General features: G+C 27.2%; 4 protein-coding genes across 10 annotated transcripts; 3 read left to right on the top strand and 1 right to left on the bottom strand.

The window, feature by feature from the left end:
- The first annotated feature begins 9,802 nt into the window (after positions 1-9,802).
- LOC113550340 (protein Fe65 homolog) lies at positions 9,803-19,754 on the top strand. 4 transcript variants are annotated; one of them, XM_026952089.1, is made up of 16 exons: positions 9,803-9,975; positions 13,018-13,161; positions 15,184-15,460; positions 15,557-15,721; positions 15,841-16,025; positions 16,085-16,197; positions 16,457-16,578; positions 16,659-16,851; positions 16,931-17,058; positions 17,161-17,166; positions 17,262-17,428; positions 17,489-17,593; positions 17,660-17,859; positions 17,924-18,103; positions 18,183-18,380; positions 18,446-19,754. In XM_026952089.1, the coding sequence occupies exons 2-15, from the start codon at positions 13,050-13,052 to the stop codon at positions 18,357-18,359; spliced, it is 2,130 nt and encodes a 709-aa protein (XP_026807890.1). In that variant the 5' UTR covers positions 9,803-9,975; positions 13,018-13,049; the 3' UTR covers positions 18,360-18,380; positions 18,446-19,754. The 4 variants fall into 4 exon arrangements, with proteins under 4 accessions (XP_026807890.1, XP_026807892.1, XP_026807893.1 ...); XM_026952091.1 differs by having other exon boundaries at positions 9,803-10,203; XM_026952090.1 differs by lacking the exon at positions 9,803-9,975 and adding an exon at positions 10,840-10,991.
- Positions 19,284-22,201, bottom strand: LOC113550343 (COP9 signalosome complex subunit 6). Its single transcript, XM_026952096.1, has 3 exons — positions 21,742-22,201; positions 21,226-21,665; positions 19,284-19,667 (listed from the first exon to the last, which is right to left on the bottom strand). The coding sequence occupies exons 1-3, from the start codon at positions 22,048-22,050 to the stop codon at positions 19,457-19,459; spliced, it is 960 nt and encodes a 319-aa protein (XP_026807897.1). The 5' UTR covers positions 22,051-22,201; the 3' UTR covers positions 19,284-19,456.
- Positions 22,202-23,749: 1,548 nt separating this feature from the next.
- On the top strand, positions 23,750-27,357 carry LOC113548405 (dynactin subunit 2). The gene is made up of 8 exons (XM_026949270.1): positions 23,750-23,969; positions 24,369-24,443; positions 24,863-24,999; positions 25,070-25,178; positions 25,291-25,439; positions 25,911-26,124; positions 26,535-26,820; positions 26,953-27,357. Exons 1-8 carry the CDS (start codon positions 23,931-23,933, stop codon positions 27,156-27,158), a joined length of 1,215 nt encoding a protein of 404 aa, XP_026805071.1. The 5' UTR covers positions 23,750-23,930; the 3' UTR covers positions 27,159-27,357.
- A 1,485-nt stretch (positions 27,358-28,842) lies between these two features.
- Positions 28,843-36,243, top strand: LOC113549452. 4 transcript variants are annotated; one of them, XM_026950761.1, is made up of 18 exons: positions 28,843-28,988; positions 30,439-30,538; positions 30,604-30,743; positions 30,942-31,002; positions 31,060-31,190; positions 31,262-31,659; positions 32,175-32,473; positions 32,566-32,750; positions 32,822-33,108; positions 33,182-33,284; positions 33,374-33,464; positions 34,132-34,230; positions 34,514-34,710; positions 34,770-34,969; positions 35,059-35,326; positions 35,418-35,603; positions 35,763-35,976; positions 36,045-36,243. In XM_026950761.1, the coding sequence occupies exons 2-18, from the start codon at positions 30,475-30,477 to the stop codon at positions 36,140-36,142; spliced, it is 3,021 nt and encodes a 1,006-aa protein (XP_026806562.1). In that variant the 5' UTR covers positions 28,843-28,988; positions 30,439-30,474; the 3' UTR covers positions 36,143-36,243. The 4 variants fall into 4 exon arrangements, with proteins under 4 accessions (XP_026806562.1, XP_026806561.1, XP_026806563.1 ...); XM_026950760.1 differs by lacking the exon at positions 28,843-28,988 and adding an exon at positions 29,043-29,665; XM_026950762.1 differs by lacking the exon at positions 28,843-28,988 and adding an exon at positions 29,044-29,665 and having other exon boundaries at positions 31,063-31,190.
- Positions 36,244-62,554: the final 26,311 nt, after the last annotated feature.

Genomic DNA, 62,554 nt, shown 5'->3' with positions numbered 1-62,554 from the left:
TCTAACGAAATTTAATATATAAATTTATAAATTTTACATAATAAATTTCCAATTAATGGGAATTTGTACAACGAGCGTTATAATGAGAGGTCATAGATATAATAGATAAAGTCACCAAGTAATTAAATTCAATTATTTCCAATTCAAGCATAGAATATAATACCCTTATATTAATAACGTTTAATAATTAGTAAAAGGATAATTATGCTACCATAATAGTACCATTGATACCATATTATATTTTTGAAACTTTCCAATATGAATATGAGAAAATGTAAAAGTTAGCTCTCTATAATATATTTTGCACACCAATTGCTACCGAAAAGATCAGTTACCCGTTTGATGAAAGTTTGTTCTATTTTTTTAGGAGAAAAATTGTTTGCAGAAGACTAAATATATCTGTGAAAGGTAAAACCAATAGGTAGGACCTAAACGTAACAAAAAAAAAAAAAATTCTAATTTGAAAAAGGAAAATAATATACAATTGTAGAAATATTCGCGATAGATTCCCTACAACAGTGGTGTATTTATGATTTGTCTGAGGGAGGAGATATGACCAAAATTGTCGATGCCAAACGTCTCAGCATTTTATTACCTATTGATAAACTGCAGATAAATGGAAAAAACACAACTATAACCGTATAAAAATATCTTAAAAGGGGGGGAGATATATCTCTCTAATCTTCCGCTGTAAATACGCCACTACCCGACTACCAATTTCTGTCTTAAGACTTAAGAATATTCATCAGATTAAGTCTACTATGTTATAGTTATGAGTATTCATTTCCTATGACATATAATATATAAGTATACCTTCAATATTTTTCATCACCCCGTGATGATATTTATTAAAATACAGAATAGTTATGTCGAAATGACACCAGATTACTAGGAACCCCTGCAAGGTTGCATTCAATTTAAATATCACATGAGTATAATATTGTATACCGCGCTGGGATAAATTATATTTATATTTATATACCAGTGAAATTGGAAGTTATTTAGTTATATATTATTATTAGATACCCGGCAAGGTGTACCTAGATAACCTTAGTACCAAGCCTGTAAGTAGGTATGACTAACTCTTGCATGACTATTTACCTAATACTTATAGGTGAATAATAATTAGACTTGAATCGGTCACAGTTTTCTTTTCAACATTTAGCTACTGTTTTTGACGCACAACAAGTATTACATACCTATTTTGCGATAAAACTTTGTAAATCTAAGGTATTTAGTATTTACCTTATATGTATATTTAAAATTGATTTTATATTTTCTAATGTCACAAATTGGGAGTTTAATCATTTTTGACAAATTTTTTGGTTATATTTGGATTTTGGACATTTTGGAATAACATAATAGATACTTAATAACTACTAAATAATAGATATTGTTAGATTTGTCATTTGTAATAAGCGTTAGACCTTAGTTCTTTAGACCTTAATTCTTAATAGGTGCCTTATTAAACAAAACAACCGATTTTACATTTTACTTAACCCAACTGCTTGACCTACTTTTTAAATTTCAAGAAAATAACTAATATCGAATTCGTTAAAAACTCCATTTAAAAAAAAATAACTTGATTACTTATGTATATTGTTCAACAATTTTTTTTCATAGAAAACTAATCAAAAATATTGTATTTAAAATACCAACCAGGTAAAATTTCTAATCGATTAATAAAGTTTCAAATAACTTTTAAAGCATTTCTTTCGTTCCTTTATATTAGAAAACAATACAGTAAACAGATCGAAATAACATTTATTTTAAACACGTTTGTTGTTTAACAATACACTCGTAGGTTTGCTTATATAGAATTTAATGTTATTATTTAACCCATCTTATTCTTCTTTCTAATTAATTAAATACAAACTAGTTTCAAAATAACTTAACCAGCCTTGAAAATCGAAATATATACACATTATACACGTTGGTGCGTAAGTACTCCAACTAGACACTAGTCCTACTACCTAATACGTATTAGCCACCATATAGGTGGGTGTACTATATATAGTAATCTAGACAATATATTAAATAGTATTACATATATATACCTATAATGTTTATAACCGAAACTTCCTATATAGTATATATAAAAGAACAATGAGTAACGTTCTACATACCAAACCTAAATAAAATATTTTTAGAAAACTATTATCACAAAATTATTAAATTTTCTTATTTCCTCTATTAATTTTGTTCTGTGACAGTTTTACTTCTACGAGTGTACAGAGTACCGTGAGCTGTTGAAATTTATGTTACACCCAATAAACCCTCTGTGTACATACTTGTTAATTTATAATGATTAATTACTCAAAAAAAAAAATAAAAATAATAACGAAAATAAACAATAGAAAATGTTTTCCAAAAAGTTAACAGTTTTATAGATAATAGCTGTTATTATTAAATTAATATATATACTAAAAAAAATGTTTAAAATTATAATTAAGGTGCCTAATATTTACTGATATTTATAACTGATAAATCAACTATCGTATGGGACGGTTTTTTCATTATGTTTATTATGTAAAACATTGTAATTTTATATATTTTTAATTAAAAGTCAAGAACTTTTTTGTTGTTATAATTATTTATGAATTGTATAATTAGGTAGCTATAAAAAATTAAAAAAATTTGTTTACACATAAGAATATTTTATAAATCTTTTGCGTGAAATAATAATAACAAATAATAATGATATTATCTTATATATGTATATATAATATTGATATACATTTATATAACTCATAACTTAATTATTCTATGGCATTATATTATATAATTAATATATTCAATATAAGTATACCTATATTATCAAATATTTATATAGTACAAACTAGTATCTATCTACCTATACAAAATAACAATTAATGTCTAATACTCTAATATAATACAGGTACTATACAAAATATTAAAAATATATAATTATGTCCCATGTTCCCATTATACCTATACATCTATGAATTTATAACTGCAGTTAAGTACCCAACACTCCAACTAACATAATCGCGTAGTATATTATCATTTATCGCTTCTATAAACTCGAAGGTATTTGAAAATTAGAAAAATTGTTGTAAAACTTAGATTAATAATTGTATTTAGCAATATGATATTTATTACTTGGTTATTGCTTTAACAACCTAACATTCGCATATTTATTTTATAGAATTATATAAGTGTTTATTAGCATATATAAATGAATAATAACTTATATTATTTAATTTTGTACTTTGGTAGATTAATACATGGTTAAGATTAATACTTACCTACTGTGATTGTTGAATACTGGGTGCCCGGGCCATTATTTAAATAGGTATATTTACAATGTACCTAGGTACAATTTATGTATGTTAAGTATACATACATTTTTAAAAATAATGGCGTCACTATAGTATAAAAATGTCAAATGATAACAACATTAACAACAAATATAGACAATTTACTCGGTTAGACTATTTAAAGTTTGTATTTTATTATTAGTCATTTACAAAAAAAGAATACTCATATAATTTATAAATTAAACATTAACACATTCGTTTAAAAATCGCATAATATTATAAATTACTATAGGAGGTACCTATCCAAGTATTTGACACGTTTATTGACTTTTTAGTTTTTATCTAACACACGCACGTTCTTTCATCGCTAGACAAAAATCTGGAGTGCTTATTATTAAATAATATGACCCGATTATCAGAAATTAAATCTATAGTAGCTACTCAGTTGGTACTTGGTTGGCCAAATTATTAGAGGAATACTGTTCCCCCAACTCTCGAGCCATCTATAATAACCACTCCTATTTGTGCCTATACTATGATGATGTATTCATATTTTATACTAACGTTGAATGTGACTGCAATGTGACATGCGTGAATAAAATATACTTATTACCTAGTACATACCTACCAAATAAATAAATACTTTATGGATTGTGTATAAAACATATATATAAATATTATTTATTATTGTAGCTGGTACTTTTATGTAAACACACTAACAATAAGTATGTTTAAAATACTTTGTCCGATGAACAAACGCACAACTGCACAAGGAAGTACATATAATATATAAGACATAACATTTCGTTTTTAAAATTTTTTAATTTATCGATGTTATTTAGAAGCAGCTATTTATGTATAGGTATTTTTGTTTTAATAAAGACCCTTGTGGTCTTTTGACAAACGAACAAAATATGGCTCTGTAGCTCTGTTTAAACTTTAAGTTCCGAAGCCTACTTTTTTTCCTTTACAAACAGTATCGAAAATGTTTATCTTTTCCAAATATCAATAGATATCTTTCAACAATAGAAAATCATTCTTGCTTCTGTTCTAACTCTCCAATAAAGTAATTAAAAAAACTTAATTCGATTTTCTACAGCGATAACACTAAATTAATTAATTAATTTGAATTAGATTAGTTAAATGAACAATACAGTGACTATAATAACGATAATAGTAGTTACTATTAAAGACGGAATTAATCTATTTAACAACTTATAGAACATAATATATATTCATACAGGCATAACCCCAACGGCTAAACGCTCTTTGATTATTCAGTCATGAACACGTTAATTTAATCGAAATTCTAAACATCAAACTATATATTTATTAACTATAATTTATAAAAATGTAGCGAAACAAATGATTTGCAAATATTAAAAATATATCTGCATATTTATAATTTTGTAGGTAAAAAAAATAAAATAATGAAATATTTATTTTAAAAATAGACTACCTATAATGAATTATAAAATATAGAATACATTTTTGTTTTGTCTTTTTGAAGCAACTATAACGTATAATACGCATAAGGATGAAACATCCTTATTAAAATAGAAACGTGATAATATATAATTTGTAGATAGCTAGGTAAACGTTCATATATTGAATTCTACTCATTATTAAAACCATAAATTACTTTTGAGTTTACCTAATTATTATATGTATATATTCGAGTATGTATAAATTTGTATGAATAAGTTATGTTATATATGTACCTATATACATATATGTGTATTTAAAACCAGCATAATACCGTATAATAAACGTCTAAAATTTACACTCTAGAAACGCAATGATTGTAAATGTCTGAAATATATATAAGAAAAATGTATAATTTAGGATCCTATTCCACCTAACCGATTTATGATGACTGGATATGAAGATTCTCTTTTTATATTTTTGTCGCAGTCGTTTTAAGTTTCTTTTCGATGTTCGTGAAATTGATTGCCTATGTTTATTTTTATATATTTATATTTATAAAAATATACTTATATATTATTTTATTCACATCTTACAGCAATAACTTGATAGATTGCAAATGGACTACGCAGACATCCTGTCTGGCGTGACTGCATGATTGCTCCTTTTATTGGCTAGATTAACATTAAGTTTCAGATCACTTATTGAATCATCTACACGTGTTTCCTAATCTTATTTTCTTCCTCTGATTTTAATAATGCAACTTTCCTGCATTTCAACACTCCCTATAAAATAAAATTTTTATTTCTACATAATTTTGTTATGATTCTTATTTATTTATTTTTTGTAATTCTTAAATACAAAATTAACTTTTATGAACATTTATAACAACTATATTTTAGATTCTCAGTGGAACGTAAAAAATGGTTTTAAAACTGTATGTATGTTTGTGTTATTAATCATAAATGTTGATAATTGAGTACAAGGTTTATTACAATTATATTGTTTTTATAAAATAATTTAAAAATATCAAAAATTAATTTTCATTACTTCATTATAAGCGTTTGTAGTTCAACTTTTTACAATAGGCTGATCTTACAAAACTAAACGATTTTCGTCAAACGTATTTAGTTATTTTGTGGTAATTTGAAAAATATCAATTCTATAGATACTTTAAACTCTTTACTATTGCTATAAATTATAATTATCCTTCAAAAAATATTTAAGTTAATTTTAAGTTATTTATATCACTAATCTATTCATATACATACCAGCCATTATTGTAACGGCGTGTTATTTCCATTACAAATAAATAACATATTACATATGCCATGTTTCTGTTAAAAATTAGTTCACTCTATCGAATTAAGAAGATACAATAATAATCAAATAAACTAAACTATATCCTTGGAAATAGATACTGATCCACTCATCTCCTTTGATCAATGATTGATCATTGAATTCAAATTTTACATATCCATTAAAATGACCTATAGAGCCTTTGATGACTTCAATAAAAAGATATAAATTAAACATACAAGTATACCACCTATGCAACAGAAACGATTTTCCCAGTTATTTTTGTTGTACATCGTTAATAATAATACAAATAAAATAGAAGCAGATACAAGAATATATGCTTTATATAGCAGTGTATTGTTTATTATTTTAAAATTTATATAATATGTAATACATATGTAATACATATTTACGCTCTTAAAATTTAATGTAAAAAAAAATATTTAATGATATGTTTTATGGCACTAATAATTACATTAAAATTCGATTATAGAAGTGAATTGCGTATTGTTTGAAATGTGATAAGTATTACATATATAATATAATATTATTATACTTAATGACATTAGTATACTTACAATTTATTATTAAATTATGTGTTAAAAATAACATTTTTAATATCGTTCTTTGATAAAAAAAAATAAAATAATCGTAGAGATAGTAATAAATTAGTACAAGTTGACGAAATAGATAGTATTGGAATAATGTGCTTTTGAGTGCGCAGACAGCATTTTCACATACTGATAATATTTACACTTTACAGCCTATATTCACCTATTTCAATACGCTTGGAAGACTATTAATTTAAATGAATACTTCATACTCGCATGCTCGCTAGTTGCTCATAATATAATCGCCTACATATTTGTACATTTTTTAATTATAACATACCTAAACACGCAATTATCCTTATCTGATTAAGTAATAAATAAATAAGTTTGTCAATTGTTGGTTATTATTAAAAAAATTTCATTTTCCTAAAGAATTACGCAAAAATCGTGTATACGTATTTCGCATTGTATGAGTACAAATAAATTACCCAATAAGAAGTAAAGTTTACTTCAATACCTATAAATTCTACGAAAATTCAATATCTAAAATATGTGTTATACGATATATAATATATACCTATCGTATCTACTTAATATAATCATACAATATTATGTAATAATGTATGTACTATATTGTACTATATTATATCTCTATGAAGTATAAATACCTAACAGTACAATCGTACAGAGTAATTTTAATAAATAATAATGGAGTATGAACTGTAAAATCTATTCATTCATGATTCATCGCTCCACTCAGAATCTAAAATTAATACATTTATTGAATTTATCTACAGATATATTTATGTAATATTGATGTAAAATTTACTATGAAAATATTCTGTTCACAGAAGTTGTCAGGGGAAAGGAGTATTGTTGTAGGTTATGTAAAGTTGATTTGAATTTGGTTTTGTGACTATAACGCCAACGCGTTTCTCCTAATTATGTATACTTCGATATTACGAATAAAAAACCATCATAAATACAATTTTTATTCAATACAATATTTATTGAATCATATGATTCATATAAATTTGTAATAAAAATAATTTTAAATATACCTAGTCCAAATTTCGAGTGGGGTCCCCCTTGCTCCCATAAAATTACGAAATTTCGTCATTTCGAGTCAATTATACCTATTAAAAACTAACACAACTACAAAGTATTTTCCATAACATTTTTACACGGATCTTACATTATAGATACACCTATCATTATATCAACAAACTACCTATACATGGATAAACATTATACAATCAACTATAACTTATAAGCGACGATAATAATTGATTAGTTTGTTTATAATACCATCCAAATGAATTACACGTTATATGTTATGCAATGCCAGTAACATATTTACTGGGCTTTATTAGTTAATTGATGCAATACTATCCAGTCTATTGTTATTCATAGATAGGTAGTAGACAGAAAAAAAACAATTCAAATTGTATTTAATATTTATTAATATAATTATTTTTAGAACTTAGTAAGTAACAATAATATTTTTATAGAAATATTTTAAATTGTTTTTTGGATACCATACTTTTGAAAAATCTTATGTATCCCACTATGCACTTCAATTTCTTTATTCTAGAATCTAGCTCTATCATAACAAGCCAGTTATATTTACATATAATTTGTATATATTTTTTAAAATTCTACCTCTGTATAATTCCTAAATATTTCCAGCCCTTATGAAAAAAAACCGAAAGTTACGCGTTATTTAACTATTATCGTTCGTAATTAATGCTATTAGAATAATTTAATGTTTATCTTTAAAATTAAAGAATCAACCTGTATTCTATGTATGTAGATTATATATTTAACTACACTTTATTAAAATTTTAAAATAAATAATAATATTGTAGTAATAAGTTGTGTCCTAGAGATCATTGCTGAACTTCGCCAATGAAAATGTTTGTATGTACTTTCAGAAAGTTTCCACTCAAAGCTATTTATATACAATCAATGAAACTTACCCTTACGAACACCTCGAAATAGCCAAAACCAGCAAATAGCTGACAACATTTTAACGACTGAGAGTATCTTATAGCTGCAGTATTTAGTGGTTTCACTGTATAATTATATTATTATGTATTTTAATAAAATGTATAATTGAATAGTATATATTGACTTTGTCATTTCACGTCCTGTAAATTGCTCTATACAGGGACAAAACTAACATAACTTCTGATCATATAATTAAAAATATAGGATTTCGCTTAAAAAAATCAATAATAATTGAGCCAATTGAGGTATTATCAGCATTCAGCACACATGCAAGGTGAAAAATATAAAGACAATATTATAAAATGTTAAAATTTCACGTTTTACATTTAAAAAAAGAAAATATCGAAAATAAAGAATAATTATTACAATGAAAATAATCTTCCGTTATAATACATGCAATATAATATGAGTATATTATAATATTATTATGTACCTATATCAAGGCTCGCCCAAGGGACGAGGACAGTGGCGCAAATATGCTAACATAATCAATGCTACAAATTATACTAAATAGTGCATACTAATTATTGTATTCGCTATTTATTAGTAATTAAATCCTAATGCTAAATGGGACACTGATTAATTAATTTAAATTAGTGTTTTCTTCCAGTAATGTGAATTCAATTTAAAAAGTTAAGGTATTTATTTACTAAATACGCCTATGTAAATAAACTTTTAATATTTTCAAATTAATTTATAAAATTATTTATAGAGACAAAAATATTGAATCTGTGTTTCATTGGAAATTATGAAAATATTTAATAGTTAGTTTAAAAAGAAAAATAAAAAAAAAATGTTTATTAAGAAGCATTTTTCAATTAATTTACTGTTTTAACTTCTTTTTCTTTTACATATATTATATATATTATATTTCTACATACAATATCATGACGTGGATATTTTTCAAACCGACAATGAAATGTTCAATGATATTTCATATGATATTGTACATTTAATACAAACAGATATAGTTTATCCTGTTCGCAAATCAATTGCAATCGGATTCACACTATTGTTTCTTACAAGTGATTTCGTTGTTTCAGATGAATAAAGGTGGTGTGGTCTACACTCCACCTACATAAACTGCAGTAGGCACATTATATTGTATATACACAATAAGTTGACAGACACACGAGGTCATCCAGGGTACCGTTATCATGTGCAGCGTCGCAGTGGCCGGGTCGTTATTTCCTTATCAGGAGACCGAGTGCGCGCGGTCTTTTATTCCAATGGTCTCGTCATTCGCCGATTCGATTCTGGATTAAATGTTGTGAGTTCCACGCGGTTAATTTTTCTGCTGTGCAACTTTTTTCTTTTCTCTTTTTTTTTATGTTTAGTGCGATACGAATACTGCCTTTAGCTCCAATGTGTCAAAAGTTATTTTCCCTTGAAAATTATTTTCCAAAGCCGTAAGTTCCATGCATATTATTATGTATACAGCATACATAGGTGTCTTGTACTTGGGTAATAACTATACTTTTGGATAATTCTCATTGGCTATTATAACAGTGAAGCGATATTTATTATATATATAACAAAGACAGTATTGCGTTGACGTTTTAGTAAATAAAAAATTAATGATAATTGCATCTAATAAATACTGCACGCGAAACGTAATAATTATAATATCATAATACGTAAGTAAATATTATACTAACCTACTGGCGTAAGTATGATTGTTTGTTTAATCGCTAAAAGCTTTTTTCGATTTTAACGCGCTTTTTGAAATACTCGACCTTTGGCAGCAGATAAAATAGTACGAAATGTTTATAAATCAGTTAAACTAGGTGTGGTTGTAGTTAAGTGTATATAATATATGCACGTCGTGAAAGTTATTCAAAATAATATATGATTATTAAAAAATGAATCAATACGGTGATCAGTACGTTTATAATACGCGTAGAGTGAAATAGTATTTTAGACATTTTGCAGACTACGCGCGTTATGAACGCGTACGTTTTTAGTTGAGAGGAACTGTAACGGGGTTAGACCCGTGCGCTAACATCGTTTTTCGTAATGCAAGTAGTGCTATTTTTTGCCCCAATTCTATACCCACAATATATAGTCTATGATATTATTCAAAGATGTTTCGAGTGTTTATCCAAATCTTTTTTTTTTCTAGACATTTAAATACATCGAAACCTAGTTCGATTCCGTTTTAAAATTAATTTCTCGTTGAGCGTCTATGTATGTGTGTGTGTGTGTGTGCAAGCGCAGGAAAAATAATCGATACCCTCTAGTGTCGGCCATGTTTGTATTGTTGCGTCCTGCGCCTGACTAACCTTTAATGACCAACAGCTGGGTTCTCGTTTCTTACTTTGTTTGTCATTTCGGCGCTGCAGTGACAGTCGAACGCTAGTTTTGTAACTTTTATTTCAAGGCTATAAATCATCCGAAATCCGAATCCTGTCGAAAGATATATTTTGTGAGTATATTATGTAAATAGTAACTTTCGTGGCCATGTAATACACGCATGAATATAATATTATACTTATATCCACTACTTTTATTGGTTTTAAGCTCTTCACCAAAGTGTTACATTTTATCATCGTAATTTATTATTGTCATTTTTATTTGTTTTAAATATACTAGTGCCGAGTTATATAACATAATTATTTATTTTATGGTTCACTAACATTCAATGGACCAATAAATCATATTTAAAGGACCATACATTAGTTGTTAGTGATTGTTTATGCAATTCGATGTAGTACCTAAAACTTAATATTTCAATAACCTTCAACCTTGTATATTTTGTACAAAATGTCAAAATCATATTCTAAATAATAATATAATTATCAATATTAAATCTATCATAATTATATATCTAATAATATCTATAATTGATGGGATAAACGATACTAAGGTATTATTAATATTAGAAAATCGATTTAATATATTAAAATCACATTAACTCGTAAAGTACTAAGTTGTCTATATGATTGTCTAACGTTATAATAATCTTGTTTTATAATAATTCGGTAATAAATATGTATGCCTATTAAACTAAATAGCATTGAACACACACACACACACATATATATAACAATATTTATAAATAATAAATTTTTAACAAATAATTAAAATAATAAAGATTTCTGTTACCGATAGACACGATAGGTTATTGCATAGTTTCATTTTTTAACACAAATTATAATGCAATAAAATTAAAAACAATGACAAAAGTTATCATTAATATTATCCTGAACGTAACTATGTATGAAATTATTGTTATTATGTACTTAATATATATTAAGTATATTCAAAGTACAAAATATGTACGTTTCGATGCCTTAGATGCGTATGTAGCTATAGCTCTATAATATTATCAAGTTGTCGATGCATAATAATGAACAAAAATTTCCACAATAATAATTGTTATCTATAATAATAGTATTGTTCATATTCGATGATTCCAGTGTTTCTACAAAATACAAATAACCTATTAATTTTAGTTTACTGATTTGAATAATGCACTTGGCTCCAACAAGTCTATATGTCTTTTTTAATTTCGGACCGCCACGCAATACTAGTGTAATAAAGTGCAGCCTTTGTGGCGCCAAAAATGGTCGCTCAGACCCAATCAATATTGCCGGTAGGATGGAGGAAAATGGAAATGAATACGTCCCGTCGGCCGTCTTAACATTTCACACATTTCACGCCCTCGTCCTGTAAACTCGTTTCTAGGCTGCAATCATCATTGTACTGGTGCATTGTGATTTCATGATTTTTTTTTTCATAATTAGATTTATAAAAGGTTTGTTTTTGAACTGTATGATTGTGTTAAACTGAATTGTATTTGTATAATACATAGGTACCAACAGTACGGTTTAAAATAAATTAGCGTTTCGAATAAAAAAAAAAAAATATAAAAATTATTTATGTTATAGTAGATATAGTTGAAACTTAAAGTTAATATAGTTATTTTACCCATCAAATATTCAATAAACGTTTATAACTTTTACAAAATTTGATTGAAATATAATGTGATATGAATTATTGTGAAAAGTTTATCGTATGTTATAATATATTCATCTAACGTTCAAATGTGTCCTGAAAAGGATGAAAAAAATCGTCATATTTATTATAGTATATATAATAGATACTGATTATCCCGTATAGTGGCTTAACAAAATATATTAAACATCAAATATTAAGTAAATCCGTTTTTATTTGAATAGGTACATTGTGAATTAGTTATAAATACAAACGAAAAAACATTACTTTAATTAATTATATTTATTAAAAACATGCTATATTGATCAAACACGAATTAAAATATCGTTTGCTAACTTATTTAAATAGAAAATTTGACATAATATGTAACAACTACCACTATATTTCCGCACGAAGTGTTTAAAATAAATTTGTTTTTGAATGCTATATAGTATTAGTTAATTTAATATTCATATATTATGTTAATTACATATTTACTAATTTGTGTTATCCAGGGTGCTTAATTTGAGGTCAGAACACGTATGGTATGTTGTGTGGTGAAATAATTAGATCCCCAAATCGAAGTCCATACGCTACGTTGTTGTCGTCTCTATATCCGATGATGACTGCTGCAGTTGTTGAAGACGACAATTTGCTTGGTAATTATTTTATAACTTATTATTTTATACTTTCAACGCATTATTTGGTGTTCATTTTCTCAATAAATTGGTAGTGGGATATGAAATGAATTTAAATTTAAAAGAGATCATTATTCATTTTTAATGATACATTTTATTAATTATTCAAAAAAAATAATTGTTGACATTTTCCTTTCTATTTAATTATTGTAATTTATATTATTACACTATACATAAGTGATAAGTAGTAGTAAATTACTGAATAAATACGACTATATTTTTGAGGATATAGGTTATTTTAATGAAATCTGAGAAATACCATAATTATGGTATAAACGTCATGTATATGATCAATTTTTTTTAGGAAAGGGTGCTAAAAAAACTTTTGGTTTAGCTATAGATGGAAACCATTCACCCCTTTTGGTCAGTTTTAAAAAAACTGACTGCGTAATGTACATCATTATATACCTATATTAAATTACCAAAATAGTAAAAAAATACATTATATAAAACATTTCTGCACATCGATCGAATTTCGAAATTTTTAAGTTACCTACTCCTTTTAAATACTGATGTTTTATACACGGTTATTTCTCCAATAGTACAACGCGCATGTTTCTCGAAATTAAAAATTAATCGTATTCATTTAAGCGCAGTTGGATACAAATAATAAATATTCGTTATATTCATTAAAAAAAAAAATGTTCAGTAAGAATTTTTTATCACAGTGTATAATAAATTTCGTACTCATATTTAATATCAGCACTTTTTTGAGAAACTGTATATTATTCATCCGGGAGTAGGTACCCCATATATATATCGATTTTTATATTCGAACGTTATGAGTCATCTCTACTATATAGCGGCGAGCCAGCTATAGTTTGCTATGCGCATGATTACTACAACACATGACTACAGTAGTTGTACTACACATAATATGTTTTCTTTATTTAGTTTACCATAACAAAGTAATTTATTATGTTTTTATTAATGGACAATGTTCAAGTAATTATGGGTGCGTATTTTTTTTTTTTTAAAATATTTAACAAATTTTATTTTATTTATAAAATCAATATAAACTCAAAAACTAATTATGGCTTGTTTTTATTTTAAAATAATCTTTTTATATTTTTAAAACTAATGTTTTATTTATTATTGATTCTTTAGTCTCGAATAATAGTTATTTTTTTATAAACATCACAATAAACCTAACGATTGAAAATAACTTCGAATAATAAAACTATAGGCTACAATAATTAATGCATTTTTGTTGTTTTTTTTTTAAGGAGACCAACTAATTAGCTAGTTGCTATTAAAAGGAATAATAAAATATTATTTTAAATATAGATAGTTGTTTTATTAATTAAACTTGTCAAATTATTCATAAGTAGGTGGGTAATTGTTGAATTATAAAATTCTCACAAATGTATTTATCTTTATAAACAATTGTTTACTTTTTAGTAATATTCAATATTTGGTATTTAGTATTTATTAATGAATATAATTTTATGTGTACCTATTTAGCATCTACACGTGTGTAATGTGTAAATATGTACTTATATTTGAATTATTAACAGTTAAGAGGACGCTACACCTGCGTGTCTTGTCTCTATTACAAACATAACAAGGCAAATCTATGTACAAGATTCTTACTATTGTTTATTTATAGTTAATATTAGAGAAAATTTACAGATTATCGAATTTATTTATAAGAACGAATTTAAACTTATAATTTTGTTCAAGCAAAGAATCGTTTAATTGAATTATATGCATTTGAAAAATTAATTCTAATGTAACACATTAAAAAAAAAAAAATTCAAAATAACATATTATATTATAATTTGTCAAAAAATAATAGTCTAGAGCTGTGCAAAGTGAATATTATGATAAATCTTAATTTATAATATTATACTATATTATACCTAATAAGTATTAAGCTAAAAATGTATTATAAAAATGAATATGTACCTATTGTGAATTATGACTATATGTTCCAAATTATAACTTAAAAATACCATCATTTTTACAAAATGTTTTTTTTAGAAAACGGTCGTTTGAGTTATGAGAATCCAAACTATCATCTTGCTGGCACAGGCCACTTAGCCCTGGATGATGCATTGAACTCAAACCTAACATCAGCTACTGACTCTCCAGCTGGATTCAATTTAAATGATGATTGTATATTATATTCAGAGCTTTTATGCCGTGAATTTGATACAGTATGTAATATTAACACAGACAACATTAATAGAAAACGGTACAAATCATTAGATTTGGGATCAATGGGTGTGGACGTGTTGGGACAGACGGGAAAAAATTGGTAATACATTTAATAGATTCGATATACTAAATTAATAAAATAATAACATTATAATTGAAGTTTAAACCTACAGAAAACCATATGATTATTTTATAGGAATACAAATTTAAATCGTAACGTAACAAGAGATATGAATATTACAAATCAACATGATTTAACAAATGTTAGCAACCAAAACCACCAAAGCAACCAAATGCAAGTGTCATACGTAAAACCAGATTTAATCGAAGAATCAGAGCAAACAAAATGTAAAAGCGGGAAGTAAGTTTATTTGATCAATTAATTATAGAAGTTTAATATATTATGATTATTATGTACAATGTACATGCTATATATTTGTTTATTAATGTTCAAATAAACCATGTATACCTATATTATAGTATAAACGAGAAACGTACGCCACCCAATACTCTATCTTTAAACAAACAAAAGGATACATCTAATATTAACTTGGATATACAACATATACAAGGTGATTTGAATAATGATTTGTATGCAGTACCGATGAAAAATAATTCACACGAATGCACCGATGAATTGCCAGCTGGATGGGAAAAACACGAAGGTACGTACAATTATAAAGTTCTTGTTTTAATAATCTATATTGAATTAATTTAATTTTAGATAACGATGGTCCTTATTATTGGCATATCAAAAGCGGGACAATTCAAAGGGAACCTCCTGAATACAGTGGTAAAAATGAACCAAAAACACCATTGGTCAAAGATGCAGAATCGGTAATGACAAAATAAATAAAAATATTAAATGTTTATTAATAGGTAAATTATAATATTATAATTTAATTAATTATGTCTATTAAATCGCAATGAATAAAATATAAATTAATTATTTTAATTATAACTTGTTAACATATTAACAATATAATCTTCGTATAAAAATTGTATTAAATCATTTTTTAAAAATAATACAATTTGAAAATATTTATTAGAACTATAGGTGTATATAATATAATGTAGGTATCAATATTTGTTTAAGGTATTGAATAGTTTTCAAAATAACACCGGAGGCTTAGTAAGTTCAGTGACTAGAAGTACGACGAGCTCAGCTCTTGAAAATCTTTGTTACCAAAAGAATAGAAAAGAAGAGATGGCTTATAAGTAAAATATTAAATAAAATAGTATAGCCTTTAAAATATACCTACCAACGTTGATCTCACCAAAATTATATTGTGCTTTAGACGAAGAAGTTATCCAGCTCGAATCGAAAACGAAAACAAAGGTATACGATTTGCTGTACGTTCTTTGGGATGGGTAGAAATTTGCGAAGATGATTTAACCCCAGAAAGAAGTAGCAAAGCTGTGAACAAGTGTATTGTTGATCTATCACTTGGGCGTAACGACTTTATTGATAATGTCGGACGATGGGGGGACGTAAGTACCTACATCAATGCTTATATATTCAACTAGTCAAATGTTATATAAATATAATTTTGTTTAAATGAATAATCAGGGAAAAGACCTCTTTATGGATTTGGATGAAGGAGCATTGAAATTAATAGATCCAGAGAATCTCACAATGTTGAATACGCAACCCATACACACAATACGAGTATGGGGAGTTGGACGAGACAATGGCAGGTTTGTTAGCCATTGGTATCATATATATATATTGTTTTCTATATTAATAATGTATTGTTTTTAAAATCCATTGTTGTTGTTTTTTCAATGCTTTACCTACAGGGAAAGGTAATATTAATGTATATTATTTATTAATAATAATAAAATATAAGTAATATTGTTAATGGTATTAGATAAATCGAACTGACAAAATTAATTTTCAGAGATTTTGCATACGTAGCTCGTGACAGGATAACCCGCCGACACATGTGCCATGTGTTCAGATGTGACATGCCTGCCCGTACAATTGCTAACACCCTTAGGGACATTTGTAAAAAAATCATGATCGAGCGCAGTCTTCAGCAAAACATTTCTCGATCCACAGACATAAGTACGTATTATATCATGTTAATTCATTTTTAAACTGTGACTAAATAATACCGTTACATAGATACTGCAACGAAAATGAATCAACCAGTTAGACCGACGAACCTTCCATTGGAATATCGCAAACGTAGAAGTTACCGAGGCAGTTACTCTGCAACCACTAACTTGAGTATATATTATCATATAGTCTTCTTAAATTATTAAATTATGTAATTGTGCAATATAATTTTTAAAGATCAATCATTCCCTACGCCGATGGAAGAACCACGAAAAGTCATTCGAGCTACTTACTTAGGTTCAATTGAAGTGAGCAAGGCATCCGGGATGGATGTACTAAATGACGCGATCGTCGCTTTGGAAAATTCTCCAACATCAGTACCCCAAACAGTTACAGTAGCTGTAGCACCTTCAATGATTACCATACAACAAGATACTGTAATGCGAAAAATGTTCAAAAATACGCGGAACACACCTATCCATAATATTTGTTGATTTTCAGGATGAAGGCGATCAAATGGTTGAATGTCGAGTGAGGTACTTATCATTTTTGGGAATAGGTCAAAATATAAAACAATGCGCTTTTATAATGCATACTACCCAAGATCTATTCATTGCACATGTGTTTGAGTGTGATCCATCCGCCGGAACACTTTGTAAGACTATTGAAGCTGCGTGTAAAGTATGTCAAATGGAAATCATACAAATGATGTGTTATGATTAATCGTTGGTAAAATTTTATTTTATTCTTACTTTTTCAGTTACGATACCAAAAATGTTTAGATGCACATCCTCAAGGTTTGAATCCAAACGCATCTTTAAGTCACAATATTAGTAGTCCAAATGTAAATGGCATATCAAGAAAAGGTATCAGTTCTACATTAAAATCATTGGTGGGCACCATCACGGGTCGTAAAATGAAATTAACTCAATCCTGAGAAGAAGTCTTCACGCTACAGGTACAAATGACGAAAATATCTATATTTTAAAAAACTTATTTAAACAACTTGTTTATAATTTTTAGGAAGAATTAATAAATCCTGGAGTGCGTGAAGTAATACCACATCGACATTTGCAGTCTCCACATACTATAAAATATTATGCTCTATCGACCAGTTTACAGTCGTTGTTGTCACCAACCATTGACAACCGTACCATAAATAACCCTTACTAATTATTTATTAAGCCACTAAATCGTGATTAATTATCACTTAGGGAAATGAAGCATATGATGTAACTTTAGTTTACTTTTTTGAGATACCACTTATCTAAATAGGTATAGAGTACTATAGAAGACGGTCCTTGAATTAATTTTAATTGTGGACTTGATCTTTCTTGTCCTTCAAAAGCTATGTATTATTAAATAATCATGTATACTTATAAATAAATATATATATATATATAGAAATTAGGCCTTCAAATGTTGCTAAAATTTATAATAATATGAAAAAAATCTCATTTAAATTCAGCCAAAGCTGGTTTTTTATCATTAGAAAATAAAAATGACAATAACCTGAAGTTTTACAAGCGTTTTACAAGCATAGACAAATATTTAAAAAGCACCTTTTTTATTTTTCTTAAATGCTCCACATATCAAGCTTTATTTAATATATATATTTTTGTTTTGACTGATATTTTTTTTTTCAAACATAATTATTTAAAACCTATTTATAAATAAAACAAAATTAAATTCCTACGATTGAGTGATCTCAAAAATTTTGGTACATGGGTTTGTAAATTAAACATAGCTTGTTAAAAATTATTCTTATTTAGGGAATATGCACAACTATATTGATGTTGTGAATTTTAGAGCTAAGCTTTATAAGTGTTAAAATAAAAATATAAATAAAAATATTAACAAGTTCACTTAAATTGTATATTTATTCAATATTATGACAGTCTTAGTTTTTATTTTTATTTTCCAATATTGGTTTACATTACCTAAACCGACTTATAAAAGTTAAAAGATATTAATAAATGAGTATTATTATATATATTGATTCATAAAGTTTTAACATTTTAAATGGAAAAAAAATTATAAAAACAAAGCCTTAACTTTTCTACCAACCACTTGGCGGTCATAGAGTGCATTGAACTTGTTACAGTAATCATTTACTTCATTACTACATTTTGTCAATACTCCCAAGTAAGCAATCAGTGCTACATCATTACAATGTGTATACAAATCCCTGTAAAACTCTCCAGATTCCATAACTGGCAGTCGATGACACAAAGAAACGAATTCCCTAGAAAATAGAAAATGTTTAAATATAATATATTTTTTAAACAAATAATTTATAATTTAAATTACTTAATTGTTATTGGATTCATAATTGGTATTTTTTTTTTTATTATTATTATTATTATTATGCTAATATTACTAATTATTATTAGTTTTATAATAAACACTAAATAAAATAAGATTTTGTTTATTATACTTAATATTTTATAGAACTATTAAAACAGCCGTTTTTAATGAACTAATATATCTAGTATTATATTAATTGTATTTAAAGAAAAATCCATCTTAGACAAAAAAATAGTAGAATTAATAACTTTCTATACCAGAAAAAGCTCTTAAATTGAAGAAATTAAGTATAGTAAGACTGATTATATAATATTATGTAATTATAAATTTATTATATTATTAACATCTGTATAATTTCAATTTTATTCCATTTAAACACAACGGAATGAAAAATAAATTAAGCAATGGAGAAAAATTAGATGCAACTTAAAAGTGAAATTGAATTACTATTAAAAGCTATTTATGAGATTGTATGATCTATAATATTAATTTATAACTATTTATCTAATAGTTTTGAAAATTGATATAAAATTATATACTATAAAAATTTCAGATGAACAAAACAATGTGTTCTAATTTTGGACAGATATTGTAATCGAAACATATGGTAATAAATTCCTAGCCATGTATCACTGTTTATTTTATTTTTAATATATTATATTAGGAGAGAAATGGTTTTTAAATTCAAAATATATGTATAATATACATATTATTTAGGTCCGTTACATAAATTTAAGTGTAATATAAATATATATAACATATCTATTGAACATAAAGCATTCATAAGTTACATGTACTGATTAACTGAGAACATGATTTACCTAAATTAAACTCAGACTTCGATACAAGAAAGACTCTAATTGCTAAATATCAATACAATAAATTCAGCGCCGGATTTAAGAGTTAAAGACGCCGGGGGCAAAATAAATTTTTCAAATAATAGGTTATTGATACTAAAAATAGTTGACGCAGTTCTTAACACATGAAAATTAAGACGCTGGGGCAATTGCACCTTTAACACCCCCCCCCCTTCCCCGTTAAACACGGCACTGAATATATCTAATTAATTTGTATGGAAATCATAATTGGTTATAGTATCAATATTTTCTACTGTTGTAACAAATATTAATAGACTGACACCGACCTTTTAAAATTTATTCATGGGATTAGATTTATTATTTATTTATTTTCTTATAGATTCATTAGATTTCAAAAATAATTATTTATTTATATATTTAGTACCTACACTAAATATTTTTAATTGAAAAGGTTAGGTAGATAGCTGAGAAACGATGGGTTATTGATAGTTGATGAAATATAAACAATTATTTATATTCTGTCTAGCAAGAGAACATATTGTGATTTGACAAAAATTAGTTTGTCTGCACATCCCCAAATTATACCCTGGCAGATATTACCTTTTTGCTGGTTAGAATATAGATGTTATTAATAAATAATTGATAAATTTACTTAGGTCTTAAATTAAAATTATTCACCTCAATAACTCATTGTTTACTGATTGCTCAGTGTTCTTAACTTCTTTCAAATACTGGAGCAACATTTTAACTCTACTATGAAGCATCTTGATGGCATTAAATTGAACAGTTAATGTTTCAGCAACCAAACTATTTTCGTGTGCATCATTGCTTGACATTCGTGCAACATGATCAACACCAATACGTTCTGCGTCTTCAGTAGATAAGGTGTATGTTAATTCAACAAATAACATTTTTGGCACTCCGTTCATTATATCAATAATGGATTCGTATACTTTGACTGGCAGATCAGTATGTCCACCATGAGGATCCATTTTCAAAAATATGGGACTCTCAGCGATATTTATGATTTGCTTATGTACATCAATATCTCGAAATGTTGGTTTATCAGAAGCAGTACCAGTTATGTACCATCCAAGAAAGTCCAAGTCACAAAATACCTATTTCAATAATTATATAATTAGAAAAAATAAGGACCTGAGTGGCTGAGTGACACATTAGTAATATTTATCTTACCTGCTTGAACTGTTCTTCTTTAGAGTTGTAGTAATCTCTATCGATAATCATTGTTTCATTATCTTCAAGTACAGTATATGACAATTCAAACGAGTTCATTATTTCAAGAGTCCGATCTTTTTGTTTACCAATCAAGGCTCCGATCGAAGGAACTGAATTTCCAACTTGAGCTGTTAAACGAGTCCAGTGTTCAGATATATTAAGAATGACTAATGGATGTAAGGATATAGATACACTTCCCGTAACATTTGTAGCTAAAACATTATTTTGAGGTTCGTCTACTTCCATTTCAACATTTGTATCTTCCATATTGGAATAAGTTATAATGTATCAATATAAAAAGGTATAAAAATTTATCAAAAAACGAACAACACAAAATTTACTTAAAAATTTAAAATTTAAAATTAACAAAACGGTTCAAATCCTAAGTCAAACACTCCAAATCCAAAATGTACAATAATGTAATAATAATGATAATAATAATAATGAAATACGATTTACGAATTGAACCATGTTAATTCTTATCACTTATCAGTGCGGTACTTTATAACCACAATTCATATAATATACCATGAAGGCTAGAGCTGATATCTAGCCTTCATCACGGACTGAGTCCGTGCCTTCATGTAGTATACAAACCATAATAATAGGTGTTATATTCGTGGTAACAAACCAATCATAGACAAAATTCACAAAAAGCTTATAAATGAGAAAAGGACATTATTAAACTGTTATTATTATTAAATTATATATATTTTATAGTATTATAGAGATAGCAATGACGAAATGTTAAAAGTGTTATATTTCACGACACAATACATATAGGCAATAATGCACTATTGGGCACTAAAAACTGAGTTTTAGAGTTTTTACTTAAAAAAAAATTTACTAACTACTTACTATAACTACTAACCAGTCTAAATTATGAACTGAAACATTGTTCATGTGCGATGTGCCCCAAGCGTCTGACCGCAGGGTATGCAAGCGCATATTCTGCAGCCTGCATACCCCGTGCGTACGTACGCCTGTCGCCTATGTGTACAATCGTTTCTATTTTGTTGTTACAGTCGAGCCCCCGTGAAACCGTCTGTAACACACCTTTGAACCTTTTTTACCACTACAGTCTAAAGCAGGGTTCAAGAACCTTTTCGTAGGAAAGAGCCATTTTTTCAAAAAATTATAAAACCCTGGTGTCCAGGGAGCTTCACAAGGTTTAAACAACCTTTTTTTTTATTGCAGTTAAAGTTGTTAGTATAGACTATAGATTATAGAACAGTGGCAGCGTCAGGGACAGGCAAGGTAGAGCAAATATTATTTACCTATGCCACAGAATTTTATTCTGTGATTGTACTGTATCCAGACTCAAATTAAAGCGTAAAGTGTAGGTTACAACCTAGTAACCTGCACAACCACGGATTTAGGGGCACCACATATAATGTCCTGATATTATTTATCCTTAGCACCCAAAGATCAAAAATTGTAAATTAATATTGTAGTCTATAGCTATTATTTTTTTGATACCTACCATATTTTAGAACGCTATTGTATGCAGTTTTTTAACGTTCTTACAGAAGTTAGTATTAAAAAAGTAAAAAGTACACAAAGAGGATCTGTTCTCCACGTCCTGCTCATGTGTACGTCCTGTATCCCGTGCACTTTAGGTCTATATACATACATGTTTATTATACAATAAATACTATTTATATTTTATACCTTCACGTTTGAGTCGTTTGACATTACGTTACTCAATACTCTGCAGTATCATAGAATATAGGTAAGATGTAAGAGGTATAGTTCAGTTCACTGGCATTAGACTATGAGCAGCGGCAAAGTAGGCAAACTGACAAACATTTGAAATATTCAAGTATAAATAAAAAATATATTTTAATATATTGAAGGCAAACTGTACCAGATAGATTGCGCCCGCGCGCTTTTTTAAGTGTCCACCAAAAGTGTGTTGATATTGAATATTGATACCACTGATACAGAGATATAGATAATGAAAACACCAATTTCATTATCTATAATATCTATGATACCTTGTAAGTCTTGTCTATTGGATATTTGAGTATATGGGCACACTAGCTATTTATTTAGTATCTAATATCTGTCAATCACGAATCACATATTTTAGTTTCACATAGTACCTACGTGTAAATAGTCACTATTAAATAATATTCATTATTAAGATGGCAGTTGATTCAAAATACGCTCATTTAAGTGGAATTGTAAGTATAGGTTTTTAGTTTTCATGTACCCACAGTTCAAAATATTATAATAATCGCGAAATGTATACTACTTAATAGTCTATTTACTAAGAAAAAAAAATGTACACATATTTTATTAAAAATTAGATTTTTAAAACTATATGATATCTATGTTCTATGTTAAAGTGTATAACAAAATATGTCTAGTAAATGATAATTAATACTTGCTACATCTCGAATACTTAACATAGAATTAGAGTGATTCTAATATACATTAAACTTAAAATATATCAAGTCTCATTTTGGAACAACTCAGTTTACAATTTAAGTACAATTTATGATAAAAAATTGTCTATTTCCTAAGCTAATTTTACTATTTAAATATCAAGGTAAGACAATTAATAATTTATTTATTTCAAGGCTTACGACCAACCTGATGTCTATGAGACTTTTGAAATGCCAGAAGATGACCAACAACTTGATTATGCAGAAGAGGTAAGATTTAATACATTATTCTGTTATTTGTAGGAATGTGTATGGCTTATGGGAAGGCAAGAACTTTTGTAAAATTTTTTTGGTATTGTAAATTGTTGATGATATACATAATATTCTTTTAATTATTTATTTGATACTATTAAAAAGTATTGTTCTTGAAAAAAAAACCCTTTTGAAACTTCCAAATATAAAAGCAGAATTACTTAATATTATAGGTGTCAAAAAATATTGAACTTTTAACTATGTTTGTGAATAAAAATATTAAATTTGTATTATATGAAAGGAAACTTAAAAAATATGTCAAAAAATACCCAATAAACCATATAGTGTAATCAGCCAAAAATAATATACAAATGCATTCAAATCTTAAGACCAATATTCCAACGTGTTAATTAAAATAACTTTAATATTCAATAAAGGACAACGAAGATATTGAACGTATCAAATTGGTTCCAACCGAAGCTTATAAACACTTTAAAGATAAAGTTGTCAACTCAGACAATATAGACTTTTCTGATAAATTGGGCAGATCTCTAAAAACTGGATATAATTCAAAGTAAGTATTTAGTAGTTTAATTAACCTAATTTAATTTAACAGTATTATTTAAAAATATTTATATTTAAAGCCAACTTTGGGAATTAGCTGCACAAGGAGAAAAAGAAACTCCATTACAAAAATATTATAGATTGAAATTGGAAACTGAAGAATTGGTTCAAGAAATAAGTTCTTTGCAGGTTAATTTTAATTGTATATTATTTTGAATTATATAATATCTAATTTAATTATATACTATTTGTAGACCCAGTGATAACTAATAAGATTAAATACATTTTTTTATTTATTTAGGAAAATAAAAATGATCTTGATGAGCAATCATGTACTAACATTGGGCCTCAAGTACAAGATGTAATGCTGAAATTGTCAACATTAAATATAGAAAAGTCTTTTGGACAACAATTAGGACAATTAGGAACATCTGATATTGATAATTTACAGTAAGTATGATTTAAAATACAACAAAGTGTCTAATTGGGAACCTAGAGTGGTATGGATAATCAAATAATGAACATGAATTAAAAGTTTATAAAAAATAAAACTCATGTACTGTATGTATAATATGATAAAGTAAATGAATATGTAATGTTAAAAATATGTAATATAATGATTTTAAAATATAAAATACAAATATATTAATTTTTTTAAGAATTTGTAGTTCAGATAATTGATACTACACTGTAGTTACAAACTGTATTACAAATTAGTTTTTAATATTTTTTTTCTTAAGTAATATATGGTTAAAAATCACTAGAAAAGTAATTTAAATTATAAGATTTTTTCACCTTAAACATTTCAATAAAACAGAATATATTTTTTATTGTTTAAAAATAATTTTAATATTAACCATAAATATTTTTTATTTTGATTATTATTACTAATTAATAATTATGTTCAAATATGTCTTTTAGAAAGTATGTAGAAACTATTACTGAATTGCTAAATAAGCGGCCAGGAAGTAGTAATAAACCACAAGCAACTACAGAAAGTGTTTCTGAGGCATTAAATTTTCAAGCACTAATAAGACCTAATAAGGCACAACTTGATCAAGTTTCTCAAATTTCTCGATTGGAAGAACGTTTGCGTAAATTGGAAGCGACAATTGGAACTGGTGCTTTAACACTGGTAAGAATATTGTTTATTTTGATTTAAATAATTAAGGAGCAGTTCTCATTAAACATATTTATAATTTAATGTATATTATTTTTCTTTTATGAACTAGACTTAAAGAAATCATGTGACTTAATTATAATGTTTTTGTTACAATCTTTATTTAAATCAATTGTTTTTTTTTTCAATTACATTTTCCCCTTAAAATGTCTCAAATATTAATATATTTTGATTAAATATACTCAAATCAATTACTGAGTACCACTACTAAGTTTTAATTATATATCAATTGTATATTGTTTGAAGCTGACAATAAATAATTAAATTTATGATTGAAAATGGTAGATTACAAATAAAAATTAATTCTATAAATTATCAAGCATTTTCTATTAATGATTTCTAATTCTTATTTAAAATGTTTTCAGAAACGTTTAGGTGTTTGTGAGAGTGGTGGTTTGATTGAAGCTGTTCGACTATTATTAGGACAGCTATCTGTTCTTAATTCAACTCAATTAGATGCAGTAGATACTAGAGTCTCTAATTTACTACCCAAACTTGAACAAACAGCAGCAAAATTAGATTCTCAAGATCCTGAAAAAGATAAAAAAATAAATGAACTTTATGAGATAATTTTAAAAGCAACTCAAGAGTCACATTTATTACCAGAAGTCTTACAAAGAATGGTAGCATTAGAATCATTACACCAAAAAGGTGATTATACTACATAGTTGCATATGTTTAAAATGCAGTGAAATTATTTAATTACAAATATTCATATGTGATATTAATTTAACTACCCAATATTTTTAACATATTTATTTATAACATCATGTTCTATTTCAGTTGGAAAATTAGTGATGACAATTAGCAACCTGAGTGCTCAGCAAACAGAAAATGCTCAAAATATCGAAAAAAATGAAGAGTTTCTTAAAACTATAGAATCTCACATTAATCAAAATATGGTTAAAATGAATTCTAATTTGAAATCTTTATGCACACGAGTTGAAGCTGTTGCAGAAAAATTAAAGCAATCTGAATCTGAAGCTTGAACTTAAAACTAAATTTAGTTAAATATTTTCTAAATAAAGTGTACATCAGAATATACATTTTATAATTTAATATAATAAACATTTTATTTTTAAAAATATAATTATTTAACATGTACAAATTTGTATGCTTTTTAAAATTGTTAACTTGCTTAATAATAGACTATAAAATCATTCTTAATGCTACAATGCCTAAAATAATTCATTCATTTCATAGATGTTTTTTATATTAATAATTTAATATAATATAATATTTTTTTAATGTATAAATAGGGTTTTTTCTAATTAATTAATTGTTTAAAAATAATGTATTTTTTTTTTATATCATATAACCATCATAATATCAGATGCAGTATTTATTTCATATTTAATTATTAGTTATTAAAATGTGTAATTGTAATGTGAAGATCAGTTGTTTAAGCATGAAATAAAAAATGTATTGAGAGTACTAAGAGTAGGCAGATAAGACTATAGTCTCAATGAATCAATTTAAATGCATTTTTTTATATGTTAATAAGTATATATACTGAGAGTGAATTTGTATATATAAATAGCCAGGTCCTAAAAAAATTACTGATTATTCGACATAAAAATATATATAATTTAAGTTCATTAATTGCATTAAGTGCATATTAATTTAGAATTAACTCTTAACTAGTAATTTGCATAATGAATAAATTTTTCATAAATTATCAACGCACAAAATTATCTTGCACATTTATTATTATACGAGTTTTCCACAGTTGTAATTATCACAATTCATGGCATCCATGAGGGTAGGAATGGTAATTGTAAGTATTTTACATATAATAGAAATCAACAAGTAGTAACATCATGTATTAATAATATTTATAACATCGAAAAAGAGATCCCTACCACGTTCTGAACTAAATGTACCTACTACCAACGCGGGTCATGTATAATTATAAATGCGTTCGTGGACGGTTTAAAAGGTCGTGAATTTCGTAAAAACGATCAAGTCCGACAGTACGAGAAATACAACACGTAAAATAAAAACACCATCATAGGTTTGCACGCATAAGTAATTAATAATATAAATACTCGTGAGCAACAATATATCACTATATGTATTTTTTTATGATGCGTGAGAGCGTAGACGATTGTGGTGCATACTTGGGCAAAGTGTAAACGATAATAAAATATTACAAAGCATAAATGTCTGCTTCGATTTGTTTTTCATTATTGTGATAACTTTTTTTTTTTAAATGGGACAGACTAACGATAATAATACCATAATGGTAAATGCCAAATGGTAATCAGTAATTACTAATGAAGTAATGAATAATGATTATTGTTACAGCAGTTGTACTAGAATTTGTGGTAATGGTAGTAAGCATGTGGGTACAAGCATTAGTGCACTGCACAAACACCACGTCGAGCGCAAAAAAATATAAAACGCGGACCTCGACGACAATAATTGACAAAGGCGAAGGAAAACGGCGGGCGGTAAGCGTCGCGGGAGGAGTAACGCATGTGCATTGTGTGTGTGTGTGTATGTGCGTGCGTGAGCGTTGGTGCGCGACAGCGTGTATGCCGCCGACATGATATTTGGTACGTTTGCGTTAGCGTGTGCGTGCGTGTGCGGCGGCGGGTCCGTTACGAAACGGCGACGGCCAGGAATCGATGCAGCGGTCACGTGACTGCAACCGTCCAATGGGGGCTTGTCGGACGGCGCGAACAACATTCCGCTCGCGGGCGCTACCTATGTACAACGACCGCAACCGCCTCGTCCTCCATTTTGACGTCGGTTTCGTATCAACACGAATTTTGAATAAATTTTTATCTGTGAAAATTGCATCCCGCACAAGTTAAGTAAGTACTAAAAATCGGTCGGCACGCTCGCGCCACCGGTCGACAATTTTTTATTCACGCTGATCTCTAGGAATATTTTATCATCCCTCTTGGGCGCTACCCGCCGCGAACAAGTAGGCACCAACTTAAACACAGAGCGTACCGTTTTACGATAGTTGGTCAATCGGCGGCGGCGGCGGCGGCTATTTAGTGGCCGGGAAAATTTTTCAAGTAAATAATAACGTGTATATAAAAAAAAAAAAAAAGGACGCGATACTGTGAGTGTGTGTGTGCGTGTTGCGTAGGTCCGTGCGTGCGTGTGTGCTCGTTTGCCGTGAGTGCGCGCTTTTCTCTTTCATCCGCGGGCCCGTTCTCTATTCGGATTTCTTCGATTTCCGATTAAATTTAGGTTATAAAATTTGTTGGTACCTTGTCGTCGTCAACGTTCTTGTTGATTTTTTTTCTCCCCCCGAGCTTCCGAGCTTTTTCTTGATAACAGTGTTTTTGCGCGAATTTCAAAACTTGTGTGCGGTTACTGCTACTGGCCGTCGTAGTTTTACACTTCACCTATCAACTGCCGCCGGTCTCGAGAGCTGTTGTAAAAATATGGCGCCATTTTTCCGTACGCATTAAAGTCCGCTCTGCCATCCACCGCCGCCGCTTTGGAAACGCCAAAACTAAAAACTAGTTTCTAACAGGTAATTAATATATAACGGCAACCGATCGTCTGCCCGTATTGTTTTCCATCTGTTGTTGATGTTCTTGCAATCTCCCCAATAAATACTCTTAATCACGAATCTAGCTGAAAATTCTTGTGATGTAGATTTAAAGATATTCTAGTTTGTTTATTAATACTATCATATGACTTTCATCCAAGAAAAATACTAGTTCTTTCTATTATGTGCTACTCTATTTTATGATGCTTTGTTTGATAAATAATGGAAGTCATTCTACAATGAAATTTGACTTGGAGAAATTAATTTATAGTTCACCTATTTATATTAATCTTTATCTTTCATAAATTTTAAATTTTGTATCTATGTACTTTATGTGATTTTTTCTGAAATTTAGTATAGTAAAAAGTTCTAATATTGTATTTTGTTGATGTTAGGTGGTTCTTAAATTTTAAGTAATTTCTATGCTATGTAATATACAAACACTGAGTATAACACTGCTATAGTTCTTACAATAGTTTACCTATAGTATATGTATTCATGAATAACTAACTTTAAATAGATACTAGGTATATTATAGGAAGTTAAAATCCTAATATTTAGAAATATATATATATATTAATAAATAATTTTTTATTTAATCGTGTTTTTAATCTTGAAAGTAGTATAAAAAAAAATTAACTTATTTTTACCTTTTAAAATGAATAAATAAAAGTAACTTATTAATACCAAATAGTTGCTATATTTAAAATATAATGTACTCATTTTTTAATGTCATATTCTTTTAAATTGTTTAGCATTTCGGTTTCTATGTGAAATTACATCTAGCAATAATGAGTACAGAAGTAGATGAAGCACTAGCTACAAAAGTTGATGAAGTGGAAACTGATGGAAGTGGTAATATTTTTTTTTCATTATATCAATATTTAGTTTGTATTAATTTAATTTTTGTTGATTGATAGCTGTTAAGCAAGAGCTTACCAATGTAGACGTGTTGGTATGTGGTCTCTGCCATATAGGATTTCATTTTGTAGAAGAATTTCAAGATCATAAACTTGGAGGATGTAAAAAAATATCTGCATTTCGAGACCAAAATACCTCGGTACTTATTTTTATTTAAATAAAATTATTAATTTTTACGTGTCGCACCATTAACTTCCTATGTATTTCGTATGAATTTAAAACTATTGTATTGTATTAATTTCATGAAAATTAAAGTTTTTGAATACAATTATCTATTGTGTGTACAGTTTTGTTTTTAATTTTATTATTTTATTTTAATTTAAATATTTTATTATAGGATAACAAACCGCAGATTCTTGGATTTTTATTATGGAAAAATTCTCAAACAAAACAAATAGGTACATACATTCATTGTATAATAGTATAATTTTTATTGCTTTTTGATTATTTTATAGCAGAAAATCAAGAAGCATGGAAAGTGTATCAAATGTGGTGTGTTCTACCTGAAAGCGTAAAAAACTGTTGGATACAAGCTGGCAAAACTATTAATACTTATGATGAGTTAGCTAAAACTATTCCTAATAAGGTTAGCTTACATTTTTTGGTATTAATTATATTTTATTTACTAAGTATTTAAATAATTTTGTTTTATGTTAGGTTATTAAACTTGATCCAAGTGCATCAAATGGCAATATAGATGAACAGCCTTCACTGGGTATGAAACCTAGTGGAGAATTTCCTTCAGGCCAAGAGTTTGTAGTTGAAAGAGTTGTTGCACGCCGTTTTAATCAGAAAAAAAGACAATTTGAATATTTACTAAAATGGGAAGGTTATCCCCCTGAGCAGAATACTTGGGAGCCGGCAGATAATATGTCTGCTTGTACCCACCTTATAAAGCAATATGAAGATACATTAGTAAAAAATGGTACTGTTTCTACCCCAGGAAAAAGGGCAGGACCTGGACGTCCACGAAAGATTGAGCAGATCCAAAATATGGGGGTTATTAAACCTAAAGTATCTCCACAAGTACAAGTTGAACAAATTGGAATAGCTGGGTAAGATTAATAAGATTAATTAATCTATTATGAGCTAATAGTCTCTTAAATATGATTTAGTGGCCTATGATTTTGCATTAATAAAGTGAACCATTAAATTGATTAATATTTTACGCAACTCAACATTTGTATAGTAATTGTGGAATTAATAGATATATAAGTTAATAAAAATGTTTAACAAACACTTAAAATAATTATAATCTAAATTGTATTAATCGTTAAAATTATTGGAATTAATATTCTTTTTTATTGTAAATTTGATCATTTGGTTAGCATGCTGAAGCCATGCAAATGCTCAACAGAATGTTTTTGTAACCGCTGATATAAATATTCAAAATGTAATTGTTTCACTCTAAAAAATTTTGGAACTAAATTATTATTCATACATTTTTTGATTCAATAAGAATTATATATATATATTGTATAAAAAAACTAGTTTCTAAATTTTGAATAATGATGATTTGGCTTTTCTTTCACTATATTTTACTAAATTAAATTTGATAATCTTGTTATAGGAGACCAGTTCGTAGCAGTAAACAAAAAGCATTGGATCAAGTTAAATATTGGTGTGGTACAATGAAAGCCAATGAAGAAGTTATTGAAAGTAAACCTTCTCAACCAAACATTCTAAAACGTGATTACATTATGTTAGAAGAAGATGAAGAAGACGAAGACACTCCTGTGTTAAAAAAAAAATATTTTCATCCCGATTCAGAGGATGAAGATTGGGATGATCCATCATTGCATAAATCTAATGCATCAGTTAGTGAAAATGAAGATCCTAACCCAAATAGTGGGAAGATTACTATTAGAAGTTAGTTAAATGCATTAATATTTACTATAAGTGAACTGTATAATATTTGTTACTTATTAAAAAATAACATACTTATTTTAACAAAATTTAAGGTCAACTAACAATGGAGGAACGCATAAAGTTTAATGTTTCAAGAAGTATCACAAGAACATCAGTATTTCCTGTGTTAAAACGAGAAGAACGGATTAAAAAAATTAAAACACATTTAGCTCATTTTAACAATTATCATAGAAATTCTGATTTAGGTTTCTTGCAAATTTCACCACATTTAACTCAAGTAATGTATTTATTTAATATTTTAAGTTTTATTTTCAATTGTTTTAAATATATTATTTTATTATTTTTTAGGTAACTTTAGCATCATCAAAGGGTTTTGTGAAATTAGAAACTAATCAAGTTCCACAATCAGGCATATATATATATTCTAACAATGAAGGATTTACTAGATTAAATGTAAGTGATAAGACTCAAAGTATGATGTTAATGATGAAGAATAGGGATGATCCAAAAAAAGGCAAAGTGGTATATATTGATGGAGCTCAAGTTCTGCAACCACCAAAAAAAACTCTTGACCTAACCAAAGCTAGAGAGGCTGTAAACCAGTCATCTCCTTTAATGAAATCCTATGCTAAGAAGTATGTCATAGTTAAATATTTTTATTATTGTCATTTATCATCAAAAATTAAAATTATATTGTGCATTACTTAGACCATTTGTTCCAACCACAAAAATTCAAGCTGCTGTAAAGCCTAGACCATTTTTACACAAAGTTGCTGCTGCTAATCCAGAGTTTGAAAAATCATTGCTTCAGGTATTTGAAATGGAAATTATCATTTTACTTGATTATGTTATATATTTATATATATGAATTAAATATTTATGCTTATTTATTTTTTCTAGAAACATCAAGGTTCTCCAGGAATGAAACCTCATCATAGTAATATGACATTTGTTCCTAGGCGTACTCTTAATAACAGAGTAGTCCAACAAGGTACTTATTGTTTTTAGTAAAAGACATAATTATTTTCCTTTAAATAATACTGCCATTATTTATAATTACTGTTTTAGTTATCTGATAAAAAAAAAAAATTAACTGCTTTTGTTTTTATTTGTTGTGTATTGAATATTTTATATGTTATACTATAATTTTTGAATTACTAATTTTTATTTTTGGATTTTAATAACTAATTATATTATTTAATTTCATGGCTACTGATAATTATTGTATCTAACCATGTGTTTCTTTATAATTGTTCTTAAAAGTTGATGGTGTTTTTTAAAATAATTCCATAAAGATTGTGAATAAGGTCTCAGATCTGTCAAAAATACAGATACAATTTATTTTATCCTTAAATTCATTCATATAATGCATTTACCTATGGCCATAATTTAAATATTGTCTGTATTATATTTATTTATTTATATTTGATTACACCAAATTAATTGAATTATATGTTTTTTAATATTTAAATTTTTAATAAGATACAATTTATATTGTTAATTATTATTGAAAATTATAAATATTAAATAATATTAATTTATTTTAGATAACAATATAATTCATATGTTATAAAAACAAAAGCTATTTTAAATAGTGGGTATCTCAAATTATAAGTGTGCGAAATTAATCGCTGCTGTTCATGGCCAATATTTTCCAGGTGCTTACGCTTATAACGCCCTAGAGCAGTTAGAATTTTGGGAAGACACGGCATCCGACACTGATGACGGCGGCCTGTCGGACCATTTCCCATCAGAAGGTTCTTAATATTTAGATTTTCTTTTGAAACAAATTTTTCATTATCATTTTGACAGATTTTTGATGACTTACATCTTGATTCAGAAATTATAGTTATTATTATTATTCTTACTTTATTTTTAGTAAATAATAGTTTTAGAAAACGCAACATTATGGTCACGACAGCAGCGGTTATAAGCCGCAGTATAAAATAGGCTTTTATGTAAAGCATAATCATGACGTTTGTCATCAAAAGTTTGTCATGACACTGACAGTCAAAATATATATTTTATTAATTATTTCAGACGTTTCAATTCCACCTAATAGTCCAAATAGACCATTAACACTTTGTCCTACAACTGGAAAAAGGTTAATGAAAGCTGAAGGCGAAAAAACGCCAGAGCCTACTCCACCATCAAGTCCTAAAACAATGATAACTATTGATGAATCATCTTTGATGGGTAGACAACATGATAATTCTTCGTTACCAACGATAATTAAAGTATGCATTTGTTTTAATGTAATTAAAGAATAAATTAATTTGTTTATAATTTTTTTTAGTTGGAACCTGGAACTGGACATTTAGGAAATCAAAATCCTATGATGTCTATTGGTGAACCTGAAAAAGTAAACATTAATCGTACACCTCAGATGCAACATCATCAAGCTAGACAAAGTTTTGTTAACTATAAAGACATTCCAGCTGCTTCAAACTCTGGCTTACGTATGAAAAAAACTAATTCTAGACCCAATAATAACAGGTGTGCTTTTATAGATTATATTGATAACTATTGTCTGTTAGATAAATTGGTAGGTATAACTGAATATTAAAAATACATTTTCTTTTTAGTAATAAATCGCTACATGTGAGCTCTGGAATTACTAAATCCCATAGTTCTCTCAACGTTCCAGCTCGAAAAATACAACAGAAACAACAGCAACATCAACAACAACAACAACAACAACAACAGCAACAACATCATCATGAACAACAAATTACTCAACCTTTCCCAGGACAACAGGCTATACTGACAGATGAATCTGGTCGATTAATATTGTCTGCTGATGATACTGAGAGTATGATTACTATAACAGGAGATGATGGCATGCTCTATCAGGTATAAATATTAAATTTAAAATGATTTAATTCAATTCAATTTTATTCAAATATCATTAAGCATGATTTTCTAAAATGTAAAATATTATTAGGTATCTGCTGCCCAGTTAGCTGCTAGTGGAGGTACAGTGTTATTAGCTGGAAATGAAGGAGATGGGCAACAGTGTGTATACCTTACTGAAGATAGTAATAGTATGATGCAAACCAACCAAAATCAAGAAGGGATGTTAGCATTAGATGATTTCGGCAATACCGTTGGTCAACTAATGCCTCATCAGGTATATATAAATACATAAAATAAAAATCCCACATAATTTAGTTTTAATCTTAGAAACAATGTTACTGATCTATTATATTAATTTATAATTATATTTAAAAAATGTTCATACTTTTATGCTTTATGCTATAATTATTAAATCAACAAATATTTGTTTTAGCTTGACTTAGGAAATTTGGTGACTGATGATGCGGGAAATATGTATATGAAAGATAATGAAACTGGTCAATATGTACCTGTATCAGCAACAGAACAAGGAGGTCAAGTTGTTATACAAACAAATGAAAACTTCACACAAGAACCTCAAGTTATACAAGAAGAATCAGATCAATTAGTGGCACAAATTGTTGATGCTGGAGAGCCAACTCCTGGAGGCATGTTTTATTCTTTAGAGTTTAGAAATTAATTTATTTAACTAACAAACAATTTTGTTTTTAAATAGGTGGTCCACGAAGAGTTGTATTGCAATTACCTGATGGAAATTTAATGGTAACTGAAATGGACGAAGAACAGTTTGCTGCTTTGGAAATGGATAAATAGTATACACTATAGAATACTATTGACTTCAATACCAATTTTTTTTTTTAGATATTTTAACAATGTTGAATAACTCAATTATTAATATACATTGTTATATTTTATTTGTATTAATAGTATGACATTATATTTTAAGGTTTTTAAAATCTTATGTATGACTGATTCAAATTGAAAAAAGCTAAAAAACGTTTTGTTATTGTAAACAATACGATAAATGATCTAGATATATATTTTACCCCTAATGATAAGTTTATATTATTTCAATGGGATATAAAAAATGTATATTTACAAAATTAAGGTTAATTGTAATATATTTTTTTCATTTCTTAACTTTTATTGGTTCAGTTCTTAACTTATCGTCATTAAAACTATTTTAACAAGAAATGAAAATGTAATTTTTTATTTAATTATTTTGGAAATATGTTTAGTGAATTAGTTTTTTTTATTTAATCACTTGTTTAAATAAAAAAAATAAACACTTGTAGATTTTATGTAAATAAGTATGGTTTTGGTTGTTACTTGAAAATCAAAACCATTATTATTTTAAAGTACATTAATTTTAACAAATGGAATCAGTTATGTAAAATTGTCATGTATATATAGATTAGGTTTTATGGATAAAATATATTTATTTTAATTTTATACTAAATACTTTAAAATAAAATCTGAACTAAGTTCTCTTTTATACATGTACATATTTGGAAATAAAGAAATATTATACTTGAATTTTTTTTTTATCTATAAACATTCAAATATATTTTGTTAACATTATAATACACGTCTGAATACATAATAGGTACATGATTAATTAATACTCTTGCATACATAACTATTACACAAGACTTTTAAGACTTCATTTTTTAATTTTGGTTTGAGCACTACCTTATCATTAACATTACTTCTCTGGTTATGGTCACACATTACTTAATATCTAAATACATTACACACTCACACACACAGACACAGACCTATGACTTTAATGAGTAAATGTAAAGTACTCAAAAAGAAAACTAAATGAACAATTAACTTACCTAATTATACAATAGGAACTCACGATAAATAATAAAAAAGAAAGAAACCAATTTTATACAACATATTGCCATAGATTGAAATATACATTTAATTTATGATATCACAGACTGTAGTCTTATAATACATTGGTCTTTCTCGAGTTATGGATGCCACTACACATAATTTAAGATTAAAATTATGAAGGCGCAAGAGAACAAAGACAATTATTTGAATTTTGTGTTAATTTGTTTGATGTATCGTAAAATATTGAGTGTGTATAAGTGTATTACGGTTTTTGGTGATCATATAATTAAAATCCAGTCACCACTTATAAATAATAGTGATCATGTAAAATACTCGGGTATGTACTATGTGTTGTACATAGTTGTCTCGCATTGCTCACTTAAGCACGAAATAATGACAGTTATTTATGTTATTATCATAAATTTGAAAGCAGAGATTAATCTTCAATTAAAAAAATACGTTTGCAAATTAATGTAAAAATTATTATCATAAAATATCCTAGGGCATACGCAGTGCCGTATTTAATTGAAAGGAAACTTTAAGAAACTGGGCTTTTGTTCTGAGTGTCTGCATTTGTGCATCTGAGGGTTCAACTAATTATTTTTTTTTCTAATTTTCATTGTCTTAATCATTTTTCTCATTAACTTATTTTCTACGGTTAATATTATACTATATAGTATATATTTTGGTACTATAATTTATGATATAATGGAACATTCACAAATGCCATAAGCGTAAGTCCGTATTTGAACTAATCCCCCATCAATTATGGTAATTTAATTAAACAATTTTTAAATTGTCTGTACCACAATCCAAGAGGAAAATTCAAATATTTTAACTATAATTCTTTTAATGCATAAGTAGATATTATATTTTTATTTAATTGGCAAAAAATCCTAATCTTAACATTTCTGTCTCGTGTCTATTTGTAGTTAAAATCGGAAAATTCGAATTTCTGGCTGAGGTCGTTCGGTAACAAAAATGGATATTATGTTCAATTTGAATTCAACGATAAATTATTGATGATAGAAACGGTAAACCAATGACTGAAAATCACGATTAAAGAAAACTATCTTTAATCGTGCTGAAAACCCAACAACTGAAGATCCGACACTGCGGACACTGTCTATTATTATTGTGATAACGGGTACATAAGGGAGATGGTAAACTACGACTAAATTACACCTTTTTTAAAAGTCGATATGTAAACTGCGCAAAAAAAAAATTAACATTATAGTACAATCTGCGACAAACCCGATAAGATATACATTATACAAACTGTTACAATTTTTTTATTTATATATATATATACTCGTAGATACTATCTACATAATAACCGATACGATAACACATATACTTTAATCATTTAATTAGATATATATGTTATGGTATAGCTATAGATTATGTACCGAAAATAATTTTTCTTGTATATAGAGTAATATTATCGTTGTTTAAGACCAATTTGGCTCTGCATGTTTTCTTTAAGCAAATTCATGATGAATAACCGCTTATTTTGGAATCATATTTAAATTTAAATTTAAAATTGTTTAGCAGTGTAGTACCAATAATTGTTTGCCGTTTTGGCTAAATATTTTTGTAAGTTCCGTTTTAAATACAATATTACACGACACAGCACGTACTAACCTAACTAGTACTTGTGAAGGAACCAAGATTTAGTAAATTGCGTTACGACTTGAAAATAAATTTGGATTTTCCTTACAAATTTGTCTCCAACATAACGTATTAATTAAATTATAAATGTACATAATTACACATACGTATATATACTATATATACTACCTATATGTTATCGTATCAGTATGAACATAGTATGAGTATCTATCTCTATATATTATATATAAAGTTAAAGCAAATTGTCGCAGTTTGTATATTGTACCTATCTTAACGGTTTTGTCGCAGATTGTATAATATTAATTTTTTATTTGTCGCAGTTTACATACAACCGTACATAATACATATTGGATATACCTACAACCTACATATTATAATATACTTTCAGTATTATAACGTCCGAAATAATATAGCAGCTTATTAATACTCGTTAGAAACGTAAAAATGATAAATTTAATTAGATATTTAGGGCCCCCATAGAATATTACAATACAAAACTCGAAACATTATTGTTTTTTAGTATTAGATAATAAACACAAAACAGACGATTACATTATTATAAAAAATAATGATAAATTTTATTAAATACAAAAATATTGTTTGAGTAATTTTAGTAGGTGCCTACTTGTTTTACCTACAATAATAATATATTTGTTTAATGTTTTAATTCTAATAAAATGTACATAGAATAAATAAGAATATTGTTATTTAGGTAAAAAAATAATTACGTGTCGGCTTAATATCCTGTCGGCCCCCCAGTCGGCTCAGACGGCGTCAGTGAAGCAAAATGCAATTAAAATGGGCAGTTCAAATAATTTAGTCCATATACCCACTCTTCCGATTTACTTGGGCGCTTAGACGTCCTGTGTCCTGGAAAATAATCAAAAAATTATTATCGTCCTTTAATTTGTTCTAACATCCTTTTATTAATTATATCTAGAGTCAAAATAATTTTAGTAAAAAAAGCATTAAAGTCATTTTATTTATATTACTGGACTATACCTGTTATTTAAAAAAATGTTTAAAATTGGGTTTTTGCACGGTTATTTACTTATTAAATGTCAATGTTAATTTGTTTATATCAATGTTTGGATTTAAAAAAAGTATTTTAAGTATACTTAATTTTCATAAATTTTTTTTTGTATATTTATTAAAAAAAAGTTCTATTTTTCAATAACTGGTTTTTAAAAACACCCCCCCCCCCCAAAACGTTTTTCTGCGTACGTCCCTGATTTCAAAACCTTTTTTTATTTTTGTTAATATTTCATTTTTTTTTGCATTCTAAGTAAACTATTTTATTCAGTTATATAAAAAAAAAAAATAGGAGCAAAACAAATATGTGTCATTGAAGTAAAGTATGTAGTAGACTCATTAATTTCTACAATTTAAGGCCGGCTAACTGAAAATGTTCTAACGACCAAAGAAAATAGTAAAGATTACTAAATAATTTTAATAACAACAAAACTATAGGAATACATATTATAATACTTGTTTAGAATATATACATGAATAGCCTAACCCAGTAATATAGAAAAATTTCGAAAAACTAATAAACTAACTTTTAAAAATGTTAAAAACAATTTTGTTTAAGATCATATTTTATAAACGTTATAGAAGTAATTCACTCTATAAATTCAAATGTCACTATAAATAAATCTGAGCTATTTAATGAAATAGTGGTGAAATTGCTTTGTAAATATTATAGAAATGCAACAGCCATCAAGAAAATAAAGGTAATATGAAGAATTTTGAAACAATTTTGCTATAGGTATTTAAAATTTAAATTTAATAGGTACAGACAGTACAGTTGAAATTAATTTGTAGAACTTTTGGTGTATACATATACCGATAACGGCTATGACTAATACTCATATAGAATGTGTATTTATTTTTATGAATACAACTCGGACCGATGAAAAAATGGATTCAATGTTACTACTGTAATGACAATAATTAATAGTAAAAACCTTTTTTTTAAGGAACTTGTTGTGAATTCCATAATCTAGTATAAATGAAAAAGTTTGTTTAAAGTTTTAATAAATACTTATTCTATTTGAATAATTAATTAAATGACATTCTTAAAATTTAACAGATTACGTGTAAGAAATATGTATGTATTAGTTTTAATTAGTTTAGACTTAAAATGTAACAAATTAAAGAGAAAATAATAATATATCTATTGTTTTTATTTCTTTCTTAGTACATTCTTTTATTTTTATTATCACGTTATTATTTATTGTTGCAACATATTTTTTTTTTATATATAACAAATAATAACTTCTTTGTTATAATATTGTAAATTGTCAATATGATAAAAAACTTATTTTCGACAGAAATTAAGTTGACTTATTTAGAATATTTACAACTAGTATGTTTATCCGTATAGCCCGTATAAGTATAATATTATATACAGTAATACGTGGTTTCAATATCGTAATATTTTTTCTATCGATCGTTTAAAACTAACTACACAAAAATCAAAATAATTACTTGGGTTTTTAAAATGTTATAATTTTAAAAAGTTGTAAATGAGATTTTACCTTTATTTACTATTTTGAATTCTGATACAAGAAGCATCTCTAAAATTTTCGTCAGATCAGTCGAGTAATTTTAAGGTTTATAAACTACAAACATATAAGGGCATTTCCCTTTGAAATAAATTAAATTAACAAACAATAAATTAAGCATTAATTGTTTCTATATTAAAACAAAAATCAAACGGCAAAGGCGCCATGTTAGTTTTAATCTATTAAAACGTGATCTAACTTCACACCGTTAAACTAGTCTATACCATTTAGTTGATTCTAATTGTATCCATGTATAACCAATAGAATTCCTATATAAAAATAAAAAACATTCTATTTTTGAAGTCAAAACAAATTGCGTACGAGTGCTACTTTACATCGACCTATAGAAGTTTAAAAGGAAAACTAAGAACACCCTCAAATTTGTTTCATACATATAATGTATATTTAAAATATGTAGATTATAGTAAAAAAATATAAATACTGTTTCAGTAAACTGTCTTCAGTAGTTGTTTCAGTTTTGTCCTGCTTATTCGGCGCAGTCTATAGGCAATTTGGCTACACCGCTGTGTAGTTCAACAAAATATTGTAATAATCTAATATTTAATCAACGTATATTACTCTTTATAATATGATTAAGTATAAATCCATTTAAAGCATATTAATTGCTCCACCAATTTATAGCTTAAAATGAGTATAGTACTAAAAGTAGCTGGTGTAGTAACATTGTTAGGGTACCTATATACAGTTATAGATGTTAGATGTATATCGTTGGTATGCGTGACAAAAACTATTTCCAATTTCCAACTTCCAGCCTTTCCAATTTTTTAAATTAATTAAAACATTCAACATAACCCTTTAACCAAATATATTTACATTAAAATATAAAATATATACATTCAACGTTATAAAAAAAGACCACATGAGAACGAAAAAAACAAATCAGCAACCTTAAATTTTGACTCCCTATTGAAAAAAAACCTTGTATGGTAAGACTGAACTAATTGAACTAAAGCTGCAAAACTCGCTAACTTTTGTTATATAAATAATAATATTAATATATTACAATGACATAATTGAACGCACTATTTCATGGCTATAATACTGTAATATTATTTATAATTTATTTAGATGACATAATTTATCACTAATTTTCAGTGAGTAGCAATTTTTTTTTACATAAGGTTGTACTATCGAATAATACATTTTTATTTTCTACCGAAGTATGCTGACAAGACCTGCTATTGATGGCCATTTCCAAATATTTTTCATTTACAACATTCAGCGGAGTAAGGAGTGCTTTGTGTATTTCATAACTAAGCTGGGTAAGTTATTTCATAACTAGTTTATGGGTATTACACTATTACATGCCATATTGTAATATATTCATAAAACTGAAATCTCAAAAATCTTAATCTTAACTAGAAAAATAATGTAAAACGTAGTATTTCCAACAGTTTTATGTATTTTTTTTATTTAGTGAGCGATGGAATGTCGTGCGAATTTTTAGAGTAGATTTGAATGTTTATGGAAATGGCGTGTATTATATTTGCAAAAAATAAGTTCCCCTTTTTCCTTTATATTGTGTTTGTGTTTCTCGATGATGATTTCATGTAAAATATCGAATATTTTATCTCTCTAAAATACAATCTAGATCCATTTTTCTATGATAGATAAACTACCCTTAAATTCGAAAATCGAAACAATTTCAACTAGGCACACCTATCACATGTACAGATACGCAACAAATAAAATACATCAAAATAATGAAGAGCTTTAGAGCATTTCCGTATGATTTCACAAAAAATTAATACATTATATTTGATTGTTTATTAACAATTGTAAAATATATCGTGCGACAAACATAATAATAATTAATAAATTATCGATCGAAATTTGAAACATAAAAAAAGGAAATATATAGTGTAATTAAATTATTAAACCTACATTGGCCATCGTTCGCCAAATCGAGCGTCCGTTTAATTGTGTATGTACTATATACTATATATACCTTAGACAGTACCTGTAGTACATGGGGTCATCACTCATCACCAAATGGAGGCCCGCGGGCCGCATCGGCCCACGAAAACATTTTATCCGGCCCCCAGACAAAGAATGAATAACACATATTACGACAACATTATATGTGTTATTGTAAATTATTATTTTTGTTAAATATTATTGGTTCTTAAATAATGTGAATAATGTACTTAGAATTTTAATGGCCCACGAAAAATTTTCAGATTCCTAATGTGGCCCTCCAAAAATATTAATCGGGGACCCCTGCTGTAGTATATATACGGTCTGGGTATACCAGTTAGTATACCTTAGCAGTTAACACACGTTTGTGGCTTATTCGTCCAACGATAATTCATTCTCGTGAGCATATACAGTATACACCATGCACGTATTTTAAACAATTCAGTTGTCGATTTTTAGCATTTTAGCTACGTCGTCGTTACTCATCCTCTTGTTCCACGGATATCCGTTCTGTTGTGCGTACATCAGGCTGTCCTTGTCAACGTTAAAAGCAGCTTTACTATACGTCTACCCATCCCAACGGCCAAGGACATTCGTACTGGTGCACGCACTCCCGACAGTCCATAATGTACCTGCTAGACACTACATCAATAATTATCCCATCAAAGATATCCTCCGTTGTGATTCGTGAACATCAAACAGTCATACGCAGCTTTTTTCTGATTAATGGCGGACCTATTGACCCGTGTGTACTTAAAACACTCCAGATGTCTACCCATGTAGCATGTATGTTCGTCCCAAAGACGTCCTATCTTTCGGGCTAACATCAAACAATTATTATTCATATGAGATCCGGTCCTCTAGTATATTGTGTACTGGCATACTATTTAAAACCAGAGACGTATTTAGGAATTTTGTGCCCCAAGTAAGAAAAACCTAGTACCGTATTATATCAAAATGCTCTCCAAAATTAAAAATTTAGCACCCGGGGCCCAAGCCTCCTCTGACCCCCTAAATACGTCTCTGTTAAAAACACAATTACGGAAGCTTGTGAAATTTTGACTGCAGGATCTGGTTACACTCCTTGATATGTCGACACCTCAGATCGGGTAAAGTGTCCATTCTCACGCTGTTTGGCCGTCATCGGGTCATAGTGGTTGACTAGTGACAACTGACAACACAGACTTCTATGCTATATATTCGAGACTTCGAGCAAATAAATCGATCAGAAAACTCGATTCGCAACTTTACAATGCACCTAAACCTAAGCGACTTTTGTGGTAAATAAAAAATATCTCCTTAATAGCGGGTCTAATAGTTGTAAGTTACTACTATCACAGTGCAACTGAACAATAATTTACCATTTATTAATTTTGCCTATTATCTCCACTAGAGCGCGTTGACTACCCTTGGAGGACTCAAATTATTATCTTAATGAATATCGTACACATTGCAGTATTGAGTATACTACACATTTCCTCAGATTAAAACAGATAAGACATTATTGATAAATTATTAACATACCGAATATATTTATTTATTAGTACATCAATAATAACACTTGATTTACAAATAAAATTGTAATTACGATATAATTTGAGCGCAATGATAATTATTTACACTTAATAGATTTATTGAGATTTATTTTAATATTCATAGACTTAAGTATAGGTATCAGGATATCTAGAAAAACTTATGGTCTATAATTATGTTCATACTCAAAAAACTATTGTTTAAGATTTAAATATTTAACGAAAGTGGTATTTTTTCAAATTTTCTTGTACCAAAAAATTATCATAGCTAGGTTAAAATTTTTTTTATGATTTATAAAACCACCCTAAAGTTGAATCCAAACTTATGATATGAATTGATTTATGATACCATATAAGCAGTAATTTTCTAATAGCTGATTGGCGATGCTTCCAGTGGTTATTCCTGTTATCGATGCAGGTGGCAAATTTGCAAAAAATCGGGTGGCATATAATTTTAGCTTTAAAGTTAAAGTTAGATTAGAGTTACAAATAAAAAAAGCTAATATAATCCAGTAAAATTAGTAGTTGAAAATGTTTTGAATACTTTTTGAGTGTATACACGGTGTCCCGCGAGGATTTACTCATTGCGATATCTCTTGAAATAATGGAGATATCATAATTCTGGTTTTTTAATAAGATTCACAGGAACAAGAACTACAAATATTTCATGTTTTAATTTATTTTTATGTTTTGGTAAAAAAGTTAAAAAATGTATTTTTTTATTTAATTATTTAAAAAAAAATTAAAGATAGCCATTTTGTAGAGTTTTTTCAGAAAATATTGACATTTTAACATTTTAATTTCATCAATTTCTGATTTTTAATATTTTTTCTAGTTAAGAAATAAAATATGACGTTTATTGCGAGCCACACTGAAACCCGTTCGCCAGCCGTACGAGCACGCGGGCCACATGTTTGATACAATGATACCACTATGGCACTATCGTATTAAATAATTCGCAATTTTTTTCGAAACTAGAAAAAATATTAAAAATCAAGAAATTGATGAAATTAAAATGTTAAAACGTCAATATTTTCAGAAATAAAAACTCTACAAAATGGCTATCTTCAATTTTTTTTTAAATAATTAAATAAAAAAATACATTTTTTAACTTTTTTATCAAAACATAAAAATAAAATAAAACATGGAATATTTGTAGTTCTCGTTCCTGTGAATCTTATTAAAAAACCAGAATTATGATATCTCCATTATTTCAAGAGATATCGCAATGGGTAAATCCTCGCGGGACACCTTGTATTTTGTATTGGTCTTTAAATATTTATTACAAAATAGGTATTTTTAAATAATTTTTCCTCGAAGTACTGAAATACCTATTTGAAGTTTATTTTTTAACAAATATGAATATAAGTACCTCGACTAACTACTATATTCTAGCTATTACACGATTTATGTAAAAATATTGTCATTATGGATTAAGCTGCTGAGACGTATACCTACTACAGTCGTCTATATTTGTCTATATGACAACACTTATTATTAATACTCAATTTATGTATATTTATGTAATATAATATAAACATTAAACAATATAGATGTTTTTTATTTATTTTTTGATAAAATGTTATTTTTACTTGCACAGAGTATATTGAAAATAATTGAACAGTATAATATACAACATAATATTTAATATTACAATATTATGCTATAATTCTAATTTATATTTGCGTGACACCGTGTTGGTTTCGATGTCATTACATTTAATTTTTCAGTCAATGGAATCGAAATTACATTATACATTTATATATTAACCATATTAGGGCTTCAGTAGAAAACCCTTGTTAAATTGTATATACACATATTTATTTTGTATTTTTGTGGTTGCTGATGATAATATGATACACAATCTCAAGTTTAGATGATGAGAATTGCAACGACAACTTGTTCCGGTGATTTAATTACAACAGTTGATGTAGGTATTATACATTTAGATATGGCATATCGACGGTAAGGGACCTTATTTCCAATTTGTAATTGCAGCACTGATGATATCAAAGAGAAGATGCCATGTACAAACAAAACTCACATTCTTGGGGATCGGGCACTGGGCAGTGGACACTTACACTATTATATTAACTACTTAATAAATAAAAATAATGTATAAGTAACTGATTATAACTTGTTAAACTTGAATAACATATATTTTATTAAGTACTGAAGATTTTTATTAACCGATTGTTATTACAAAAGAAGACATAAATTATATCATATAAGTCCATAACTATAGAATTTTTAAATTTATAAACATAAGCTTAACTTCATGTTTATGTACAAAGCGTGTGCTTCAATTCAATGACATAATACATTTGTTAATTTTAGAAAAGATATTAGTCATATTCATGTACATTATATATGTAGGTATGGGTACTCGTCATTAAATTCCCAAAACGTTAGTTATTATAGGTGGCCTACTTATCACTAAAATCGAACATAACTGTTGTTATTGCAATGACATTTTGAAAAACTAAATCTCCTTTTTAGTTATTGTGTCTATATTTGATTTTCGATTTTTCTATGATTTTACAATGATTGTATAGACTAAATAATTATATGAATAGGTTATTTGTTACACGAAAACTGTCATTTCTAAGCGTATTATCAGATCATTTAATTTCATGAGGTCGAAAATATATTTGTTTTAAACCTACTAAATTAATGGATAGTATGACATACTCGTATAATTTATAAGTATAAATAAGTATAAATTTTGAATATGTAAATAAATTAATAGACTCAATACAGTTCGTTTATACTGAAACAATATCATAATATTATATATATATCGTAATAGATTATGGATTTAACATAGGTATCTGCAGGTACATATTAATATATTACACATATATTCAATACCCACATATAGGCCGTATATATCATTTTATAAATAAGTGTTTTAATGTATGTCTTGTCGTCATAATTACCAAACCAGGTAAAACAGTGTTTGTATTTGTAATACAACACGTGATCAGCCAGGTTTACATTATTTGTGTAACTTTCAGTCTTTTTCTGTGTGAGAATATTATAATTTTTCCACTACAATATTGGACAATTATAATCCCATCCTACCATGTGCAATCACTATCAGAAATACAGAATCTCAAATTGTCAGTTGTTTTGAAGTTGAGCTGATAAAGCGAGCAAAGTATACGGTCCGGTCTCATGAGATTATGAAATGCAACCAAAAACATTTTTTTTTTTTAAATCCCTACATTTGTTTTTAATTAATTTTTTTCATATTTATGTGCTGCTAAGTCCTTTATCTGGCGTTGTCTATTTAATATTAATTGAAACGGAGCTTAATACAAATTTTGTTTATGTTAGTATTTATAGGTACATGGAAAATTTAGAAAGAACATTTTCAATATATTACATCTTAATTCCAGGGAAAATACAAGACACGTGGAGATTGACTTACTATAATAATATTTAAATTTACAACATATCCTCGACAGTTTTATGATTTTAGTTAATACCGCTATAAAAACAACTTTTCCTTGGTTAATCCTAAAGTTACAATTTGACGATCCACATTTACATAACAACTAATAACGACTTTACCATAAAGAATATCAGGTTTATACACGAATACTTATTTTCAATTTAATATAATTTAATATATTACTATGCCATCAGAGATAAAAATCGGATACTATAACCTAATCTAACTTAGGGAGGAGGATTATATTAATTACTGAAAATACATTAAAAATAATTGTCTCGCCTCACTACTGTTACTAAAGTTTTTTTGTGTATATTAAAGAGAATGCTACAAAACGATTTAGTTTTTTAAATTTTGAGGAGCGACAAATATATTAATTTTAAATTGATGTTTTTATATTTTCTGAAAACACTTTTTCTATTACCAAAAATACTTAAATTTTAAACTTTTATAGTTGTTTCTTATAGTAAATTGGAATAAGTTGTTACTTTCTAAAATAAAACATTTCCAATATTTTTCAATATAATCGAAACGAAAAAAAAATAAGATTAAACGTAAATTTTTATATGTAAAATCGATGTATTTGTTTTTGGATAAAAAAAATAAATGTAGATACTTTAATTTTTACTAAGTGTTTATAATATTGACATTTTCTATATGTGATAAATTTATAATCAAAATATGACATTTTTGAGCTATTTAAAGATGATTTAAATTTTCAATTATTTTAGTTTCTTACAATAAATAAATTTCGATAGCCAAATTTTTACTCGTTATTTTTATTTTTGGAATCCCATTTCTTTTAGATTAATAGATATTCAAACCCAAAAGGCTTGCAATTATATTTTATATTATAACTTTATTCCATTTTAAATTTAAACAATAATAGATAGATTAATTTAACCTAAGGTTTTAAAATGTGATACAATGCTCCTTTAAATTTTTCTTACAAGCAATTATGATATCGAAAAAACATATATAAATGATTGTATTTTAAGAGCATTTAAAGTTAAAATGTCTCCTTTCTTCAGAATTGTTTTTCCCGTAATATACCTTTGGCACTGACAAATGGCAATAATTTATTGAATTTATTACCATCAAATCGACTACGTAGTATGTAGTAGAATTAGTAGATACTGGCTTTTTGATAGCTAACAATGATTTTTTTTAAGTAATGCCAGTCGGTTGCCGTTCACAAAGTACTTCAAAGAAAATTAGAAAATTTTTCAAACAAAACATTCATCAATATTTCTAAGAAAATATTCCATGTTTGTATATATTTAGTACTTTTTTTTATAGAGATTTTGGAAAAATGTTCATAAAAGAAAATAACATCACAATTATTTTTTATTGGTTTTTAGGTGGGTTTGAATATTGTTTGAAAGACTTCTGAAAGAGCTTCCAAAGCCCCCCTCACGGCAATCATCGACTTCCAACAATGAATGTTATTCTAGCCAATTATACATAGAGATTAGAGGTGTTCGTGACAATGGCCAGCTCTGGACAACTTTTATAAAATAAGTGTTAACATCGTTGAAATGTATTGTACGGTACGTTTTGTTCTTTCAATTCACTATTGGCAGATTATATAGCCATTATTCCGGGGGGTTATTTAATAACAATATCAATAATATTGTTCAGAGATTAAAACAATAATATTGCACGCGAATTTAATGTTAAACGCACGCATAATAATATAGCATTATTATTTATAATATTAAATACGAGTAAGTGCGCGCCGGCGCGACTCGGCGAAAACCCTTACCACCCATAAATGCGCCCCTGCTGCGATCGTGTTTGTGATGTAGTACGCGGTCATATTATATGAATGACGTCACCCGATGACGTAATCCCCGTGACTCGTTGTCGTACTATACACATTATGTACATACAATATTTTTTTTTACCGAATACTCAAACACCGTGTTGTTGATAATTTTATTTATATATATATATACATATGTATGTGCGCGATACATATACAACAATAATATTGTCGTCGGGAGTAAATAATTTCTTACGTGCAATATTCTGCTTGTGCATTTGTACATTTTTTTTTTTTTTTAAAATGTCTTTTTTATAATATGTATAGGCGGTAAGTACGTTAGCTGCGTGTGTCGTACCTAATGCCTATATTATCTATAGGACACGCGTATACATAGTGTATTTACATTTGCAGACGTTTAAAAACACTATTTTTTTTTTTCTTAACACGCATCACAGTTAACAACGTTTCAATATTACCTACATATTATACTATATTATATACCTCGGTTGTCGATGATAGTGCCGTTACTCGTTAGGTACATAATGTACAATTCTATAGACTATGTATTATGTATATAGCTTACACATTACGAGTGATAAGATCTATACAACGTTTTGTAAATTTTTTTTAGTTACCTAACATGTTTTAGAATATAATATTTTGTGCCTATTTAAAAATTAAAATATTAGTCTGCGAAAAATGTTAAAGTAAAATATATTTTTAGTCGACACTCAATAATTATAAACATATGTCTACGCATTTTTCGAGTTTTCAATGTAATAATATGACATACTTTTACGTAGTAAACGAATCCCCCTTGGTCCTTACGCCATCTCAAAATGCCAACTAAAAAACGTGGGGCCGTTCACCATCAGGACCCCTGGCCATCAAGTATTATAGTATAGTCACGTCTCTCGCCGAAACAATCTGCACGTACCACGTCTAATATAGAAATAAAGTTGTACCTATTACTCATTGTAAAATGTATAGTTTTCTATACGACCATACAGACTCAATCATTTACTTCGATATCTTGTATTATATGTTATGTACTGCTATATCAATATATCATATTCTTCTGAGGCTGCAGACCGATGTTTATATTATAAGGTAGGTGTCTATGAGTTTTTAATAAAATGATCTAATTTATTTACACAAGTAGTAATGTTTTTTTTTTTTACGTTCCTATATAGGTTATTCATCAACGATATAAATTATGATTTATAGTAGGCGTATGTGATTTTAGCAGTTAAATATAATCCTCTGTTGTCGAATTGTCATGCATCAATGAGCCGTAACGTGTAAATAGGCATAACCTAATTAAAAAGTTAAATTTTTTAAGTCATAATTTAAAATTTTGTTTATTGTTTAACTAATTATATACGTATCAAGTACCCATTGTTCTGACAATTTTTTTCAGTTAATTTAAAAAATAATATAAGTTAAAGTCATGTTTATTATTTTAAAAATTAAAACTATTGACTTAATTATTTTTATAAGATTTAGCGTATATAGTATTACGAATAATTAAGACATAATAATTTAATATCTTGTCCATCCCTGTCTGATACTCTATACAGAGTTTATGAAAATATCTACAAAAATATGTACTTATATCAGTTAGATCAAAAATATTGTGAACGCATATTATAATATTATAATGGTATTTCGCATTGTTTGTGTACAATCATTGTCAATTCAACGCACAAATATTGCAGAGAATTATTATTTACTAATTAACTATATTTGACACTAAACGTGTGTATACATGTGACGTGTGTATTTATGTCAAGCCAAGTATGTTATTTATCAAAGTGTATACAATAATAATATATTTTATTCGTGGTTTCTTAAACCTTTTAAGATATAAACAATAAATTTAGTATACATGCATAACACAATTTAGATACACGAACACGCATATTTGTGTAATTAGAAACAGAATTAATATATAATTTACCTGAGTAAATATACAAACGTTTTAATTATGTATATAAGTGGATATTAAAAGTACTTGCATGAGTGTTGGAGTTTTATAGATTAGTTCACAAGATTTAACAAATTGTGATATTTTATTGAATCATTTTAAATTATTACATTATAATTCCACGTAAAAGTAAATGTATTTTTACCAAATATTTGTATAATAAAATCACAACGTCGTAATGAAATACTCCTATGTATTTAACTGAATATAAGTATATTATTATGATTTAATGATGTGAAGAATAAAATGGCTAAACAATACGACCTAATTATTTTCTCTAACGAATAATGCGCAAAAACTTTAAAAAAGTATATATTAGAATCAACACCTATATACCCAGATTATCATTCATTTCTTTAAACCATGTAAGCATAATATAATACACACGACGCAGGTACATAAATCAAATAATAACTATACACATATTTTTTTTAAATTTATTTACCTTTTTTTTTCTTCCTCGTAATAACATAAAACATAAAATCTTGTCGATAATAGTTATTATTTCTAAAATTGGTAGCTATTGGCATTTACATTTATTTAGTAATGCATGCCTACGATTTTTATGCGTATTTTAGGAGTATTTACTATAGTATTAATAATGTAAAATAAATTGAAACTATGATTGATAAAAAAAAAAAATATTAAAAAAATATTCACCAGCGCATGGTATAGTCTAATACGAGGCCATTACACTTGCCTAAGTATTACACAATATATATATATATACTTGCAGTAAGACGGGCGCCTATACAAATTTTTTATTTGCTCTCATTATTATTTTCTTCCTTTGGACGTCACGGGAATAATAAATAAGAGGCCACTGAGCCGTTAGAACAGCGAGTCGAAAGGAAAGAGGAAAGGGGCTTAAAAACCTTTGAGCGAGTTATACACAGGGTGCTTCACTAAACATATTCACCACCCTTATTTCCTTTATTCATACTTTTATTCAAAAATAAAAAATAATTCAAATTCTAATGTTTGATACTTTTACGTACACACTACTATATTTTTAAACATTTAATTTTCATATGAAACTTTATAAGAATTATCCAATGGTGATACGAATTTTTTATTTTTATTCTTCAAACGACAATCACTTTTACTTATTTAAAACAATTTATGTATATTAATCGAAATTCGAACTCATATTCCTGATCTATTATAAATTTTAAGGTAGGCACTAAGGATAATATAGTTCATTCTAATTCGTTTACAAGATATAAGTGCTACCGTAATTAAATAAAAATAATTAATAACCATAGTAATTAATATTAATACATTACATAAATAAACATTTTCCGAGTATAATAAATATACGAGACTAAAATACTAAACATTACATATCATTTTAATTATTTAAATATTTTATTTAATATGCACCAACTCTAGTAACTCAAAAACTATTCGTTCGTATTTCGATTTTAATATAGGTACTGTACCTACATGGCTACATAGATGATAAATAAATGAGCTTTTTGAAGTATTAAAAAATATTGATCGATCATTTTTATATAATATAAATTTGTGTTAGGTAGTTAATTTGCATCGAATAAATAAATAAAAACATGTAGGTAATAAGTATATACTTAGATAATTGTATTAATTTATTTATTTTTTATCAAGACTTGATACTGCAGCGTGACTCGTTGAAGGGGGTCAGAAAAAATTAATTTAATTGAAAAATGTATTGGTCAGCGGTTTTTATAATGCACATTCTTGTTTATTTATTTTTCGCTTCACTCGTCACGAGCGTGGATATTGATTTGTTTTTTTTTTATTTAAACGCGATTATTTATTTGATTCAAAAAATGGTAAGGTTCACAGAAAACTTCATATTTTTGAATCAAAACAGTTGACTATTTTTTAAATTTGACTTTCTCAAAGTAAAACAACATTCCATTTAATTTACAATTTCAAAAATTATGTTCAATCGACCAATCGACGTTAATTTAAAAACGACATAAATAAAACATTTGTGCATTATAAATTTTACTACTGCAGTACTGCAGATATACGTACCTAAGCATATTGATATTATAATTGTGTATAAGTAATATTATTAATTTTGAAAAACATTATTTTATCGTACAATACTAATTTATAAACTATATAATAATTAAAATAAATAGAGTAATAACTAATAATAAACATGCAAGTATAATTATTGCAATAAAATTTGATTTTTATGTACTGTTGAAAATGGGTGTCATAAACCATAGTCCATAGTAATAATATATGTAAATACTAAATAGATATTATGCATTTATAATATGTGTGTTACCGATAATGACTTATTTTTCAATGATCATATATACCCAATAAGTATAATCGTATATTCAATATTGGATTATAACAAATATTATAATCCAATAATTCCAAAATTTGTGTGGATGTAAACATTATAACTTCTTATAAATTAACATCGTCAATTGGCATTAATAACTATTAACTATCAGACATCATATTACATTTATATACTGAATGATTCGTATCATAATAAATATTTATTATCTCAAATAGTCTCGAATTATTTTGGAAATATTGTTTTTAGATAATTTCAAATCATTAGAAAAAATATTTTTAAATTTGTTTTTAAATTACTTCAAATAATGTTTACCATTAAAGATTTCGTGTTGTATATAATATATCATAGCATTTTTTTTTTAATATTACATATTTATCGAACTTTTATTCTTAAGGTAATAAATACATAATTGGACAATAACATTGAATTGTTAGGTTACTAAAATATTATGTTCAGTACCTATAGAAAATAAGTAAAAGTTTATGTTTACACGTCAATTTACTATTCCAAAATATAATGAAATACAGACAGTCGAAGGTATATTATTATAAGTTATCCGTATAACAGTTATAACTCATAACTAATATATTTTATATAAAGTAACGCATTATATACACATAATATAATACAGTTGTAATAGATTGGAGTGTGTTCGTTCCCCATAACAGTTATATAAATATATTAAACAAATAACTCTTTGGAGAAAACTTAAGGTCATATTGTACGTAGGTACCAACCTATACTTATATCATATATGATAATAAACAATTCAATAATGTATAATATCTATCTATACACACGAAATGTTCACCACTATATTATAATATGTCAGTATGGAGTTGAAAATCATTTTCGTTATTTACTTTATTATATAATAATGATGAATAAATTCGTTTGACGACTGTGTTGTAACAACAATTGTAATATATACGTTTTATGCATCGTATATATTTAAATCGAATGCAATTTGATAATATAACTTTAATATATACATTGAATATTCGAATATGTAACAGATAGTTTGCATTAATTTCATTAACGAGTGCCCAATACTGTTTATATACAGCTAATCATTAGGAAAATCACTATTTATGAGAATGAGAATGTCGTATAAACATGAATTTACGAGTTGTATCTGATAGCAGTATAGTAATCGCAATAGTAGTAATTGGCTATAATAGCCAGTATTTTACTTAATTATAGGCAAAAAGCCTATATACCACAATAAGCATCATGCACTGTTTTATGCACAATTTATTTCTGTTAATTTTAATACTACAAAGTTTTGATCTAGATAATTATTGGTTGCAAAAAATGATCATACAAAAAAAAAATATTTTCCAATGTATAATATACCTAATATAGTAATATGTACTAACTATATAGTTTCCATATTTTCTTTGTTAAACTTGGAATTAAAAAAAAATACATCATCTTAATAATTTGATAATTAAAATGTTAAAAAAATAGTTTAGGGTGTCTATAAATTACATTACATTATAATATTATATAATCTGTCAACATTTTTAAGATTATTTTTTCCTGAATTAAAAAATAATCTAATTTTAAATAATACTCGCTTACATTTAATTAAATTATCTTAATATACTTTTCGTAATTCTCTTGAAATTATTGGGTAATTCAAATAAAGATTATGTGAAACAAGCGTTGAAAAAAAATAAACAATTTTCTTAACTGGTAGTGAATTTAGAGGTCCTATTACTAATAAGTAATATTAGATTGCACTCTGTGAACAAAATTCTATATGTCGGATTAGAAATCAAACATACGACATGACCACACGAACATAATAATTATTATGTGACTTCTGAAGCACTCCTTTTACGATAAGCAGCGATATTGACGTTTCAAATATAAGCAAAACTTATTTATAATTTTTATGTATTAAATATTATTACATTATTGTGTATTTATACATAAATATTTTTAAAATTAAATAATAATATTGTTACAACTCTATAGAATAGTCATAGTAATCATCGCAATCAAGTATAATATTTTATTGTGTATGTTAATCTAAATATTAAATAGTTGGTATAGCAGTAGTTTGGTAGGTAATTGTTGTTATACATTATAATAAATTAGTTGTAGAAATACAAATACTCGTTATGTTATAATTATAATATTTATATTAGGTACCTTTGGTTATAAATACTAATATTAATAAGTTTATAATTGTATGTGTCTATATAGTCGTAGTTCCACTGTCTGTGTGCCAATAAACACGTTCTCGTTATCTACTTATGTGCAGGTAAAGTATAAAAATTATAGAACTTAGAAGTATATTACACAACACCTAGACAGGAAACATCCCTGCATAATGTACCTCAACAAATGATAAGCCATTTAGGTTTAAATTTGTAATAGTGTGTTGAGGGGTACTTACAAGGGTAATTTAACTAGAGAAGTGAGTATACCACCCAAGTTGGGTTAGTCTATTCCATTCAGTAGTAACCAGTAGGTATACTCACTTCTTTTGTTTTTTTTTTTTTTCAATAATACGCGAGTAGATAAACCGGTACTTATGTAGCCGAATGGATAATTTAATTTAATTTTTAATATTAAATTCTAATATGATATTTAGTAGGTATTAGACGATTGTTAAAAAAAAATTTGCAGTGACCTTCTATCTTCCACATATATATATATAACTATATAACTATATAGTTATGGGTATATTAAATGTTATATGTTATTTTTCTAAATTTAAATTTTCCAAAAAAAAGAAATATTTTCTTTTAGGTTTTTTTATTGGGTTTTCATACATTTTATTTGGAAAAGTATTATTATAGATATCTGCAACAAAAAAATAAGTATACTTATTTATATTTGTATCTAATAAATAATAATTCGAGCTGTAATAAAATAATAATTTTGAACGAAAAAACAATTTTTTTTACCTAATAATAAAGTTTTAACCATTGCCACCTATACTTGCGTAAAAAAACGTATACTCACGAATATTCTTAGCAATATAGTACTGGTTATTGTAACAAGTTGTATAATATAGGTACCTACGATATTTATCCAATATTATTTCCATGAAATCAAGTGTAACTAGTCTAAGTGCACACGTCTATGAACTTTTATTTTTATGTGACAGCTCCACCTCTAGGTTTATGACTATAACGAGATACATTAATCATCACAATAATATTATGTACTTATAGTATTTACAAAAATATAAGATACAGTACGAACGCCGAAAGTCATGTTCAAAAATCAATAATGACCATAATTTAATATTATAATTGGTTGCTGGTATATAATACATAGGCGCAACAGGCGCGTGTATAATATATATTTGTATAGGTGTTATCATTATGGTGATGTTTTGATCGCGTATACTTGGGAAACATGATATTATGTAATTATAGGTAACTATATAATGGCTAGTAGCCGAGAAAATCAATTTCGACATCTATTTATGTACGGGAAAATTTATAAATCACTGCACCGGCGTGGTAGCGTGTACTGACATGTAAATATTTAGGTACCGTCGTACCGCGACGCGTGATAACAATATCGCGGAATAATATATTCGTATACCTATTATTATATAGTACTATATAATATGTATGTACGTTTGACATTTTATCCGATGTCGTCATATATATCTAATAAATTTAATTATTAATAGTTGGTGATATTTTTATTTATTCATTTTTTTTTTGTTTGTTTATTTATTGTGTATAATATATATTAATATAGGTGTATATTGCATTATTATTACACCATCTAAACAAAATAATCATTCAACAATAAACGCAAATGACGAAGTTAATGCTTTTAAATTTAAATGAATACTTCCCACAGATCATTATTCTGAATTCCGGGCCAAAATACTACTAGCTCATAATAGGTAATTAATAATTGCAGTGTACTATATGTTTAGCAAAAAAATATACAAAATATGTTTTAATCAAAATCAATTAGCATACTTATAGTGAATTTATTTTTAATCATCACTGGAACGTGGGCTGGTTCTAGGTATAATGGATACGCAGACGCGCAGTATCACTAATCACAAGTAAGTATACAGTCAGTCTAGTGAAGTTTTTCCAATGGGTAACCCCTCCTTACTTTTGTCATTTATGTAGTGACTGAAGTGTCTCGGATTATAATTTTGAATAAATGAAAACCATATATAATATATACACAGTACAATATGTAACCAGGGCTGTCCTAAAGATAAAAAATATAATAGTGGTTACTGCTTAAGACTCAAGAGCATAAAATTGCTGACTACATTTTTTTGAAATAGATTTAATTTTTAATTATTTTTTTTTTCTTCAACTTGGTAGAGTTATATAATTCTTGGCAAAAATTATTTTGAATTCGTAATACATTTTAATTTGTTAAATAGGTACTTTAAAATGTTTTCTGGTTTCATGGTTTAAAATATTTATGCATACAACACAACGACAATTGAATCGGGTTTTATACAGAGTGTTCCACTAAACATAACCATCCATTTTTTCTTTGATAATTCAAAACTTGACTTAAAAATACCTTAGGCCACATATTTTCAAATTCTTAAAGTTTTTTGTATTTAAAATAGTGGCCTAATAATATGAAGATTTAAAACTTCTGTTTTCCAAATGAAAACTAACCTTTTCTACTGTAAATTATTTAGTAGATAATTTTTTTGAAAATGTGGACGTAGACAAATGTATGATTTGTTATTTTTTATACATAACCAAAGATAAAAGGTCCACGATGATGTGTATAGGACGATGTGCAAAAATGGTTTGAAAAAGTTAGTAATTAATATTAATCTCTATCAAGATTTATAATTTATAAAAATAGTATAATAGATACTAGATTTAATCTTACATCTAATTTATATTTTTATAAAACTGCAGTTTTATGGATTATTTAATTTATTATATATTTTAATAACTAAGAAGCTACTTGTTCAAATTTTGATTCAAAAATTATTTTCAGAAGAATAATCCGCATTCCGCACAGATAAATTATACTAGAAAAGGGGAGTTTCATTTGAAAACAGATATTTGAATCATTTCAGTACATTCCTTAAAACGATATAAAAATCTAAATAATTTGAAAATATGGTCTTTAGGTATTTAAAAATTCAAAAATGCACGTGTGCTAAATTGTGAATATTACAGATTGCTAATTTTTCTTAAGAAAAACCAAAATTAGAATTTGAATAAATTCATTATTAAATGAAAACTTGGGGGTGAGTTGTTTGCGATGAATCTCTAAAAGTATATTAGTACATAATATGCACAATATTATGGATTTTCAATCAAAGTACATACAACCAATAAATGCGGTATGTACAATTCACGGACATACATACAATGATAGTATAATATTTTGATTCGAATTTCATTATTATTATTATTATTATTATTAGTAGTAGTAGTAGTAGTAGTAGTAGTAGTAGTAGTAGTAGTAGTAGTAATAGTAGTAACTAGTATACTAGTAATAGTAGTATAATATAATTTAGCAGCGCGTATCTCGACGACCTTGATGGCCCAGTGTGGTTGGGTTTTCCGTATAAAAAATGTGTGTTTTTTTTGTTTTTGCGATTCCACGATTTGGAACGGGTTAGGTTAGGTATTCATTTAATAGAAAATATTATTAAGCAAACCGAGAATTTATCGTAATTTTTATAAATACGAGTATGTACTATGTACATGTAATTTTTTTTGTTGTTCAAATTGCTTCGTTTATACTCGATAATATACATTGTACATTGCAGGTATTTCTTTAAACATTTATACGCAATAATAGCATTAGCAAATACGTTACTGTGTGATAGGTAAAAAATAAATAATTATATGTTATCGCCGTCGAGCAACCTGTAATAACGACGTGTTGTCAAATATATTTCGATTTGTAAAGCATTTTTCAAGCGAACAGCAGTCATATCGCGGTGTCTCCTCCGCGGTTCAGTTAGTTTAATTTAATAATACATATATATTTGTAGGTTTAAAGAACTATTACACTGTTTACCGCTGCCCGAGCGGTTAACACACTTATACAAAATACTTGAAAATATTTTCAGTAGCTAACCAGAAACGCGCGAGTCCAAGGGTTTATACTTCGTTTGATTTACCGAACGTTACGAAACGTTTAGAATGTTCTTTTTAGTTGTGTCATGCAAACCGCGGGTCCGGATCCTGGGAACACGACCCTCCCGTGGTTGTATCGTGTATTCGTGTGATTAGGTGGTTTATATATAGTGTTTATACCTATAGTTACCTATATACCAGGGTAAATATATTTTTTTAAATCGCATCGTTCGCACTTGGTAGTATGTTTAGTTATGCATATAAATTACCGAATGTTTTTCATTAAGCGTTCGTACACAATAAAAATTAACAATATATTATTCAATTATCTGTTTATGTGTAATAAATGCATTTAAATTAATAGCGTTTTACGCGTAAACCGCAGTCACAAACGCGATTTTGTCCCCTTTCGCGGTTTTCTACTTTTCGAACAATAATAATATTATAATAGGCAGTTTAATTTCAAAAGATTTTCATCAGTTTAACGTTTAACTTACTATTACACTGTCATCGTTTTCCGTGTAAACCGTGTTACTATAATATATTATGTATAGGTACATACCAAATAGCTGAACATTTTCAATTACTTCACCGTGTGCCCGTGTAGTTAGTTAGGTGGTTTATTTTTCTACCTATTTAGGTGGTTATAGATATTTGTATATTATTTTTTTCAAATCGTACGGTCTACATTTATTATTATATATAATGTAAAACAACACAGATATTCCTTTAACTTAAAAGCGTTATTGGCTTATTGCTGCCGTTATTCGTACACAATTTTACAATAATAATGACGTAATAATATAATATGCAATTATATTATGTTTAAGCGCAATGGGCACACAATAAATAATTATAATGTATTGTAGGTTTAGCATTATCGCTGTCGAGCTTATAGTCTGCAACAGCGCGTCGTTCTCGTTATTCGTTAAATACACATTTCGATTTGTTTCGCGTTACCCAACCGATGAAGTCACACCCATGGCTTTTACACCTCCCCCCCTTCAATCGTGGTTTTCTGCTCTTCACGATTAGAACGATATTGTCAATATTCATAATATCAACAATTATGTATTTAACAAAACAATTTTCAGCGGTTTAATATATGCTTTAATCTCACCGCACCGCGTTTACTATAGATTGACAAATTTATAAGTATACTCTTAAAATCATTAAAATAAAGTGACCACATACTACAATTATCGACATCGACCACTTAACAACGATCGCGTTGTAGTGACGTTGGTAAGAAATTCGTAAGAAATGTAGCTCACCGAGAGAAAACTCTGCAGCCGCAAAGAATATCTGTCGTTAAACGTGTTTTCGCGTTTGAATATACAAATTTTCCGTTTGTAAGACGCGTATACGCGCGCGAACGCACGCACACGCCACGGCTACTAATAAACGTATTAATTTATGCGTTGAATTTAAAATTATATATTTGATATAAATAATATTAAAAAAAACACTATATATATATATAACCATATATTATAACGCCGCACATTGCCCGCCATCGCCGTTACGAATACGCTATAATACGCGACCATGCGTGTACCGGATTACAGATAAGTATAATAAAAACATAAAAATTATAATAAATAATAATAATTATAATATTTGGATAAGGACGTCGTTTTCAAACGTATTAAGAGGACGCTATACCCGCATGTGTTGTCTGTCTTAGACACGCGTAACATAGTTAAAAACTGTTTTGCGCGGGATAACTTTACTCCCTCGATATTTATATCAAAATTACCAAAATTATAAATCCCATTGGGAAGAACTTTACCTGTGACGTAGCGTTTTAATTTTTTTGATAGTGGTAACCAATAATTTTTAATAATTCAATGAAAAAAACCTTAAGTTCTCAAACCGATAACTTTAATTGCATTCATGTTATTAAATAAATTAAGAGGACGCCATACCCGCATGTGTTATCTCTGTCTTACTAACGTACATCACAACAAATTTTCGTTTAGAAGAATACATTTTGCGATGTTAGCTTTAATATTGGAGTAAATTTACTTAATATCAAATTTAAAGTTAAGAATATTATCTAGACAATGACATATGTTTTTATTGATATTATCATTTTAAAGTGAGATATGAACATTTTAGAGTTG

Source organism: Rhopalosiphum maidis, chromosome 4, assembly GCF_003676215.2.
Source record: "Rhopalosiphum maidis isolate BTI-1 chromosome 4, ASM367621v3, whole genome shotgun sequence".
In the NCBI taxonomy this organism is placed as follows: domain Eukaryota; kingdom Metazoa; phylum Arthropoda; class Insecta; order Hemiptera; family Aphididae; genus Rhopalosiphum; species Rhopalosiphum maidis.
Note: the sequence above shows the minus strand (reverse complement) of the source record. Positions and strands in the feature narration are given on the sequence as shown.

What these genes read in the sequence shown, in the direction of transcription:
- LOC113550340 (XM_026952089.1), top strand. Translation starts at nt 13,050, where the DNA reads ATGTTGTGTGGTGAAATAATTAGATCCCCAAATCGAAGTCCATACGCT. An exon ending in ACAAAATGTAAAAGCGGGAA is followed by an intron (nt 15,722 to 15,840) that starts GTAAGTTTATTT and finishes CCTATATTATAG; the next exon opens with TATAAACGAGAAACGTACGC. An exon ending in TTCTCGATCCACAGACATAA is followed by an intron (nt 17,429 to 17,488) that starts GTACGTATTATA and finishes ACCGTTACATAG; the next exon opens with ATACTGCAACGAAAATGAAT.
- LOC113550343 (XM_026952096.1), bottom strand. Translation starts at nt 22,050, where the DNA reads ATGGAAGATACAAATGTTGAAATGGAAGTAGACGAACCTCAAAATAAT. An exon ending in AAGAAGAACAGTTCAAGCAG is followed by an intron (nt 21,666 to 21,741) that starts GTAAGATAAATA and finishes TTATTGAAATAG; the next exon opens with GTATTTTGTGACTTGGACTT. An exon ending in GTAAACAATGAGTTATTGAG is followed by an intron (nt 19,668 to 21,225) that starts GTGAATAATTTT and finishes TCTATTTTCTAG; the next exon opens with GGAATTCGTTTCTTTGTGTC.
- LOC113548405 (XM_026949270.1), top strand. Translation starts at nt 23,931, where the DNA reads ATGGCAGTTGATTCAAAATACGCTCATTTAAGTGGAATT. An exon ending in ACGCTCATTTAAGTGGAATT is followed by an intron (nt 23,970 to 24,368) that starts GTAAGTATAGGT and finishes ATTTATTTCAAG; the next exon opens with GCTTACGACCAACCTGATGT. An exon ending in AAGAAATAAGTTCTTTGCAG is followed by an intron (nt 25,179 to 25,290) that starts GTTAATTTTAAT and finishes TTATTTATTTAG; the next exon opens with GAAAATAAAAATGATCTTGA.
- LOC113549452 (XM_026950761.1), top strand. Translation starts at nt 30,475, where the DNA reads ATGAGTACAGAAGTAGATGAAGCACTAGCTACAAAAGTTGATGAAGTG. An exon ending in TGGGAAGATTACTATTAGAA is followed by an intron (nt 32,474 to 32,565) that starts GTTAGTTAAATG and finishes ACAAAATTTAAG; the next exon opens with GTCAACTAACAATGGAGGAA. An exon ending in TAACAGAGTAGTCCAACAAG is followed by an intron (nt 33,465 to 34,131) that starts GTACTTATTGTT and finishes AATATTTTCCAG; the next exon opens with GTGCTTACGCTTATAACGCC.